The following is a 72,089-nucleotide window of genomic DNA, read 5'->3' as shown; positions in this document are numbered from 1 at the left end:
TAATTTTTGTTTGCGAACAAGTTTAGAATTAACTAAACTATGTTCTAGTGATTACAAGTTTAAACCTTCGAATAATATAGCTTTATATGTATGAATCGAATGATGTTATGAACATCATTACTACCTTAAGTTCCTTGGATAAACCTACTGGAAAAGATAAAAATGGATCTAGCTTCAATGGATCCTTGGATGGTCGAAGTTCTTGAAGCAGAATCATGACACGAAAACAAGTTCAAGTAAGATCATCACTTGAAATAAGATTGTTATAGTTATAGAAATTGAACCAAAGTTTGAATATGATTATTACCTTATATTAGAATGATAACCTACTGTAAGAAACAAAGATTTCTTGAGGTTGGATGATCACCTTACAAGATTGGAAGTGAGCTAGCAAACTTGAAAGTATTCTTGATTTTATGTAACTAGAACTTGTAGAATATATGAAGAACACTTAGAACTTGAAGATAGAACTTGAGAGAGATCAATTTGATAAAGAAAATTGAAGAATGAAAGTGTTTGTAGGTGTTTTTGGTCGTTGGTGTATGGATTAGATATAAAGGATATGTAATTTTGTTTTCATGTAAATAAGTCATGAATGATTACTCATATTTTTGTAATTTTATGAGATATTTCATGCTAGTTGCCAAATGATGGTTCCCACATGTGTTAGGTGACTCACATGGGCTGCTAAGAGCTGATCATTGGAGTGTATATACCAATAGTACATACATCTAAAAGCTGTGTATTGTACGAGTACGAATACGGGTGCATACGAGTAGAATTGTTGATGAAACTGAACGAGGATGTAATTGTAAGCATTTTTGTTAAGTAGAAGTATTTTGATAAGTGTATTGAAGTCTTTCAAAAGTGTATAAATACATATTAAAACACTACATGTATATACATTTTAACTGAGTCGTTAAGTCATCGTTAGTCGTTACATGTAAGTGTTGTTTTGAAACCTTTAGGTTAACGATCTTGTTAAATGTTGTTAACCCAATGTTTATAATATCAAATGAGATTTTAAATTATTATATTATCATGGTATTATCATGTATGAATATCTCTTAATATGATATATATACATTAAATGTCTTTACAACGATAATCGTTACATATATGTCTCGTTTAAAAATAATTAAGTTAGTAGTCTTGTTTTTACATATGTAGTTCATTGTTAATATACTTAATGATATGTTTACTTATCATAGTATCATGTTAACTATATATATATATCCATATATATGTCATCATATAGTTTTTACAAGTTTTAACGTTCGTGAATCACCGGTCAACTTGGGTGGTCAATTGTCTATATGAAACATATTTCAATTAATTAAGTCTTAACAAGTTTGATTGCTTAACATGTTGGAAACATTTAATCATGTAAATATCAATCTCAATTAATATATATAAACATGGAAAAGTTCGGGTCACTACACCAACTGCCTACGGCAGTTTACCAAAGGATAGATCCTGAAAAAATACACGATATGAAAAAAACGGTGACTAAATCGGAGCTACGAGTCAAAAGATACGATAGATCGAATATTTTAGCCAAAGACACAAAACACCAAGCATCACAAACACCATCGGTGGTGTTTGGTGAGTGGTGCAATTTTGCGAGGAAAGATGTCTTTTTCGGAATCTAGACGACTTCGAATGGCAAGCACGTTCAGAGAGTCTTGCTCATTCGGCCGTTTTAGGGTGATCTTCTGAATTTCATCACAATCTGAAACAGAAGGTTATGCGCCGCCATATGAAACTCCATCTGGCGGCGCATTCTAATGATTTAAAAAAAACGTGTTTAATAAAGTGATATTAAATTAAAATTTATACCGGTTATACATAATTACATAGCGAGTGAAATAACAGGCCTTAAAATGATATATACCATGCTAAGTCATGCATACATAAAACTTATAAAAAGATATAAATTGAAAAAATCCAAAGAGAACACTAAAAATGAGTAAAATATCTTTTTTCGGCATCCTGACGACCTCGAATGTCAAGACACTATCCAGGAGTCTTGATGTTAGGGTCGTTTTAGGGTGATCTCGAGAATTTCAGCACAATCTGGAACCGAAGGTTAGGCGTCGAAAAATGGTACTCCATTTGGCGGCGCATATTAATAATTTAAAAAAACGTGTTTAATGAAGTGACATTAGATTCAAATTTATATGCGTTATACATAATTACATTGCGAGTGAAATAATAGGCCTTAAAACAATATGTACCATGCTAAGTCATGCATACATAAAAGGAATAATATGAATGAAATTCAAAACGGTCAAAATCGAAAAAAGGCAAAATTGAAGGCTTTCGAGGACTCGTTTCGAAAAATATTTAGGCCAAACCGCCTACGGCTATTGTGATTAAATCGGAGCTACGAGTCAAAAGATATGATAGATCGAACATTTTGGCCAAAGACACAAAACACCAAGCACCACGAACCGTCGGTGGTGCGTGCTGCAATTTTGCGAGGAAAGATGTCTTTTTCGGAATCTAGAAGACCTCGAATGGCAAGCACGTTAAGAGAGTCTTGTTCGTTCAGCCGTTTTATGGTGATCTTGAGAATTTCAGCACAATCTGAAACCGAAGGTTAAGTGTCGCCAAATGGTACTCCATCTGGCGGCGCATACTAGTGATTTAAAAAAATGTTTTTAGTGAAGTGACATTAGATTCAAATTTATACCGGTTATATATAATTACATTGCGAGTGAAATAATAGGTCTTAAAACAATATATACCATGCTAAGTCATGCATACACAAAACTAATAATAAGATATAAATTGAAAACGTTCAAAAAGAACATTTAAAATGAGTAAAATGTCCTTTTTCAGCATCCTGACGACCTCGAATGTCAATACACTATCCAGGAGTCTTGATGCTAGGGCCATTTAAGGGTGATCTCGAGAATTTCAGCAAAATTTGAAACCGAAGGTTATGCGCTGCCAAATGGTATTCCATCTGGCAGCGTATATTAATGATTTAAAAAGCGTTATATGCGTTATACATATTTACATTGCGAGTGAAATAATAGGCCTTAAAACAATATGTACCATGCTAAGTCATGCATACACAAAAGGAATAATATGAATGAAATTCAAAACGGTCAAAATAAAAAAATGCAAAAATGAAGGCTTTCGAGGTCTCGTTTCGAAAAATATTTGGGACAAACCCCCTATGGCAGTTTTCCAACAGATAGATCCCGAAAAATATTTGGGACAAAATCCCAAAAAAATACATGATTTGAAAAAAGGTGACTAAATCGGAGCTACGAGTCAAAAGATACGATAGATCGAACATTTTGGCCAAAGACACGAATCACCAAGCACCACGAACAGTCGGTGGTGTTTGGTGCGTGGTGCGATTTTGCGAGAAAAGATGTCTTTTTCGGAATCTAGAAGACCTCAAATGGTAAGCACGTTCAGAGAGTCTTATTCGTTCGGCCGTTTTAGGGTGATCTTGGGAATTTCAGCACAATCTGAAACCGAAGGTGAATCGCCGCCAAATGGTACTCCATCTGGCGGCGCATATTAGTGATTTATAAAAATGTGTTTAATGAAGTGACATTAAATTAAAATTTATACCGGTTATACATAATTACATAGCGAGTGAAATAACAGACCTTAAAATGATATATACCATGCTAAGTCAAACATACACAAAACTAATAATAAGATATAAATTGAAAATGTTCAAAGAGAACATTAAAAATGAGTAAAATGTCTTTTTTGGGCATCCTGACGACCTCGAATGTCAAGACACTATCTAGGAGACTTGATGCTAGGCTCATTTTAGGGTGATCTTGAGAATTTCAGCACAATCTGAAATCGAAGGTTATGCGCCGCCAAATGGTACTCCATCTTGCGGCGCATATTAATGATTTAAAAAGCGTGTTTAATGAAGTTACATTAGATTCAAATTTATATGCGTTATACATAATTACATTGTGAGTGAAATAATAGGCCTTAAAACAATATGTACCATGCTAAGTCATGCATACAAAAAAGGAATAATATGAATGAAATTCAAAACGGTTAAAATCGAAAAAAGGCATAATTGAATGCTTTCAAGGACTCGTTTTGAATAATATTTGGGACAAACAGCCTACGGCTGTTTGCCAACGGATAGATCCAGAAAAAATACATGATTTAAAAAAACGGTAACTAAATCGGAGATACGAGTCAAAAGATACGATAGATCGAACATTTTAGCCAAAAACACAAAACACCAAGCACCACGAACCGTCGGTGGTGTTTGGTGCGTGGTGCTATTTTGCCAGGAAAAATTTCTTTTTCGGAATCTAGACGACCTCGAATAACAAGCTCGTTTAGAGAGTCTTGCTCGTTTGGCCGTTTTAGGGTGATCTTGAGAATTTCAGCACAATCTGAAACCGAATGTTATGCGCCACCTAATGGTACTCCATCTGGCGCCGTATAATAATGATTTAGAAAAACCTGTTTAATGAAGTGACATTAAATTCAAATTTATACCCGTTATACATAATTACATTGTGAGTGAAATAATAGGCATTAAAACGATATATACCATGTTAAGTCATGCATACACAAACCTAATAATACGATATAAATTGAAAACGTTCAAAGAGAACATTAAAAATGAGTAAAATGTCTTTTTTCGGCATCCTGACGACCTCGAATGTTAAGACACTATCCAGGAGTCTTGATGTTAGGATTGTCTTAGGGTGATCTCGAGAATTTCAGTACAATCAAAAACCGATGGTTATGCGCCGCCAAATGGTACTCCATCTGGCGGCGCATATTAATGATTTAAAAAAGCGTGTTTAATGAAGTGACATTAGATTCAAATTTATATGCGTTATACATAATTACATTGCGAGTGAAATAATAGGCCTTAAATAATACGTACCATGCTAAGTCATGCATACACAAAGGAATTATATGAATGAAATTCAAAACGGTCAAAATCGAAAAAAGGAAAAATTGAAGGCTTTCGAGGTCTCGTTTCGAAAAATATTTGGGACAAACCGCTTATGGCAGTTTTCCAACGAATATATCTAGGAAAAATACACGATTTGAAGAAAAAACGGTGACTAGATCGTAGCTACGAGTCAAAAGATATGATAGATGAAACATTTTGGCCAAAGAAACAAAACACCAAGCCCCACGAACCGTTGATGGTGTTTGGTACGTGGTGCGATTTTGCAACGAAAGATGTCTTTTTTAAAATGTAGATGACCTCGAATGGAAAGCTCATTCAGAGAGTCTTGCTCGTTCGGCCGTTTTAGGGTGATCTTGAGAAATTCAGCACAATCTGAAACCGAATGTTATGCGCCGCCATGGTACTCCATCTGGCGGCGCATACTAATGATTATAAAAAACGTGTTTAATTAAGTGACATTGGAATCAAATGTATACCCGTTATACATAATTACATTGCGAGTGAAATAATAGGCATTAAAATGATATATACCATGCTAAGTCATACATACACAAAACTAATAATATGATATAAATTGAAAACATTCAAAGAGAACATTAAAAATGTGTAAAATGTCTTTTTCGGCATCCTGATGACCTCGAACGTCAAGACATTATCCAGGAGTCTTGATGTTAGGGTCGTTTTAGGGTGATCTCGAGAATTTCAGCACAAACTGAAACTGAAGGTTATGCGCCGCCATATGGTACTCCATCTGGCGGCACATATTAATGATTTAAAAGAGCGTGTTTAATGAAGTGACATTAGATTCAAATTTATATGCGTTATACATAATTACATTTCGAGTGAAATAATAGTCCTTAAAACAATATGTACCATGCTAAGTCGTGCATACACAAAGGAATAGTATGAATGAAATTCGAAACGGTCATAATCGAAAAAAGGCAAAATTGAAGGCTTTCGAGGTCTCGTTTTGAAACATATTTGGGACATACCGCCTACGGCAGTTTTTCAACGGATAGATCCTGAAAAAATACACGATTTGAAAAAAACGGTGACTAAATCGGAGCTACGAGTCAAAAGATACGATAGATCGAACATTTTGGCCAAAGACACAAAACACCAAGTGCCACGAACCGTCATTGGTGTTTGGTGCATGGTGCGATTTTGCGAGGAAAAATGTCTTTTTCGGAATCTAGACGACCTCGAATGGAAAGCTCGTTCAGAGAGTCTTGCTTGTTTGGCCGTTTTAGGGTGATCTTGCGAATTTCAGCATAATCTGAAACTGAAGGTTATGCGCCACCAAACGGTACTCCATCCGGCACCGCATACTAATGATTTAGAAAAACATGTTTAATGAAGTGACATTAAATTCAAATTTATACCTGTTATATGTAATTACATTGCGAGTGAAATAATAGGCATTAAAACTATATATACCATGTTAAGTCATGCATTGACAAAACTAATAATACGATATAAATTGTAAAACGTTTAAAGAGAACATTAAAAATGTGTAAAATGTCTTTTTTCGGCATCCTGGTGACCTCGAATATCAAGACACTATCCAGGAGTCTTGATGTTAGGGTCGTCTTAGGGTGATCTCAAGAATTTCATCACAATCTGAAACCTATGGTTATGCGCCGCCAAATGGTACTCCATCTGGCGGCGCATATTAATAATTTAAAAAAGCGTGTTTAATGAAGTGACATTAGTGTGACAACCCAGAAATTTCCGACCAAATTTAAACTTGATCTTTATATGTTTCTGACACAATAAGCAAGGTCTGTAATGTTGAAATCTCAAAAACTTTGAACTGTGTTCATGTAATCAATTACCCTTTGACTGTGCTCGACAATTCACGAACATTTATGTGTATATAGATATATATAACATAGTTATATTAATTGAAAATGTTAACAAAGTATTAGATGTATAATACTTTACATAAACGTATTTGTTTCAATATATGTTTAATATATTTATCGACCGAATTAAAAGATAATGTTAAATGATTGAATTATCAGATACATTGTGATATGATTATGAGTCTATGTTATGAGGTCCACTGTGATTTAAGAAATCTATTCTTTTTGACAACATTCGGAAAATGTTAATTGATTTATAAGTAAGAACAAATGTGTCAATTAACGAGAACTAGACAAGGGTTAGTGGAAATTCTTGATTAATTTCCAATTCATCTTTTATAATATTTTCCTCGTAACCTTGATAAGATAACTATGTTAACTTTCATTTTATTTAATGTGAAAGTAAGAACGTGGAGTGTAAATAACTTAGATGTTGGATATTGACAAGTTAAGTAACTCGACATTTTTGATTAAGATGATTTCATACGTTTATTTAACCTTTGGACTTTATCCCATACTTCACCAACAGACTTTAATTTAAAAACTTGAAACCTATTATGAATATATATAATTCTATTTTTCTAAAATGTTTTATGATATAACGATTTCCATCATTTTAACCTTTTAACAAAATAATTCTTAAATATATTTAGTTTTGGAAAACAAAATTATCATATTTATTTGATTTAGTTCCAAACGTACAAAAACGTTTTCAGTTTAAAAAGAACTTTATTATTAAAACGTATATAACTTTTATAAATATCTAGAACCACTTTTTACAACTCATTTCTTAACCAGTATGATAAAGATAACGATATATATATATATATATATTATTTTATTAAATATATATAACGATTTAAATTAATATTATATATATTTATACGCGTATTATACGTACATAGTTTTATACTTTTACTATACTTTAACTTTGCCTTTTACTTTACTTTTACTTTACTTTTACTTTAATAATTCACTTTAATAATTCATACTTTAATAATTCACTTTAATAATTCATACTTTAATAATTAATTTTAATAATTCAAAAATCTATTATAAATAGAATTCAACAGGTTTCATTATTTCATAGAAACTTAAAAATATATTTCTCTAAACTCTCTCAATCGATTTACATATATATATATATATATATTTACTCAGTATTATTTCAAGATATTATTAGTATACATAAAATACTATGACGGAGTTATGTTCAACCGATTTCAAAATAAGTTTTCAAATGGGATAGAGCTAAGGAAATTATGGGTTATAGCTATGGAGGTTATGGGTATTGTTCGAGGGTATTGCTCGTAAGGTCAACCTAAGGTTTATCATTTTCGTTGCGTTTACGTACTTTCCTGCAATATTGAATCACAATATTGATATGTGAGCATTTATATTTTAACTTTTATATATTATTAGTGTATCCCTGACTAGTGCTCGAGTAGATAGGATTATACATGCTTGTACGTTTATTATTATCGTTAGATAGGTTATATTGAATCCTGATTTAGATACATATGCTACTAAGATAAGGTATATGATATGCATGTCGTTGTAAAGCTGGTGAAAAATTAATAACTTTTCATTTAGAACTCGTGTGATTTCGATGAACGGATTAAAAGATATAGTCAACTGAATTATTATTACTTTTAGTATATTTATTGTTAAAATGATTATTATTACTATCGTCGTTATTATCATCATTATAATTACTATCTAATTATTATTATTATTATTATTATTATTATTATTATTATTATTATTATTATTATTATTATTATTATTATTATTATTATTATTATTATTATTATTATCATCATTATCGTTATTAATAAAATGTATTATCATTAAAAATTGTTATTTTATTATTATTACTATCGTTATTATCGTTAAAGTTATAATTAGTATTATTATCATTATTATTATTATCATTAAAATAGTTATTAGTATTATCATTATCATAATATTTATTATTATTAGTATTATTATTATTAAAACTAATATTAATAACATCTAATTATTATGATTACTATTATTATCATTATTATGAACGAGATATAAAAGACGACTAAAAGTTATTAACAAATTAATTAGGAAATAATGAGTATAAGTATAATGATGAAATTAAAATATTGAAAGACATTGATTTAGATAAAAATATCGTTTTCATTATTTTTACTATTAAAAGTATTATTAATATTAAAACTATGATCTTACTAAGATCATCATTTTTAATAGAAATATCATTGTTATTATAAGATATCATTATTTTTATCATTTAGTATTATTATTAATTATCATTTTGAATAGAATTATTATCTTTATAAAATATTATTATTATTACTGTTAATATTAAAAAGTATCGTTACTATTATCATGAATAGAATTATCATTTATCATACTTAATATCATTTTTAGTAAATATAAATATTGTTATTTTTATTAGTAGAATAATGATAATTATTATTATTATTATTACAAAATAATACAACTTTTACTCATTATTATTACTATCAATATTATTTTATCAAATAAATATATAATACAGAGACATTTTTACCACACGTAATATAATTACATTAATATTACATATCACTATATTTTTATGATATTAAGTGACCTTTATAAATTTTATTATTTAAGATATATAAAAGTATATTTTTATCATATATAAATTGTAATATAAATTTTTATTATTAATAAATGACTTATATTATTTTCTCTAATAAAATCTGATAAATATATTTAAATATATAAAATGATTATTTAAATTTCATATTGAACATGTATGGACCTTGTAAATCATTTTGGGTCAAATCGACTTTTGTTGACTTTTACATATCGATCTCGAGCATTAGGATTGTGATACACTACGACCTGACCTAAATTGTTAGACAGTTATTGACCAACATATATATATACATATATATATATATATATATACATATATATATATATATATATATATATATATACATATATATACATATACATATATATATATATATATATATATATATATATATACATATATATACATATATATATATATATATATATATATATATATATATATATATATATATATATATATATATATATATATATATATATATATATATATATATATATATATATATATATATATATATATATATATATATGTTCGTGAATCCAAGGCCAACCTTGCACTTGCTCAATGATGCCATATGTATTTTTACTATGAAATACAGTATTGTGAGTTTCATTTGCTCCCTTTTTAAATGCTTTTGCAATATATATTTTGGGACTGAGAATACATGCGCTGCTTTTATAAATGTTTTACGAAATAGACACAAGTAATCAAAACTACATTCTATGGTTGAATTGTTATACCGGATATCACCCTTGTTGAACTTGGTAGCCTAAGAATTGGTATTTATTATAATTGCCACCAATTGACGCGAATCCTAAAGATAGATCTATGGGCCTTGACAAGCCCCAGTCAGAGAATTTGAACTGCTTTAGTACTTCGATGTTTATATGTTTGGAGATATTCTACATGCATTTTATGAATGTCGGTTACCAGGTGTTCAATCCATATGAATGAATTTTAAAAACTTACGAGTGTAAGATTATTAATTAAATGAAATCTTGTGGTCTATTAAAATTATGGAAATGATTGATTACGATACACTAATGAACTCTCCAACCTTTTGGTTGACACTTGAAAGCATGTTTATTCTTAGGTTTGAAAGAAATCTTTCGCTGTGCATTTGCTCATTTTAGAGATATTACTTGGAGTCATTCATGACATATTTCAAAATACGTTGCATTCAAGTCATTGAGTTCAATAAAGATTATTACTAAAGTAAATGACAGATTAGGTCATTTATAGTTTGGATGTTATGGAATGGTATGCATGCCTGTCAACTTTCGATGAAATGAAAGACTGTCTTTTAAAAATTAATGCAATGTTTGTAAAATTTATCATATACAGGTCAAATACCTCGCGATGTAACCATATGTTATTGTATTCGTTCTTATGGATTTGGACGGGTCGTCTCAATTAGATTCAAATTTATATGCGTTATATATAATTACATTGCGAGTGAAATAATAGGCCTTAAATAATATGTACCATTCCATGCATATACAAAGTAATAATATGAATGAAATTCAAAACGGTCAAAATCGGAAAAAGGAAAAATTGAAGGCTTTCGAGATCTCGTTTCGAATAATATTTGGGACAAGCCGCTTATGGTAGTTTTCAAACAAATATATCAAGGAAAAATACACGATTTGAAAAACAAACGGTGACTAAATCGTAGCTACGAGTCAAAAGATATGATAGATCGAACATTTTGGCCAAAGACACAAAACACCAAGCACCACGAACCGTCGGTGGTGTTAGGTGTGTGGTGCAATTTTGCCAGGAAAGATGTCTTTTTCGGAATCCAGACGACCTCGAATGGCAAGCACGTTCAGAGAGTCTATTTTGTTCAGCCATTTTAGGGTGATCTTGAGAATTTCAGCACAATCTGAAACCTAAGGATATGCGCCGCCAAATGGTACTCCATCTGGCAGCGCATACTAATGATTTAAAAAAATGTTTTTAATTAAGTGACATTTGATTCAAATTTATACCCGTTATACATAATTACATTGCGAGTGAAATAATAGGCATTAAAATGATATATACCATGCTAAGTCATGCATACACAAAACTAATAATACGATATAAATTGAAAACTGTGACGACCCGAAAATTTCCGACCAAATTTAAACTTAATCTTTATATGTTTCCGACCCAATAAGCAAAGTCTGTAATATTGAAATCTCAAAAACTTTGAAGCTATGTTCATGTGTTCAATTAACCTTTGACCATTCTCGATGATTCACGAACAATTAATTGTAAATAGATGTGTGTATGTATATATAAATAATAATTCGAAATATAATTTGAAGTATTATATGTTGTTGTTATAAAAAAAATTTAAAATTAATAAAATAAAAATAGGATATTATAATAATTATTATTTAAACTATATCTCTATATATAAATAAATTATAATAAAAATAAATATTAAATGATTGTAATACTCGTTTAATGTTCCGATTGATATTAAGCAAGTTAAATTCAAACTTATGTAATTTTAAAATAAACAGTGATACGAAAATGTGTTCTATAAATTTTAGGCTTACTAAAAATGTATTTAGAATCTAGTTATTAAATTTTTACACTTTTTATATTTTACCCAGAATTGAGTGGGACAGTTGATGTAATATTTATTTAATGAATTAATGATAAAATTTTATACCATAATGACCAAAATAAATAAATATAGTTAATTTAAAAATATGAGATTTTTCTGAAGACTTTTATCCGCCACTGATTGTAAATAGTGAACCGATACACAGTCCGTGAAAACTGTCGGTAGAATAACTCAATTCATTTGATGGCTGGACTGTTTTCTTTTTGAATTCATATCACATGATTTACTGTACTAAATTTGGTGATTGAGATTTATTATTATATTCTGAATTGAATGATACATCCGTGATTATTGTATGATTGAAAGTGTCACTGTTTGCTTTTGCTATCTATCTAAATCAAATTTCTATATATATATATATATATATATATATATATATATATATTTATCACATGCATATCGATAATGATATTCATATATACTCAGACATGTTAGATAATAACCCCCTACACACCACTTCTATCAACCTTATCCCGCACTTCGAGAGACACCAACACAACATACAACCACACTCGTCCACTTTAAACTTCCACCATCTCAACCATCATGAACTATCAACTATCATTCGATCATCACCACCGGCCATTCTCTACAACCTTAAGCCATAACCTCCACTTATGGTTCAACTCCACCACCCTCACCCCATCAATCACCTACAGACCACACCATCAATAAACCACTTCCTACTCATCATCTCTATGTACAGCAGACTGAATACAATAGCATGAATCATGGAAACTTGATCACGGCTACCTATGTTCAGTTACATCATCACGATGATATTACAACATCAAATTGGCGCCTAGTCACTTCATCTTGGCATGAACTATGGTCACTTCATCATGATGATATTACGTAAGTTACCATGCTTACCAGGTGGGTATACTTAGTTCATTATTGTTCTCCTCTTGGAACTTCGAGGTCGTTGTATGTGTATTTCAAGAAGATGGCAAAGAAGATTAAAACTATTATTTCGGTTTGAGGTTTCGAATATCAACAACACGACACCACCCTACCTCAACCCACCAACGAAACCCATTTTCAAAACACCAAATCACATTTTTCTGCGTCCTTCTTCTATTTCTATATACCGAGAACAACCACTTTGTCCGTGATACCCACAACCACCACCGTGACCATTATGAACCATCTTCCACCTCTATCTCACTATAACCATCACAACCTTTTAACCGTTGTATTCTTTTGTCGTGGTCAACCATAACTGCCATCACACCTTGAGGCCTCATCACAACCACCGTATACAACCACCACCTCCATGAAATTATTTATTAATTTTTTTTTCTTCTCTGCCATTTTGTTTCCTGTCATCGAACAATAGCTTAAAGCTACTATTGTAAAGCTGCTACTGCAGTAATATATACCTATTTTGTTTCTAAACATAACAACAACAACAAAACAGTGGACGTAATAATGAGGAAGTAAAGGTTAATGATGAAAGGTATATTTTACTCAAGTGGTGGGTCGATGACTTTGTCAATTGGGAGGTAACATTAACACATATACAATTATACAATGACTTTAATAATAAAAAGCTAATCATTCAAGTTAAAGGGACGTGAGTCAGGAGGATGGAGACATTTTTGGATCCTAAATCACACGTACCAAATTTAATTAGCTTAAATCAATGTATAGAAGAAAATCTGGGTTTAGGATTGCTAATGGGCTGCATAATCGATTATTAACAGGATGTGTAGTTTTGGGCCGTGTTATGGACTAAATCTTAAAGTAATGAATATCTCAGTTGGTCCATATCCATTTCTTAGTTTTCTATTAAACTAAAATGTGACAAAAGAATGATACGTAGTATATAAACTTATAATGGTGATGATGTATCATGCTATGATATAGAAGATGATGATTATGATCATGTTGATGGTGATTATAAAGATGATGATGAGGTTGATATAATTCTAGGATGAAACCATGATTTTATGATATGGATGGTGTGATGACCCGGGAATTTCTGACTAAATTTAAACTTAATCTTTTTATGATTTCAATACGATAAGCAAAGTCTGTAATGTTGGGTCTAAAAAAAAATAATTTGGAACGACGTTCATATGTTCAATTACCCTTTGACCGTGCTCGACGATTCACGAACTATTATTTGTAAATTAATATGTAAATATATTTATTAATAAAATGTTATCATATAATACAATATTTCATAATTAATAAACTGTAATATTAATATATTAAATGTAACTACAAGTTTAATTAAAATTGTTATATTAATTAGTATTACTAGTATAAGTATCATTAAAAATTATCTGTTACATGTAATTGTTATATTATTATTACTCTTAATAGTAATATTAATATTAATATCTGTATATTGTTATTTTAATATAATATATAGATATAAAATTGATACATATTTAATTTGTTACATCATTATTATTAAAATTATTAGAACTATTTTTTTTTGTTAGTATTAATATTATCTTATTATAATCTATCATCTATTACTACTAGCCTTTTTATCAATAATATTATTATTATTAGTAACGCTATTATCAGTGTTATTAATAGTATTAGTATATATTCATATTTATTAATTATAAAAATGGACGAATTATATATATATATATATATATATATATATATATATATATTTAAACAGATATATAACAATATATATAAATAAATACATATACATAAACAAATCTCAGTATTATTTATATATATAAATACATATGCAGATACATAATTATATAATTTCAGATATATACATATATAATTACAGAAGTTTATACGCCTAATTACCTATCACTATCTGATTCAACTTTTGTTCTTTTCTTATCTATATTCTGTTATACCCGTGAGAGCTGTCAACCCTACCATAAGATTTTGATAGAGTATTATTGTGGAATCAATTGTTCGAACAGCATTGATATTAACCATTTTTTTTTTTTTGCGAATTGCTCAAAGAAACAGACAATATATTTTTTTTCCTCTCTTTCTTCTTCAGCGACATTTCTCTGTATATTTTTTTTACCAAATCATGAAATTAAAATAATTGTTAAAATCTAAAATTACAGAGTTATTAGGAATCATATATTGAAACTCTCTGTAAATTTTCAAGTCCCAAATCATCATATTGATTGTTAATTTACGAGTCAAAGCTTTCAAATAAAAAGTCAACAATTTGTGTTCATCGGGTAATTCGAATACAATTGGATGTTTCTGTATCAATTGAGAGTTTAGAAAGTTTTTAAGAAGGATTTGCAACTATTTTCATTCAGTAATTTTGGTCTAAAACTTCCTAAATCTTTGAAAGTGATTTTGAGTTCTTCAATTTTTTGTTTTTGTTTTCGAAGACAGACTTGCTGTTTGATCATTTTATTTTCGTTTGTTTTGAGTCTGATAAGTTACAATCGATTTTACTTCACTTGTGTATAAACCTCACATCCTAAATTCGACTTTGGTTGGATTAGTGGGCATTGACCGAAGATAATGGGTGTTGAAGAAGATGAGCAAATAATAATGCGGGTTATATTATTTAGTTATGGTGTTAAATTAGAAAAAGCAGACGCAGAGAAACGGTTTAGGGTGTTAGCGGGGGAGTGAGGGGTCTCGGGTTCGAGACTAGGCAGCGGCATTTTATTTTTTTGAAACATGCTACTCCAAGGTAGTTTTATCATTATTATTATTATGTTAACTATTATTATTTTTATCATAATTAATTTTATGTTTTTCTTAAATCTGAAAATTAGTAATATGCCATGATCTAGTACTGTACATTTTATAAAGTGGGTGTCTGACTTTTAAAATATAAATCGCATGGTGGGTACATTTCAATATTTAATTACGGAATATTATATTAGGTGAATGAAACTTTATAACATCTTTAATAATAGAGTTGCCTAGATGCTTTTACTTGGCATTTAAACAACGTACAAATAATTACATCCCATATTAGATTACATAAATATTAAACAAAATGCGTTATAGTATGTCCCTTGGTTCTTTTATATCAAGTATTTACAAAATAATAAAATTTATTGTAATGATAAAATGTACATGATTTTGACCACTAGTAGTAGTTAATTTAGAGGTCACCCGGTTCAACTTGCAATATAAGATGACAATTTTTTTTCTGGTGTCAAATATATAGCACCTAATAAAGTAAGTGGAGTAGTTGGACATATTTTATTGACCGGCAAAAGTCTTGTTATTATAACTAAAATTTTTAAAATAAAAGAATACATCATAAATTAGTTTGAACGTTTTTTTAACGGGTTCCATGGGATTTAATTATATTTCATCTTGACATGTAGATTGTGATTCAATATTTCAAATTTTAGATTAGTAAAATGTAGATATATTAATAAAGAAGAGGATGATGGTGATGATAAAGATTGATGATTAAATGATTTATTATTATTATTATTATTATTATTATTATTATTATTATTATTATTATTATTATTATTATTATTATTATTATTATTATTATTATTATTATTATTATTAATATGATTATTATTTTTATAACAAAATAATACAACACTTTATTCATTATCATTACTAATATTATTTTATCAGATAAACACTTTTATAAAACATATATAAATATATATACATATATATATATATATATATATATATATATATATATATATATATATATATATATATATATATATATATATATATATATATATATATATATATATATATATATATATATATAACAATTGAAATAATATATATTATTAAGATCAATATATAACTTGTTCAATTATGATTATACGTGTTAATATATATACTTGTTATAGGTTCGTGAATCCGAGGCCAACTCTGCATTGTTCAATTGTTCAATATCGTCATATGTATTTTTACTACAAAATACAGTATTGTGAGTTTCATTTGCCCTTTTACTCTTTACATTTTGGGGCTGAGAATACATGCAAATGTTTTATTAACTGTTTTACAATATTTATATGCGTGAGTTTCATTTGCTCCCTTTTTAAATGCTTTTGCAATATATATTTTTGGGACTGAGAATACATGCGCTGCTTTTATAACTGTTTTACGGAATAGACACAAGTACTTAAAATTACATTCTATGGTTGAATTATCGAAATCGAATATGCCCCTTTTATTAAGTCTGGTAATCTAAGAATTAGGGAACAGACACCCTAATTGACGCGAACTCTAAAGATAGATCTATCGGGCCTAACAAACCCCATCCAAAGTACCGGATGCTTTAGTACTTCGAAATTTATATCATGTCCAAAGGAGGATCCCGGAATGATGGGGATATTCTTATATGCATGTTGTTAATGTCGGTTACCAGGTGTTCAATCCATATGAATGATACTTTTGTCTCTATGCATGGGACGTATGTTTATGAGAAATGGAAATATGAAATCTTGTGGTCTATTAAAATTATGAAAAGATTATTTATGCTAAACTAATGAACTCACCAACTTTTTGGTTGACACTTTAAAGCATGTTTATTCTCAGGTATGAAAGAAATCTTCCGCTGTGCATTTGCTCATTTTAGAAAAATTACTTGGAGTCGTTCATGGCATATTTCAAAAGACGTTGCATTCGAGTCGTCGAGTTCATCAAGATTATTATTAAGTCAATTATAGTTGGATATATTCTGAAATGGTATGTATGCTGTCAATTTTCGTTGTAAAGAAAGATTGTCTTTTAAAATAGAATGCAATGTTTGTAAAATGTATCATATAGAGGTCAAATACCTCGCGATGTAATCAACTATTGTGAATCTTTTATAATTGATATGGACTTCGTCCGGATGGATTAGGACGGGTCTTTACAGTTGGTATCAGAGCGGTGGTCTTAGCGAACCAGGTCTGCATTAGTGTGTATAACTGATAAGTCGTTAGGATGCATTAGTGAGTCTGGACTTCGACCGTGTTTGCATGTCAAAAGTTTTGCTTATCATTAGTGTCAAAAATTATTTACTTATCATCCTTAAAGTCTAGACACGTCTTACTGCCTCTATTGCATAGACAGTGTATAGATAAATTCATATCTTAGCGTATCTGTTATTGTTACCTTTGCCTGACAGCTTTCGTAGATTCCTCCGTAACTTATGGGATTTTAGTATTATATATGCATATGTAAACTATGTATTGCAGGGTACTAATCTACATCCTATAATCTATTCCTTATCGAAAATCCTTTACTCTATCTTACGAAATGGAACTCGCCACTAGTTCAAGTCCCTCGGATTCCGATATGGAGTTTCACCTAAACTCCGAAAGCAGTGTCACCAGAGTGAATCAACCAATCAGCCATCCCTAAATCATTCGATGGGTTCGTAGTCGACTTAATCATTGGAGACGCGAAGAAGGCGATCCCTTCCACCAACCGAATTCACCTCTTGACAATGAACCTGAAACGTTTACCGGCGAACCTGTTCGAGACACCATTTTCTCTCTCTCATTTCTAGAGTACCTCATCATGATTATATACTATCTCGAATTCTAGATCTTATTCATCCGCTCGTTCCGACCGATAATCATTCCGGAATAATAGAAGAAGTCAACGAACTTTGTACTCGAGTAATAGCCTTGGAAAATATGGTGCAAAATGTACCAGCTTCAGCAACATCACCGGCACCAGTAGTACCATCAATAACAGCATCAAGTACCATCAACAATCCATGCCTCAATATCACCATCTGTACTTCGAGTATGATCTTCGTTCTACGTATCGTTCTACCTCATTTATTTTCGTTCGACATGGCGAATATGTAATCTCTAAAGTTTTAGAGATTATTTATTCTAGTTCCAACCGAAAACTAAATGAGTTTAATATTATGTTAACTCATTAAATCCATGATTACATCTGAAGAAAATATATATGTATATATGTTTTCATAAAGATTGTAACTAAAAATTCTTTTGTACAAACTGTTAATGTTGAAAATATTTTAACGGGTAGGTAATACCCGAGGAATATTTAAATTTACATTAATAAGGTACATTGTATGTTCTTCAAAGCTGATTCAACAGTCATTTACTATCCTATTTACGATCACCGATATATGTATCCGTTCACCGCAGAATAACCATTTTCATTCAATTTCATATTTGGATTTTGACCTATCAGAATCCAACAAGTGGCATAATGAAGAAAACATTGGACAGAATAAAATTTATTAGAAACAAACAATTTAAGTATGAGAAATTTTGTTAAGAATCCACGCTAACGTAATTCTAGCTAACTGTTCCTAGCTAACTGTTAATTCCGTATTACCTTTTATTTATCGCAATTTATTTATCGCATTTTATTTATCGCAATTTTAATTCTCGCAATTTTATTTATCGTCATTTAATTTCTGTTATTTATTTTACGAACTTTACATATCGGGACACATATACAAGGTTTTGACATATCATATCGACACATCTATATATATTATTTGGAATCACCATAGACACTCTATATGCAGTAATGATCGAGTTCTCTATACAGGGTTGAGGTTGATTCTCAAATAATATATATACTTTGAGTTGTGATCGAGTCTGAGACATGTACACGGGTCACGATATGTATTAATTAATTCGAATATTATATATTAAATTATATATGAATTATTGAATTGCTAACTGTGGACTATCAGCTGAGGACTATCAACATTGGACAATTAAAATGAATTAAAATATTGATTATAACATATGAAACTAAACAATTCTTCAAGTTTTCCACTTGATTTCATCCTAAACCTCATTTGTATATTGACAATTACAATCTGCGTTCAAACCTTTCATAATTCTTGAAAACACCTCAGGCGAGAGGATGAATCAACCGCATTTAATCTACGAAAGAAAAGATTGATGCATATAGTTATGCACCTGAGAAACTCTTGGCAACTGAGTAAATGTTTAACGTGTAGCTGTGCTAATTTCTTAGTGTTAATATATTACCCAAAATAACTTGGTAATCCCTTTCAAAGTAGCAAATTTTGTCACAGCTTCAGCAAGTCAACTTCGAATTTTCGTTCGAAACAACCTTATTATAACCTTGATATATATGCGTGCTCTTTTATTGTTACCGGGGAACCTTTTATATTCCACCATATTACCAGCAGATGTACCGGCAACCTCGTCGCTCCTTGGCTTAAATCTCTTTGACAAATCACTATATTTATCTATTGAAGTCCTATCATGAACTCATCGGCATCTTGTAACAAGAATTGCCATACCAATTACCGAGAATCAGCAATCAGTATTTTGAATCCCGCAACATTTCTACATCAACAGTTATATGTATGACGTTTATCTCTTAGAATTATGATCTCTCATTCTGAAATTCTGAAAAGCACTCAGTCGCAAATCAATACTCTGAATGTTGAAAAAGCTGAATGAAGCAGCATAAACCATAGACAACCGTAAACGACCTTAATCATCGAAAGTTGGATGATAAAGAATAGTATGTTGGAAAAGCTCAGAAAAGTTGGAACTGGAAAACGGATTGAGCTAACCACAAAGAAGACCAAGGACAAATCACAAGGACTAAACTTGTACATTAAGAATCCTGATGATTCTATTTCTGATAAAATCTTTAGCGAATACCTTGCTTCTGACTCCAAACTCTTGCGGACAAATTTTCTTCATCATCCTTCGATATTAGAAATTCCAAGATATCATTGTATCTTTCATTATAAATATCCTCTATATTTCTGAAGATATTTTCATAACTATTCTTATCTGAAATCATTAATTTCATCGTGCTATCAGCGTTACATCATATAGAAACTGTTAGTTTCTATATTCTGTAAACTTTCGAGCTTAAAATATGAATGTTATTGAAGTAATGTTGGGAACTGATGCATGAGTTAGTATAATATAATGACACTTGATCAACGTGATTATATTGAAAGGACCCGTTCATATATATTATAAACGATTCACAATAGTTGATTGCATTGCGAGGTATTTGACCTCTATATGATACATTTTACAAACATTGCATTCGTTTTTAAAAGACAATCTTTCTTTACATCAAAAATTGACAGACATGCATACCATTTCATAATATCCATTATCCAACTATAAATTGATTTAATAATAATCTTTGATGAACTCAATGACTCGAATGCAACGTTCTTCGAAATATGCTATGAAAGACTCCACGTAATATCTTTAAAATGAGCAAATACACAGCGGAAGATTTCTTTAACACCTGAGAATAAACATGCTTTAAAGTGTCAACCAAAAGGTTGGTGAGTTCATTAGTTTATCATAATCATTTATTTCCATCATTTTAATAGACCACAAGAATTTCATTTCCAGTTCTCATAAATATACGTCCCATGCATAGAGACAAAAAATAATCATTCATATGGTGAACACCTGGTAACCGACATTAACTAGATACATATAAGAATATCCCCTATCATTCCGGGATCCTCCTTCGGACATGATATAATTTCGAAGTACTAAAGCATCTGGTACCTTGGATGGGGTTTGTTAGGCCCAATAGATCTATCTTTAGGATTCGCGTCAATTAGGGTGTTTGTTCCCTAATTCTTAGATTACCAGACTTTAATAAAAAGGGGCATATTCGATTTCGATAATTCAACCATAGAATGTAGTTTCAATTACTTGTGTCTATTTCGTCAAACATTTATAAAAGCGCATGTATTCTCAGTCCCAAAAATATAAAGGGTAAAAAGGCAAATGAAACTCACGCATATAAATATTGTAAAACAGTTAATAAAGCATTTGCATGTATTCTCAGCCCAAAAATGTACATAAAAAGGGAATAATGAAACTCACCATACTGTATTTCGTAGTAAAATACATATAACGTCATTGAACAAGTGCAAGGTTGGCCTCGGATTCACAAACCTAAATTAATTATATATATTTATGTGTTGGTCAATATTTGTCTAACAAATTAGGTCAAGTCATAGTGTACCACAATCCTAATGCTCGAGACTAATATGCAAAAGTCAACAAAAGTAAATTTGACTCAAAATAATTTCCAAAAATCTATACATGATTAATATATAGTTTAAATATCGTCGTTTTATATTTTTAAATATTTTTAAAAGATTTATTAGAGTAAATAATATAATTTATTTATTAATAAATAAAATTTTATATTATATTTATATAATAAAATATACTTTTATATATATTAAGTAATAAAATTTATAGGGTTCATTTAATATTATAAAGATAATATGATAGGTATTATTAAAGTAAGTTATTACACGTAGTAAAATATGTTTGTATCAAATATTTATTTAATAAAATAATATCTATAATGATAGTAAGTAAAAGTTGTATTATTTTGTAATAATAATTATTATTAAAAAAATATCAATATTTATAATTACTAAGATGACATTATGATAAAACGATAATTCTAATTATGATAACTTTAATATTTACGATAATTTTTAATATTATCTTTAAAATAATAATTCTATTTAAAATAATAATAATAATGATATTTTATAGTAAACAATGACATTTCTATTAAAATGATAATTTTTGTTAAAATGATAGTTTTAATACTAACGATAATTTTAATAATAATAGTAATGATAAAAATAATAAGAACGATAATTTTATCTAAATCAATATCTTATAATATTTTAATTTCATCATGATACTCTTACCCATTATTTCCTAATCGTTTCGTTTAATATCTTTTAATCGTCTTTTATATCGTGTTCATAATAATGATAATAATAGTAATCAAAATAATTAGGTGTTACAAATATTTGTTTTAATTACACTAATATTAATAATAATAGTTACTATAACATTATTAACGATAATACTAATAATTATCTTAATGATCATATAGTAATAATAATAATAATAACAATAACAATAACCATTTTTAAATAATGATATATATATTAATAATGATAATAATAATAATAATAATAATACCAATAATAATAATAATTGGATAATAATAATAATACTAATTATAACTTTAACGATAATAACGATAGTAATAATAATAAAAAATAACAATTTTTAATGATTAATCCTTTTATTGATAAAGATAATAATAATAATAATAATAATAATAATAATAATAATAATAATAATAATAATAATAATAATAATAATAATAATAATAATAATAAGATAAAACTAGAACGACGATAATAACGACGATAATAATAATCATTTTTAATAATAATACAAAAATTCGATGGACTATAACTTCAAATCCGTTCATCGAAATCATTCGATATCTAAATGAAAAGTTCTTAATTTTTCGCTAGTTTTCCAACGACATGCATATCTTATACCTTATCTCAGTCGCATATATAACTAATTCAGGATTCAACATAACCTAACTAAAGGCAATATCAAAAGTACAAACATGCATAATCCTATGTACTCGAGCACTAGTCAGGGATACGCTATTAGTATGTAAAAGTTAAATTATGAGTACTCACGTATCAATATTGAGATTCAATATTGCAGGAAAGGTACGTAGACGCAACGGAGATGATAAACACTATATTGACCTCACGAGCATACCCATGAACCATACCCAATCACCTCCATAGCTATAACCCATAATTTCCTTAATCCAATCCCACTCGAAAAACAATTTTGAAATCACTCGGACAGTACTCTGACATAATATTTTATGTATACTAATAATATCTTGAAATAATACGGAGTAAATATATATATATGTAAATCGATTGAGAGAGTTTAGAGAAAAATATTTTCAAGTTTCTATAAAATAATGAAACCTATTGAATTCTATTTATAATAGATTTTTGAATTATTAAAGTGAATTATTAAAGTATGAATTATTAAAGTGAATTATTAAAGTATGAATTATTAAAGTGAATTATTAAAGTATGAATTATTAAAGTGAATTATTAAAGTATAAATTATTAAAGTGAATTATTAAAGTATGAATTATTAAAGTGAATTATTAAAGTTAAAGTAAAGTAAAAATAAAGTAAAGGTAAAGTTTAAGTATAGTAAAAGTATAAAATTATGTATGTATAATACGCGTATAAATATATATAATATTAATTTAAATCATTATATATATTTAATAAAATAAAATATAAATATCGTTATCTTTATCATACTGGTTAAGTAATGAGTTGTCAAAAGTGGTTCTAGATATTTATAAAAGTTATATACGTTTTAATAATAAAGTTCTTTTTAAAACTGAAAACATTTTTGTACGTTTGAAACTAAATCAAATAAATATAATAATTTTGTTTTCCAAAACCAAATATATTTTTAAGAATCATTTTGTTTAAAGGTTAAAATAATGGAAATCGTTATATCATAAAATGTTTTAGAAAAGTAGAATCATATATATTCATAATAGGTTTCAAGTTTTTAAATTACAGTTTGTTGGTGAAGCATGGGATAAAGTTCAAAGGTTAAATAAACGTATGAAATCATCTTAATGAAAAATGTCGAGTTACTTAACTTGTCGATATCCAACATCTAAGTTATTTACACTTCACGTTCTTACTTATAAATCACTTTACCATTTTCCGAATGTTGTCAAAAAGAATAAATTTCTTAAATCACAGTGGACCTCATAACATAGACCCGTAATCATATCATAATGTATCTGATAAATCAATCATTTGATATTATCTTCTAATTCCATCGATAAACATATTGAAACAAATACGTTCATGTAAAGTATTATACGTTTAATACTTTATTAATATTTTCAAGTTATAATATATATATATATACATATATATATATATATATATATATATATATATATATATATATATATATATATATATATATATATATATATATATATATATATATATTTATTTATATATAACGGTTCGTGAATCGTCGGAATTTGGTTGAGGTTATAATGAATGTATGAACACAATTTAAAATTCTTGAGATTTGACTTAACAAACTTTGCTTATCATGTCGGAATAATATAAAGATAAAGTTTAAATTTGGTTGGAAATTTACGGGTTGTCACATATATTACAGTAAGTCATGCTGAGTTTCTAAATGGGACATGATGATTCACAGATTATAACGTCATCATGTGCCATGTTACACGACTCTTATATTTTATCTGATATATAAACATATCAAGAACATATCTTCTTGATAGTTCTATCTTTCCTGGATATTCTGGTAATTTGACGAATCAAGATCGTGCTATTACCATTTCTTTCTTAGAAGATTAACTATGTTCATTTCGAAATTCATATCTATGAATTTTGGACCGTTGCTAGTTTTACTAGGAATCGAGAGGAGAATAAAAAAGCAAAGAGCTCCAAAATATAAGAGAAAATATAAAGCCCAATAACAACACGGAGGTTACAAATCGTGAATATTAATACGAATAACAATATAAAGACACGGTATAATACGAATAGTATCATTCCAAAGTAATAGTAGAAGTAAACAGATTTTTCTGGTGGGAGATTGAAAAGAAGGATGACATAAATAATAATTAGGAAAATATCAAGGATTAGAACGGGATTTAGCATTTTCACAATCTTTTGAATGTATGAACTAAGAAAGAAAATATAGGGATGGTGAGAATAATGGAACGGAAGAGTTTAATTTATAATGGAAATATCAGACAGAGTAATCGAAGCAGATCACCGTATTTAATTATAGAGATTTTAATCTCCTTATTCGCCGATGAATCAAATCTCTCAGATTTCGAAGATTTTCTTTAAATCCCTTGAATTCCGGAATTCAATCGTGGCTACGTCAAAAGTTATGGAAAATCTCCATTTCTTCATCTGATCTTTTGTGATAGCTTCATTCATACGCTTTGATTAATCGAATCATTTTATCCATATTACTCAATGATGATAAAACTCCATTTATCAACTCATATTCGTCATGAAGACATTTTTATTGTTAACCATGACCACCTCACTCAAATTTCGGGACGAAATTTCTTTAACGGGTAGGTACTGTGATGACCCGGGAATTTCCGACTAAATTTAAACTTAATCTTTATATGATTTCAATACGATAAGCAAAGTCTGTAATGTTGGGTCTCAAAAAAAAAAATTTGGAACGACGTTCATATGTTCAATTACCCTTTGACCGTGCTCGACGATTCACGAACTATTATTTGTAAATTAATATGTAAATATATTTATATAAAAAAATAATAATAATAATAATAATATGAGAGTATCTATATTATTTTGCATAAATAAAATATACTTTAATTAATTAGAATTAAAATAAGAAACAGAATAATCAAGTACAATAAAAATGAGTATATGCAAATATATATAGGATATTATTGTGAATCTATATATAGGATTTCTATTAATAATTATTAATATATTGTAATATATATATAAAATATATAATTATTAATAAAATGTTATCATATAATACAATATTTCATAATTAATAAACTGTAATATTAATATATTAAATGTAACTACAAGTTTAATTAAAATTGTTATATTAATTAGTATTACTAGTATAAGTATCATTAAAAATTATCTGTTACATGTAATTGTTATATTATTATTACTCTTAATAGTAATATTAATATTAATATTGGTATATTATTATTTTAATATAATATATAGATATAAAATTGATACATATTTAATTTGTTACATCATTATTATTAAAATTATTAGAACTATTTTTTTTGTTAGTATTAAAATTATCTTATTATAATCTATCATCTATTACTACTAGCCTTTTTATCAATAATATTATTATTATTAGTAACGCTATTATCAGTATTATTAATAGTATTAGTATATATTCATATTTATTAATTATTAAAATGGACGAATTTTATATATATATATATATATATATATATATATATATATATATATATATATATATATATTTAAACAAATATATAACAATATATATAAAAAAATACATATACATAAACAAATCTCAGTATTATTTATATATATAAATACATATGCAGATACATAATTATATAATTTCAGATATATACATATATAATTACAGAAGTTTATACGCCTAATTACCTATCACTATCTGATTCAACTTTTGTTCTTTTCTTATCTATACTCTGTTATACCCGTGAGAGCTGTCAACCCTACCATAAGATTTTGATAGAGTATTATTGTGGAATCAATTGTTCGAACATCATTGATATTAACCATTTTTTTTTGCGAATTGCTCAAAGAAACAGACAATATATTTTTGTTTCCTCTCTTTCTTCTTCAGCGACATTTCTCTGTATATTTTTTTTTACCAAATCACGAAATTAAAATAATTGTTAAAATCTAAAATTACAGAGTTATTAGGAATCATATATTGAAACTCTCTGTAAATTTTCAAGTCCCAAATCATCATATTGATTGTTAATTTACGAGTCAAAGCTTTCAAATAAAAAGTCAACAATTTGTGTTCATCGGGTAATTCGAATACAATTGGATGTTTCTGTATCAATTGAGAGTTTAGAAAGTTTTTAAGAAGGATTTGCAACTATTTTCATTCAGTAATTTTGGTCTAAAACTTCCTAAATCTTTGAAAGTGATTTTGAGTTCTTCAATTTTTTTTTTGTTTTCGAAGACAGACTTGCTATTTGATCATTTTATTTTTGTTTGTTTTGAGTCTGATAAGTTACAATCGATTTTACTTCACTTATGTATAAACCTCACATCCTAAATTCGACTTTTGGTGGATTAGTGGGCATTGGCCGAAGATAATGGGTGTTGAAGAAGATGAGCAAATAACCATACGGGTTATATTATTTAGTTATGGTGTTAAATTAGAAAAAGCAGAGGCAGAGAAACGGTTTAGGGTGTTAGCAGGGGAGTGAGGGGTCTCGGGTTCGAGACTAGGCAGCGGCATTTTATTTTTTTGAAACATGCTACTCCAAGGTAGTTTTATCATTATTATTATTATGTTAACTATTATTATTATTATTATCATAATTAATTTTATGTTTTTCTTAAATCTGGAAATTAGTAATATGCCATGATCTAGTACTGTACATTTTATAAAGTGGGTGTCTGACTTTTAAAATATAAATCGCATGGTGGGTACATTTCAATATTTAATTACGGAATATTATATTAGGTGAATGAAACTTTATAACATCTTTAATAATAGAGTTGCCTAGATGCTTTTACTTGGCATTTAAACAACGTACAAATAATTACATCCCATATTAGATTACATAAATATTAAACAAAATCGTTATAGTATGTCCCTTGGTTCTTTTATATCAAGTATTTACAAAATAATAAAATTTATTGTAATGATAAAATGTACATGATTTTGACCACTAGTAGTAGTTAATTTAGAGGTTACCCAGTTCAACTTGCAATATAAGATGACAATTTTTTTTTCTGGTGTCAAATATATAGCATCTAATAAAGTAAGTGGAGTAGTTGGACATATTTTATTGACCGGCAAAAGTCTTGTTATTATAACTAAAATTTTTAAAATAAAAGAATACATCATAAATTAGTTTGAACATTTTTTAACGGGTTCCATGGGATTTAATTATATTTCATCTTGACATGTAGATTGTGATTCAATATTTCAAATTTTAGATTAGTAAAATGTAGATATATTAATAAAGAAGAGGATGATGGTGATGATAAAGATTGATGATTAAATGATTTATTATTATTATTATTATTATTATTATTATTATTATTATTATTATTATTATTATTATTATTATTATTATTATTATTAATATGATTATTATTATTATAACAAAATAACACAACACTTTATTCATTATCATTACTAATATTATTTTATCAGATAAACACTTTTATAAAACATATATAAATATATATATACATATATATATATATATAGATATATAACAATTGAAATAATATATATTATTAAGATCAATATATAACTTGTTCAATTATGATTATACGTGTTAATATATATACTTGTTATAGGTTCGTGAATCCGAGGCCAACTCTGCATTGTTCAATTGTTCAATATCGTCATATGTATTTTTACTACAAAATACAGTATTGTGAGTTTTATTTGAACTTTTACTCTTTACATTTTGGGGCTGAGAATACATGCAAATGCTTTATTAATTGTTTTACAATATTTATATGCGTGAGTTTCATTTGCTCCCTTTTTAAATGCTTTTGCAATATATATTTTTGGGACTGAGAATACATGCGCTGCTTTTATAACTGTTTTACGGAATAGACACAAGTACTTAAAATTACATTCTATGGTTGAATTATCGAAATCGAATATTCCCCTTTTATTAAGTCTGGTAATCTAAGAATTAGGGAACAGACACCCTAATTGACGCGAACTCTAAATATAGATCTATCGGGCCCAACAAGCCCCATCCAAAGTACCGGATGCTTTAGTACTTCGAAATTTATATCATGTCCGAAGGAGGATCCCGGAATGATGGGGATATTCTTATATGCATGTTGTTAATGTCGGTTACCAGGTGTTCAATCCATATGAATGATACTTTTGTCTCTATGCATGGGACGTATGTTTATGAGAAATGGAAATATGAAATCTTGTGGTCTATTAAAATTATGAAATGATTATTTATGCTAAACTAATGAACTCACCAACTTTTTAGTTGACACTTTAAAGCATGTTTATTCTCAGGTATGAAAGAAATCTTCCGCTGTGCATTTGCTCATTTTAGAAACATTACTTGGAGTCCTTCATGGCATATTTCAAAAGACGTTGCATTCGAGTCGTCGAGTTCATCAAGATTATTATTAAGTCAATTATAGTTGGATATATTCTGAAATGGTATGCATGCTGTCAATTTTCGTTGTAAAGAAAGATTGTCTTTTAAAATTGAATGCAATGTTTGTAAAATGTATCATATAGAGGTCAAATACCTCGCGATGTAATCAACTGTTGTGAATCGTTTATAATTGATATGGACTTCATCCGGATGGATTAGGACGGGTCTCTACAGATGGCGATTATGATAATGAGTTGATCGATATAAGATTATGATCATGAGTTGATGATGATGTTAAAACGAATGGTGATGATACGGGTTAATGATTTAGATGATGGTTGTGATGATAATTAGGATAATAGAGATGATGATAAAATGGGTTTTAAGGAGAAAACAAAAAGAACGAATCAAAAGAAATTAGGTACCATATCAATCAGAAAGAAACAAATAGATCGATGGTTCGTAGCATGTTAAGGGAACGAGAGGTCGCGGGTTCGAACCCGGGCGATGGCGTTTCCTTTTTAGTAGCTTGTTTTAAGGTAGAATTCTATTATTATTATTATTATTATTATTATTATTATTATTATTATTATTATTATTATTATTATTATTATTATTATTATTATTATTATTATTATTATTATTATTATTATTATTAAAATTAGTATTATTATTAAAATTATTATTTTTATTAAGTTTATCATTTTTATTAGAATTATTATTTTTTATCATTTTTTTTATTATTATTATCATTGTTTTAGTAATATTATAATAAACAAATGATATTTATATAATAATATATTTTTTACATATATCCTAACTATATTAATATTACATATGGATTTAAATAAAATGTTATTATTATAAAATATTCATTAAGTTATATATAATAGATAAATACCTTTTAATATATATATATATATATATATATATATATATATATATATATATATATATATATATATATATATATATATATATATATATATAGTGGACCAATCCATGGATAAGCACTAAATGGGGTACAAACTGGATAAGTAAAATTTTAAATTTTTTTTTTAAAAAAAACGATCCTTTAATATGCAAATAGAAGAAAACGAAAAAATTTTAAAAAGTTTTTTAACAAAATCGTTCGAAAATCGATGAAGAATGGTAAACATCGATGATGAATGGTAAAAATTGATGATGAATGGTAAAATTAACCATTCATCTGATTAATTTATCATTCGTTTTGTTCGCGATGAATGATAAAATTAATCAATGCTAAAAAAAAGCATATGAATGGTTAATTTAACCATTCATCTGTTTATGATGAATGATAAAAAAACAGATGAATGGTTAATTTAACCATTCATCTGGTTTTTTTAGCATTATTAATTTTATCATTCATCGTAAACAAGATGAATGATAAATTAACCCGATGAATGGTTAATTTTACCATTCATCATCGATTTTTGAAATATTTTGAACTTTTTTTTATGAAAAAAATTGATTAGAGGTGCATTTTAATGCAGATTTATGAATGTAAAAAAAAATTCAAAAAAAAAAATTTTTATTTTGCTTATCCCGTTTGTACTCCTTTTAAGCTTATCCATGGATCGTGCCCCTATATATATATATATATATATATATATATATATATATATATATATATATATATATATATATATATATATATATATATATATATATATATATATATATATATATATATATATATATAATAGGTATAATTAAACTATTTATTAATATAACATACAAATTATAAGGTATATTAATATTAATATATAAAACTTGTTTAATTGTTATTACATGTGTTAATATACATAATTGAATATAGGTTCGTGAATCCGAGGCCAACCCTGCATTGTTCAGTATCGTCGTATACATATTTTTACTACAAAATATCGTATGGTGTGTTTCATTTGCTCCCTTTTTAAATGCTTTTGCAATATATATTTTTGAGACTGAGAATACATGCGTTGCTTTTATAAATGTTTTACGAAATAGACACAAGTACTTAAAATTACATTCTGTGGTTGGATTATTAACCGAATATCGCCCTTCAAGTCTGGTAACCTAAGAATTTAGGGAAATGGCCCCTGATTGACGCGAATCCTGAAGATAGATCTATGGACCTTGACAAGTCCCATTCGGGGTAAGAATGCTTTAGTACTTCGAGATTATTATACAGACGAGAGGTTCTGTTTTGGGAATATTCTATGCATTAAGTTAATGTCGGTTACCAAGTGTTCAATCCATATGAATGATATTTTTGTCTCTATGCATGGGACGTTTATTTATGAGAAATGGAAATGAAATTCTTGTGGTCTATTAAAATGATGGAAATGAATGTTTATATTAAACTAATGAACTCACCAACCTTTTGGTTGACACTTTAAAGCATTTTTATTCTCAGGTACGAAAGAAATCTTCCGCTGTGCATTTTCTCATTTTAGAGATATTACTTGGAGTCATTCATGACATATTTCAAAAGACGTTGCATTCGAGTCATTGAGTTCATCAAGATTATTATTAAGTCAATTATAGTTGGATATATTATGAAATGGTATGCATGTCTGTCAACTTTCGATGAAATGAAAGTTTTTATTTTAAAAAGAATGCAATGTTTGTAAAATGTATCATATAGAGGTCAAGTACCTCGCGATGTAATCATATGTTATTGTATTCGTTCTTATGGATTAGGACGGGTCTTTACAAAAATGTTCAAAGAGAACATTAAAAATGAGTAAAATGTCTTTTTTCGGCATCCTGACGACCTCGAATGTCAAGACACTATCCAGGAGTCTTGATGTTAGGGTCGTTTTTGGGTGATCTCGAGAATTTCGGCACAATCTGAAACCGAAGGTTATTCGCCGCCAAATGGTACTCCATCTGGCGGCGCATATTAATGATTTAAAAAAGCGTGTTTAATGAAGTGACATTAGATTCAAATTTATATGTGTTATACATAATTACATTGCGAGTGAAATAATAGGCCTTAAAACAATATGTACCATGCTAAGTCGGACATACACAAAGGAATAATATGAACGAAATTCAAAACGGTCAAAATCAAAAAAATGCAAAATTGAAGGCTTTCGAGGTCACGTTTCGAAAAATATTTGGGACATAACGCTGACGGTAGTTTTCCAAAGAATAGATCCAGAAAAAATACACGATTTGAAAAAAAACGGTGACTAAATCGTAGCTACGAGTCAAAAGATACGATAGATCGAACATTTTGGCCAAAGACACAAAACACCAAGCACCACGAACCGTCGGTGGTGTTTGGTGCATGGTACGATTTTACGAGGAAAGATGTCTTTTTCGGAATCTAGACGATCTCGAATGGCAAGCACGTTCAGAGAGTCTTTCTCATTCGGCAGTTTTAGGAAGATCTTGAGAATTTTAGCACAATTTGAAACCGAATGTTATGCGCCGCCAAAAGGTACTCCATCTGGCGGCGCATACTAATGATTTAAAAAACACGTTTAATGAAGTGACATTATATTCAAAGTTATACCCGTTATACATAATAGCATTGCGAGTGAAATAACAGGCCTTAAAACGATATATATCATGCTAAGTCATGCATACACAAAACTAATAATACGATATAAATTGAAAACGTTTAAAGAGAATATTAAAAATGAGTAAAATGTCGTTTTTCGGCATCCTGACGACCTCGGATGTCAAGACACTATCCAGGAGTCTTGATGTTAGGGTCGTTTTAGGATAATCTCGATAATTTGAGCACAATCTGAAACCGAAGGTTATGCGCCGCGAAATAATACTCCATCTGGCGGCGCATATTAATGATTTAAAAAAGCGTGTTTAATGAAGTGACATTAGATTCAAATTTATATGCGTTACACATATTTACATTGCGAGTGAAATAATAGGTCTTGAAACAATATGTACCATGCTAAGTCATGCATACACAAAGGAATAATATGAATGAAATTCAAAACGGTCAAAATCGAAAAAAGGCGAAATTGAAGGCTTTCGAGGTCTCTTTCGAAAAATATTTGGGACATACCGCCAACGGCAGTTTTCCAATGGATAGATAGCGAAAAAAATACACGATTTAAAAAAAAAAGGTGACTAAATCGGAGCTACGAGTAAAAAGATACGAGAGATCGAACATTTTGGCTAAAGACATAAAACACCAAGCACCACAAACCGTCGGTGGTGAAAGGACCTGTTCATATGCATTATAAATGATTCATAATAGTTGATTACATCGCGAGGTATTTGACCTCTATATGATACATTTTACAAACATTGCATTCGTTTTTAAAAGACAAACTTTCTTTACATCGAAATTTGACAGGCATGCATACCATTTCATAATATCCACTATCCAACTATAAGTTGACTTAATAATAATCTTTGATGAACTCAATGACTCGAATGCAACGTTCTTTGAAATATGCCATGAAAGACTCCAAGTAATATCTTTAAAATGAGCAAACGCACAGCGGAAGATTTCTTTAATACCTGAGAATAAACATGCTTTAAAGTGTCAACTAAAAGGTTGGTGAGTTCATTAGTGTATCATAATCATTCATTTTCATCATTTTAATAGACCACAAGAATTTCATTTCAGTTCTCATAAATATACGTCCCATGCAGAGAGACAAAAATCATTCATATGGTGAACACCTGATAACCGACATTAACAAGATGCATATAAGAATATCCCCTATCTTTCCGGAAAATCCTTCGGACATGATAAAACAACATCGAATTACTAAAGCATCCGCTACAACGGATGGGGTTTGTTAGGCCCAATAGATCTATCTTTAGGATTCGCGTCAATTAGTAGATCGGTTTACTAATTCTTAGGCTACCAAGTAAAAGGAGCATATTCGGCTTCGATCATTCACCTATATAATTGTAACGACCCAACTTTGTTTTACTAAAAACACGTCTTAAAAAAAAAATTTGAACCTGTACATCTGGACGGCGTCCAGATTCTTGGACGACGTCCAGTACTGAAGCCTTGGATGGCGTCCAACACTTTAGGACGGCGTCCAAATGAACTAACGGGGACTGATCAGTTTTTAAATTTCACGCGAGCGGAAAACCCGCTTCCCGACACTTTTTAACGAAACGACTTTCACAACACATCATATTAAGTAACATTAAGAGATTTCCAAAATAAAAATAAGTTTTACAACACCGGGCCCGCAATGACATGTTTTACAATTAATGTAGCGATTTCGACCCATTTATAACTTTAGACGGATTAGGACTCTACAACCCAACCCGATACCCAGATCATAAGCCCGGGGACTACCGATCCCCAAACCGCTATCAATATCCAAAAGCTACCCCATCGAGCCCAAGCGCTCCTATGCATCTAGCTTAACAAACTAGCTAGCTTCAAACCACAATACCTGTAAAAAAGTAAACAACGAGAGGGGTAAGCCTAGGCTTAGTGAATGCAATAATTATACATATACATATATAATATACCTACTTGCAAACACTTACACAAATACCTCATACACGCTAGGAATTTATATAGCATACCATCGCAAAGTATAACGCTACAATCTTCAAGACCACAAGCTAGCACAACAATAGCATATATAACTTGAATAATATATTATGCTACACTACAACACGTAACCATGGTCAAACAATAACACGAGGGAATGGTACTTCGAATTTCCCACCGGTGTTCATAACAACCGTTAGTGTACAACGAAATATATCACTAACCCCTAGGCTATTTGGACAACGAAATATCCGCTCGAAGCAATCATTAGTGTACAACGAAATATATCACTAACTCTTGGTCGGTTTGGATAACGAAATGTCCATCGTTAGTGTACAACGAAATATATCACTAACTCTCGAGCAAATTGGACAGCGAAATATCCATCGTTAGTGTACAACGAAATATATCACTAACTCTTGGTGGTATAGACAACGCATACCCGACCCCTCTCCCGCCCTACAAATAGATACATTATATACACACATATATAATCATTCCACTCACCTCGAGATGCCCGCACAAATCATATATGTAAACCGTCTCCAAACACAAGATATACACACAATCAACATACATTCTCTACACGAGAATTCGACTCCAACACCCTTAACCGAGGGTTTATACCTACCTCCACAATCCGCCCATTTAGACACCTAAAGTGGACTTCACCAATTACCACTACAGGTGGTAATTCCGACCCATTTAAAAACGTCATTTAACACTTAACAAAAACGTTTAACATCCATTTAATCCAAACTAGTGTCATCATCAATTTTGACCCAATTCAAAGTCAACCCGTTTTGACATAAGTCCAAAAATGCCCAAACTAACCAATAATCACTAACACAAGTGAAAATGGCTCTAATACACCAATTAAATCAATTCACAAGTGTTAAACACTTATCTTACCCAATTTGACACATAAACCCTAATTTTAACCCAATTCAAAACTAGTCTTCCAAACATACCCAAATGGGTTCCAATACTTCCATAATCACTAAACTAAGTGATTACACACTATTTACGAGCTCTAAGCAAGGCTAAGTCGTTCACCAACCCAAAACCCGCAATCATCAACAATAAACCCGATTACTAGTTCAAATCTTCCATTAATGACTAAACGGGTTATCCCAAGAACATACAAGTTGAAACCCCAAATTGATTATCAAATCAAACAATAAAAACTCGGAGTTAGAACTTACCAACACTACCACAACGTAGCCGTGAATGAGGAGAACAACTTTAACTCTCGCGACCCGACCCGAATCACACTCCTTCTCCAAATCCCTAACTCTCTCTCTAGAACCTCCTTTCTCGCACTCTAGGGTTTGGTTGGGAGTGTTTGTGGGTGAAAATGGGGATAAGAGTGAGTTTAGATAAGTTTTGATGGCCCAAACGACCCCCAAGTGAAAAGACCCAAATACCCTCTTTTAAAAGCTTCAAAAAGTCACAGCTGGCCCGTCAGGCCTTTTGGACATCCGATTGCCCACTTAGGAAAAATACGGAAAACACCATCATCCCTTCAAGTTCTCTCGGCTAAAACTCGCAACAAGCTACATCCATAACTATATCACCTAACACGATCTACTAGGTCCACTACGCCGCGAACCAAGTCTTGCATTAATCCAAATCGAGAAGGATTCATGCCGCGTCGAAACTCAGTACTTTCAACGGTCCATAACCGTATCACTCAATGATCGTACATCCGCTTATGTGCAAACATTTGCTTTCCACCCCACAAACCCATGATTCTCAATTTTACAAGTCGATGCCAACGGGGCAATCGACACGCTCGTCCGACTAGTACTTCTTACAGTCACCACAACCGGGTTATTCCTTCAATGAAGAAATTTCGGTACTGCCAAATAATTACACTGGGAACACAAACTTTCCCACCAATCGATCCACACACGACCACCAGTCTCTGAATTAATCCAGGACGACATTAATACACTACGAACTAGGAAAAACATCAACTCTCGACACAAGGTTTCTCCTCTAAACCATATAACATGTCTTCCTAGTTCTAGCATAGAAGCTATTCGCATGCTAGAATCCTGTCAACGGCGAACTATCATCACAAAATTTCCGAAATTCGCCACACGACTCACAAAATAGTCTCCAAATCCGGGTGAACCTTCCTACCTAGACCGTCCGTTAAGGATGGCCTCGACATTTCAATGCGACCTACGGGTCACATCACTATGGTACACACTCTCGCAAACAAACAACATCCGCGTGTCTCGATGTGAGACAATCAGAATCGATAATTTCCTCTTCACAATCATCCGTAAAGTGGAATAATCCACTGACAATCTCCACGATTGCGTTTCCCGACAGGGAAAATACGATATTTGCCACAATATCGAACTCGTTCTCATTCAATTATACTGTCCGGGTTTCACGACAACCCAGATTATTCAATACAAGAGCACCCGCAACGACAACTTCATTCTCTCACTCCGGGATCTCAAACTTCACATATGGTCTCATACCGCACATTGGTACTACACGACCACCTTACATAGGAAGCCTTACACTTCCTTCGATCCCATCTTCACAATCTTCACTCATAACATTCCAGAGTTGTAACTCACAATCGTAAAGCACGATCTCGAGTCGACATTAGCAACCCATCACTCTTCCTTGTTAGGGACTCCGAATACCTATTGAGGCTTAGCACGGTACACTCCGACACTTTGCTATATATAACACCACTGGAGCTTCCTCGGGCGGCAGTAAAAACTCCCCCACTTAGAATTTGGCTCCACATTCTCACCGCCAAGATGATAACATCCCGAGGAATTAGCATTCCACGAAACACATGACCATTCTCGTCACTGGTCATACACTCCAAATCACCACGAATTCAATTCGGGCTCTCAGAGCCGACATACATATTCGCTTGAAGTGACGTACACGCGATAACATCGCATCCTCATACCATAAATACAATTAATAGTCGCCTCTACGACTAGGCATATGCCACTCCACTTAACCAGTCGTGCATCTCAGTCGAGATTACCCGCCCTTCCATGCAACGAACCTTTATCGACAATTGCTCACTCTCCTGGAGAAGAGTGACCAATTCCGACACCCTAATTGTGTCCACCACAATATCAACACTTCATCATACCCTTCGGACTAACCGACCATTAAGTCCGTCACCGGCTCACCGGTCATCTTTACCCGTCTATCACTTAAGAGCAACAAGATTCGCTCAACCGTCAATTCATAAGAAGTATTCATCACAATGCTCTCAAAATTCGACTTTCGCAACCATCGGATTACTATCACCCTTCGATCACTATTATAAACTCCGCTGCTTCCAAGGGTATCTAAAGGACACCCTAAGCACAAAGTGATCACACCATCACCGGAGTTGAACATTACACTAGCAGGTATAAAAAGGTACCTGACGCAGTGTCATGCAGACTCCCACCACAATCAACCGAATTTTAGAATCTCAATCTTTATTCCGTACACTCGATGTCACCCATCTCTTCACAATAATGACCCGAAGTCATACCCACCCGACAAACCTTACGGTTTATTGTCTTATGAAATTTACTTGCGATCACACACTGCCCGCAACTCCACAAGGCCAAACGATATAGCCTAATGAAGCCATTTATCTAACACTAAGGAGATGCTTGTAAACACCAAGTCTTACACCCTTCCGCACATCGACACATCCACCGCTACAAGGGATATTCCGTTAGGAATGTTACCCTATAACCCACAACACACTAACACAATCATCATTATACGGGTCCTACTCCCATGAGTTTAACGACCCGAAGATTCCGCGATTCGCCAATTCCAAGGCGACTCATAACTAGAATCCTAACACGATTCTCTAACCACACACTCTACCGAGTGTAACTCAATTCTACAATCATTAAACTTGCTACGTCCCATTACGGAATTCAGATCCTCGTCGCACACACACATACACACTAATCGGTTATTCTAGTTACGATGGGTAACTTTAACCAAATGACAATCTCAATAGTGCACCCACTACCTAGGGTGACTAAGTACGCGCTAAACTCGTGAGTTTGCTCGCTCACTTAACTAACCGAATCTACCGTAACACTTCTCGACTCGCAACGAACCCGATGTGACTACAAGCACATCACCCGAGACAACTATCACCTAGGAACCAATAAAGATTCCTTATTCATCTCGAATCTACCCCAACCATGCCACGTTTCCTCTGTTCGGTACTCGTCATGTCATGCTTGATGTCAAGATACACCTTCGTAATAATGGTGATCGGTCACTATTACAAATGCGTACCTTACCATTTTCACATGGTCACACAAAGTACTTTACCCGGACTGACGCAACATTCACACAAAATAAAACGCGATATTTCCTAGTACCCGAGTGACCAAAGTCCTTACCGCGAACTTGATCACTCAAACCGCCAAATATTCGAATCTCTCCAATAGATTCGTCCCTAGGACACCGCAAAAAAGACACCTGTATATATACACCTATCTACCACATAATAATAAATGTACACAAGTACACCACAACCACAAATTAACCTACAACCTAGGTGACTATCACTAAAGCAACGTCCAAGTTCGCCTACTTACATTAGGCACTAGCTATCTAAGGCACTAATTCACACGCGAAGTAAGGCCCCACATAATCGTACTTTGTACAAACACAAGTCCTAGTTAGTCACCTACTCTAAGGCACTAACAAATCTCAATCCGACCCGTATTCCTACAAGTCCCACAAATAACGCACAACCGCCAATAAGTCTAAGACTAGGCACCTACTCCAAGGTCACCTAATTCCCTTAGACTATGCTCTGATACCACTTGTAACGACCCAACTTCGTTTTACCAAAAACACGCCTTAAAAAAAATTTGAACCTGTACATCTGGACGGCATCCAGTACTGAAGCCTTGGACGGCGTCCAACACTTTAGGATGGCGTCCAAATGAACTAACGGGGACTGATCAGTTTTTAAATTTCACGCGAGCGAAAAACTCGCTTCCCGACGCTTTTTAACGAAACGACTTTCACAACACATCATATTAAGTAACATTAAGAGATTTCCAAAATAAAAATTAGTTTTACAACATCGGGCCCGCAATGACCCATTTTACAATTAATGTAGCGATTTCGACCCATTTATAACTTTAGACGGATTAGGACTCTACAACCCAACCCGATACCCAGAGCATAATCCCGGGGACTACCGATCCCCAAACAGCTATCTGAAATGTCCCGTTCATATTGATTATAAACGTTCCATATTAATTGATTTCGTCGCGAGGTTTTGACCTCTATATGAGACGTTTTTCAAAGACTGCATTCATTTTTAAAACAACCATAACCTTTATTTTATCGATAAAGGTTTAAAAAGCATTACGTAGATTATCAAATAATGATAATTTAAAATATACCGTTTACACACGACCATTACATAATGGTTTACAATAAGAATATATTACATCAAAAATAAGTTTCTTGAATGCAGTTTTTACATAATATCATACAAGCATGGTCTCCAAATCTTGTCCTTATTTTAGTATGCAACAGCGAAAGCTCTTAATAATCACCTGAGAATAAACATGCTTAAAACGTCAACAAAAATGTTGGTGAGTTATAGGTTTAACCTATATATTATCAAATCATAATAATAGACCACAAGATTTCATATTTCAATATACATCCCATACATAGAGATAAAATTCATTCATATGGTGAACACCTGGTAACCGACATTAACAAGATGCATATAAGAATATCCCCTATCATTCTGGGAAATCCTTCGGACATGATAAAAACGAATTCGAAGTACTAAAGCATCCGGTACTTTGGATGGGGTTCATTAGGCCCAATAGATCTATCTTTAGGATTCGCTTCAATTAGTAGATCGGTTTACTAATTCTTAGGATACCAAGCAAAAGGGGCATATTCGGCTTCGATCATTCACCCATATAATGTAGTTTCAATTACTTGTGTATATTTCGTAAAACATTTATAAAACTGCATGTATTCTCATCCCAAAATATTAGATTTTAAAAGTGGGACTATAACTCACTTTCACAGATTTTTACTTCGTCGGGAAGTAAGACTTGGCCACTGGTCGATTCACGAACCTATAACAAATATGTACATATATATCAAAGTATGTTCAAAATATATTTACAACACTTTTAATACATTTTGATGTTTTAAGTTTATTAAGTCATCTGTCCTCGTTAGTAACCTACAACTAGTTGTCCACAGATAGATGTACAGAAATAAATCGATATATATTATCTTGAATCAATCCACGACCCAGTGTATACACGTATCAGGCTAGATGTAACGACCCAGATTTTTCCGATCGTTTTATACTTATGAGATTAATATTTACATAAATTAAACCTTACCAACATGATAAGCAATCTAAATTGTTGAGACTTATGTTTTTGAAAAGAGTTTTACACAACGTTTGACCGTCCAAATTGACCGATGATATCACGAACTATATAACATACGATAATTATACGTTTGTGTATATATATGTATTTATATATATTTAACATGATCTAAGGATGTTTTAACATCTCATTGTGTACTAATAACAATGAGTTATAAGTATATTTTGAAACTACTAACTTAAGTTTTCAAAACGATAACTATACGTAACGTTCTTCGACATAAATACTTAAAACTTATAATGCTTATACATGTATCGTATAGATATGTATTTAATCACTTTTAAAGGGCTTACATACATAAAACAATATAAGTATATTTACAAAAGATAGCTATTTTTGAATCCTCGTTCCGTTTTCTCAAGATTTCTATACGTACATCTAGGGTATATGTACCCGTATCATACCCAGCTTCTATACGTATTTACTATTGGTATATACACATCAAATCAACATTCTAATCAACACCTAATCAGCCCTTGTTCATGCCCTCAAGGAGAGGTAATTAGAATTGGAAGCTAGCATAGATTTTTATACAAAATAACAAAATTAGGAATCTTTTCTTTCTTTATAAACTAAAAATGTTTTTATGAATGAACACCATTTCTTCACCCCATTTTCTCATACTTACACTCCCATTTCTCTCTCAAAATACTCTTAACTTCATACTTGATCATCTCCAAGCATTTTCCCCATCATTTAGCTTCAAAAACAACCCTTAATCATCATAAGAAAAACCATACAAGAACACTTCAATAATCCTTCCAAAAATACAAGTTTACTTCTAACCTTTCAATCCCACTCCACCACTCTTTTGATTCCAAGATTTTTCTCATCTTTTCCAGTAGCTTTGTCCAAGTAACTTGAGGTAGTAACCTTATTCATAACCTTATTTGATTCATATTTATATAGCTATCTTATTTTGTGTTGTAAAATTTTAACAACAAGAACATAGTTTGAATGATTTCAAACTTGTTTGCAAACTAAATAGATCCTTCTAACTTAACTTTTAAAACACTTCAAGACCTGTAAATATATCATATGGATATGCTAACTTAACAAGATACAACTTGATTTTACAAAGAACATCTTAAAACTGAATCTACATCGTTGGAGTGCAACCATCTTAAACTTTGAATTGGAAGTTTATGTTCTGGAAAAATAATATTTTTTATTAATATGTTAACACATAAAAATTTCATGGTTTAACTCAAAGTGTAAGTTTTTTTTAGAAAAATGATCATTAAATGTTGTTTTTATGATGGATAATGATCACTTTCATAAGTTTCACCAAAGTTTGACCTATAACCTGTGATTTCGAATACAAACTAAGGTATTTTCACTACATATTCTTAAAATTTGACTCGATCCAAGGAAGTGGCAAGTTGAACCAACAAAAACGGAGTTGTAATGAAGAAACTACGACTAAAACAAGATTGGGTATCCGAAGCTAGTTTAGCTACGAAAATATTTGGAGAAAAAGTAAATTAATCATATCTTTTCTAATTAATATGATATTTTATATATAATTACTTATGATTTGATTTTATATATTTCAGGACCACCCGTAAACAATACGAGAAGATTAATCATAAGACCTCATGATTGTACGCAACACGTCATTTTGCAACACGGTACTTTATGTACGCAACACGTCATTTGACAACATGGTACCATGGGTCGAGATTAATTCTGATCAATACGAATACGATGGGGTCTTTATTTATTTTATTTAAGCAACTAATTGTGGACCACTAACATCGGACTGCTAACTACGGACTAAGAAAATATTAAAAGTATTAAAAGTATATATATATGTAACGATTACTTAAAAAGAAAATATGTTGATATATTATATATATGGTTAGGTTCGTGATATCTATCGGAGACCAAGTCGAGTTAAATACCTTCAAGGAAAAGGTGAGTATATAGTCCCACTTTTAAACTCTAAATATTTCGGGATGAGAATACATGCATTTTATGATTTACGTTATGGACACAAGTGATTAAAATTATATATTCTACGTTGAGTTGTACCACTGGCATATCTCCCTGTAACTTGGTAACTACTATTTACATGCGGTATTGTAAACGCGAATCCTGTTGATAGATCTATCGGGCCTGACAACCCCAACCGGACTGGACGACCAGTATTCAACGGTTGCACAGTACTTCGTTTCGGTAACTACACTTGGTACGGTGTAGTAAGATTTCATAATAAAGGGAATATGCGACGTTGATTAAATGTTAAGTATGGTTATCAAGTGCTCAACAACTTAGAATATTTTTTTATTAAAACGTTTATATATGAAATCTTGTGGTCTATATTTATAACGCTGCCGGCATTAAACCTATATCTCACTAACTTTATGTTGTCGTTTTAAGCATGTTTATTCTCAGGTGATAACTAAAAGCTTCCGCTGCAACATGTTGAATTTAAGCAAGATCTTGAGTATGCATATTTTTGTCAAAAATAAAACTGCATATCGGAGGATTTGTAATGTAAAATATGTTGGAGGTCGTATTGTTATTATCACATGTAAAGTTTGTAAGTCTAAGATTATCGCTAAACGATAATCATTATTAAGTTGTTTAAACCTTGTATTTGTAATAAAAGCTATGGTTTGTATTGTAAAAATGAATGCAGTTTTTGAAAAATGTCGCATATAGAGGTCAATACCTCGAGATGAAATCATATGTTATTGTATTCGTCCTTATGGTTAAGGTCGGGTTATGACATGTGGTATCAGAGCGTTGGTCTTAGAGAACCAGAGAATTTGCATTAGTGTGTCTTATCGAGTTTGTTAGGATGCATTAGTGAGTCTGGACTTTGACCGTGTTTGATTTCGAAAACTATTGCTTATCCTTGTTGGTTAAAAATTAATATGTAAATATTATGTAGTATTAATGTGCTAGTTGTTATGTGATAGATGTCTGGCTTAGAACTTATTATCACATTCAGCGACTCCGAACCAGACTCTTCAGATGGTGTTCCAGTCATTAATCTATTCGATGATGAAAACGACACCTTTGGGGAAGACTCACAAGTTCCGGATGAATCAATTGAAGAGGAACCAGAAAGTGATCCTGAGGAGGAAGAAATACAGGAAATTACGAAAGACAAGTTCGAACGAGGAAAGAAACGAAAGGCTACTGAAATGGAAAATCTAAATCCCGAGTCTAGAGAGGATGTTGTGGCACCAACTCCACCAGATACATCCACACCTATTCCCGCTATTCCTATTAGTTCTACCCCGACATCCAGTTCTTCGGTTCCTCAGCCAAAACGCAGGGAGACAACCAGGATAACCTTTAAGCAATTTCTTTGAACACAAACGCTTTGGGGTTAAATGATGCGCTGTTGTTTTAAACCATGGGATTATATAATGTTTTGTATAATATTACTAGTGTGGTTTGCTTAATGTTTGATGTAAGATAAGCATATGTAAAATAGTGAAGTGTGAAATGCAATAATTTTCCATGGTTAAGTATTATTTGGGTGGTAGTAATTGATTTTCGTACTATTCTATTAAGTATGAACTTTAACGGGTAGGTACTACCCTAGATATAATTATAAAACGCTAATAAGAAGAAAAGGCTTTTAAAATAATAACTGGTTCATATTATTAATAAGCTACGATGTACTGTAAATACATACTACATCTATAATATTCCATGTGAATAATTATTTTTTCATTCTTATTGAAGATTATGGCGCGATTGAACCGAATGACGGAACAAGAAATCCAGGAACTCATCAATCAGCGAGTGAACGATAGAATGTTATGGGTCGAGGCTGCAAGAGGTGCTGCAGTTAACCCAAATCCTCGTGTGGGGTGCACTTACAAAACTTTTCAAGGTTGCAAGCCCTCATCATTCAGTGGAACAGAAGGACCGGTCGGTTTAACCCGGTGGATCGAAAAGATTGAGTCTGTGTTTAAAATCAGTGGTTGTATTGAGAAGAACATGACCAAGTATGCATCGTGCACCCTACAAGATAGTGCACTCACGTGGTGGAAAAACTATGTGAAGGCCGTAGGAGGAGATGTAGCTTATGATACTCCTTGGGAAGAATTCAAAACAATGCTAATCAACGAATATTGTCCAAGGAACGAGGTTAGGAAGTTGGAAGCTGAATTACGAAGCCTGAAAGCTGTTGGTACTGAACTCACCAACTACAATCAGCGATTCATGGAATTAGCTTTGCTATGTCCCGAATTGGTACCAACCGAAGAACGGAATATTGAACTGTACAAAGACGGTTTGCCTAAAAAGGTCAAGGCAAATGTTACAGCATCCAAACCCAAGACTATTCATGAAGCTATCACCATGGCGAATGAATTGATGGACCAGATTATTCTGGATAAGAACACCGATGTCAAGACATCGGGAAACAAAAGAAATTGGGAAGGTAATCATCAACAATCCAACAAGAAACAAGAAACCACGCAAGGTGCGGGTAGCGGTTCAAACTCAGGTTACAAAGGACAAAATCCTTTATGTAACAGATGCCACAAACATCACTCTAGTTATTGTAATGTGGTGTGCAACAATTGTAATCGAAAAGGTCATCTTGCTGAAGATTGTAGGGTTCCTGCTACAAATACAAACGGTACCAAGACTCCTGCCACCAATGCAAATAGAACTGCCTTGGACACTGTTACTTGTTATGGGTGTGGGAAACAGGGTCATTATAAGAGCCAGTGTCCGAATCCAGAGAAGAATAATGGATCTGCACGTGGAAGAGCATTTGTTATTAATGCTAGAGAGGCGTGTGAAGACCCGGAGCTTGTTACGGGTACGTTTACCATTAATAACTTATCCGCATCTATTATATTTGACACTGGTGCCGATAGAAGTTACGTGTGTAGAGACTTTTACGCTAAATTGAATTGTTCATCATTACCTCTAGATGCTAAGTACATGATTGAGTTAGCTAATGGTAAACAAATTAAAGCCGATAAAATTTGTCGTGATTGTAAAATAAATTTAGCCGGAGAAACATTTAAGATTGATTTGATACCCGTAGAATTAGGAAGTTTTTATGTAATAGTCGGCATGGACTGGATGTCCAAAATAGGAGCTGAAGTTGTGTGTGCCAATAAGGCAATTCGTATTCCTCGTAAGGATAAAACTCCAGTAATGATTTATGGAGAGAAGGGTAACTCAAAGCTAAAACTCATTAGTTGTTTGAAAGCTCAAAAGTGCTTGAAGAAAGGGTGCTATGCTATCTTAGCACATGTTAATAAAGTTGAAACGAAGGAGAAAGTGAAGAGCATCAATGATGTGCCTGTGGCAAGAGATTTTCCTGAAGTCTTTCCGGAAGAGTTGCCGGGATTACCTCCATTTAGATCTGTAGAATTTCAAATAGATCTAGTACCAGGAGCTGCACCAGTGGCTCGTGCTCCATATAGACTTGCACCATCTGAGATGAAAGAGTTACAAAGCCAGTTACAAGAATTACTGGACCGTGGTTTCATTCGACCGAGCACTTCACCGTGGGGAGCTCCGATTTTATTCGTCAAGAAGAAAGATGGATCTTTTCGAATGTGTATAGATTATCGTGAATTAAATAAGTTAACTATCAAGAATCGGTATCCACTACCGAGAATTGATGATTTATTTGATCAATTGCAAGGATCATGTGTTTACTCGAAAATCGACCTAAGGTCGGGCTATCATCAACTACGCGTCAAAGAAGAAGATATTCCGAAAACTGCTTTTCGGACACGCTACGGTCATTATGAATTTTTGGTCATGCCGTTTGGATTAACGAATGCGCCAGCTGTATTCATGGACCTCATGAATCGAGTTTGTAGTCCGTATTTAGATAAGTTTGTTATCGTTTTCATGGACGATATTCTTATCTATTCCAAGAGTGAGCAAGAGCATGAACAACATTTAAGATTGGTATTAGAATTGTTAAGAAAAGAACAATTATACGCCAAATTTTCTAAGTATGCGTTTTGGTTAAAAGAAGTGCAATTTCTTGGTCATGTTGTTAGTAGCAAAGGAATTCAGGTTGACCCAGCTAAAATTGAGGCCATTGAAAAATGGGAGACTCCTAAGACACCAACGCAGATACGCCAATTTTTAGGTTTAGCCGGTTATTATAGAAGGTTTATTCAAGATTTTTCCCGAATAGCTAAACCATTGACATCGTTAACACAAAAAGGGAAGAAGTACGAATGGACCTTTGAGCAGGAGAGTGCATTTCAATTACTCAAGAAGAAGTTGACCACGACACCTATTTTATCGTTACCTGAAGGGAACGATGATTTTGAGATATATTGTGACGCTTCGCGACAATGTTTTGGTTGCGTCCTTATGCAACGAAAGAAAGTTATTGCATACGCATCCCGACAATTGAAGATTCACGAGCGGAATTATACGACGCATGATCTAGAATTGGGGGCAGTAGTGTTTGCATTGAAGATATGGAGACACTATTTATATGGGGTTAAATGCACTGTGTTTACCGATCATAAAAGCCTTCAACATATCTTCGATCAGAAACAGCTGAACATGAGGCAACGTAGGTGGGTCGAGCTGATAAACGACTATGATTGTGAGATTCGCTATCATCCTGGGAAAGCGAATGTAGTGGCCGACGCTCTAAGCAGAAAGGAACGGGAACCAATTCGAGTACGAGCAATAAACATAAAAATTCGCATGAATCTCAACTCACAAATCAAAGAGGCTCAACGAGAAGCTCTTACTAAAGAAAACATAGGAAATGAAATAATGAAGAAGTATGGGAAACAACTCGTTATACGGGAAGATGGAATTCGATATTTTGCAAACCGTATTTGGGTACCAAAGTTGGGTGGATTAAGGAAGTTGATATTGAATGAGGCACATAAGACAAGATACTCGATACATCCTGGAGTTGGAAAGATGTATCAAGATCTTAAGACGCATTATTGGTGGCCTAATTTGAAGACAGACGTTGCAACATATGTTGGGGAATGTTTAACTTGTTCCAAAGTCAAAGCAGAACACCAGAAGCCGTCAGGATTACTTCAACAACCAGAAATCCCAGAATGGAAATGGAACGGTATTACTATGGATTTCATCACAAAATTACCTAAGACTGCCTGGGGTTATGACACCATTTGGGTAATAGTTGATCGTCTCACCAAATCTGCACATTTCTTGCCTATAAAGGAAACGGATAGAATGGAGAAACTATTACGATTATACATAAAGGAAATTATTTCAAGGCATGGAATACCTATTTCCATTATATCCGATCGTGATAGTAGATTTACATCAAAGTTTTGGCAATCACTACAGGAGGCCCTGGGAACTCGTTTGGATATGAGCAACGCATATCATCCACAAACTGACGGGCAGAGTGAAAGAACAATTCAGACTCTTGAAGACATGCTCAGGGCATGTGTGATCGATTTTGGAAACGGATGGGATAAATATCTACCATTAGCAGAATTCTCGTATAATAACAGTTATCATGCGAGCATTAAAGCTGCACCATTTGAAGCACTGTATGGAAGGAAGTGTAGATCCCCTATCTGTTGGAATGAAGTAGGAGATCGACAATTAACTGTGAAAGGACCCGTTCATATACATTATAAACGATTCACAATAGTTGATTACATTGCGAGGTATTTGACCACTATATGATACATTTTACAAATATTGCATTTGTTTTTAAAAGACAATCTTTCTTTACATCGAAAATTGACAGGCATGCATACCATTTCATAATATCCACTATCCAACTATAAATTGATTTAATAATAATCTTTGATGAACTCAATGACTCGAATGCAACGTTCTTCGAAATATGCTATGAAAGACTCCAAGTAATATCTTTAAAATGAGCAAATGCACAGCGGAAGATTTCTTTAACACCTGAGAATAAACATGCTTTAAAGTGTCAACCAAAAGGTTGGTGAGTTCATTAGTTTATCATAATCATTTATTTCCATCATTTTAATAGACCACAAGAATTTCATTTCCAGTTCTCATAAATATACGTCCCATGCATAGAGACAAAAATAATCATTCATATGGTGAACACCTGGTAACCGACATTAACAATATGCATATAAGAATATCCCCTATCATTCCGGGATCCTCCTTCGGACATGATATAAATTTCGAAGTACTAAAGCATCCGGTACTTTGGATGGGGCTTGTTAGGCCCGATAGATCTATCTTTAGGATTCGCGTCAATTAGGGTGTCTGTTCCCTAATTCTTAGATTACCAGACTTAATAAAAAGGGGCATATTCGATTTCGATAATTCAACCATATAATGTAGTTTCAATTACTTGTGTCTATTTCGTCAAACATTTATAAAAGCGCATGTATTCTCAGTCCCAAAAATATATATTGCAAAAGCATTTAAAAAGGGAATAATGAAACTCACCATACTGTATTTTGTAGTAAAAATACATATAACATCATTGAACAAGTGTAGGGTTGGCCTCGGATTCACGAACCTATAGTAATTATATATATTTATGTATTTGTCAATATTTGTCTAATAAATTAGGCCAAGTCATAGTGTACCACAATCTAATGCTCGAGACTAATGTGCAAAAGTCAAAGGTTAAAGTAAAAACGAGGTCGCATGCAAAAATACAATAACTTATACAAAAATGATTTTTCGGTCAAACATGACTAAACGGCCACTTCAGCGATTTTTAGAAAAATTATCGGAACTCCGATTGATAAACGGCCAAAGATAAAAGTTACACATTACCAAAAAGATTAAGCATTAATTTTTACAGAAGTAAACTAAACCTAGACAACTCGTAGTTGCCAACGCGGTTTCGGCGTTTCAAAGTTAATTTTTCAGCTTTAATAAATTTACAAAAGTGACCGAGTAGCCTACTTTGGAGATTTTTAGAAAATTCCTCGAAACTCGGATTGACAAACGGTCAAAGCCTTCAAATTCTCGTTACCACAAAGATATAACATGATTTTTGGCAAAAGTAAACACACATCAGGTCGACCATGACAACTGATACAAAACTGACATTTTTAACAAAAAAATTTCAGCTCTTTTTAGAATTTTAAAATGTGACCCAACAGTCAACTTTGACGATTTTTAGAAAAATCGTCGAGACTCGAATTGACAATTGGCTAGAGTGGTTTGTTAGACCTTACAGCAAAGAATTCAGTGGTATTTTTGTTTTAATCTGAAACAACGTAGATAAGCGAGAATTTCAGTTTCCGTATCGACGTTTCATCAAAATTTACAAAACTTCTTTTATCCATAACTTGACAACCGTTCAACGAAACGAGACGTGCTTTATATGAAAATTCATCTACTCGACGAGTAGAATCCAAATAACCACTTTTTATTACCCAGAAAATTAGTTCACTAATTATTATCAGCAATTTTAATTACGAAATTAATTGTTTAATTCATAACTTTCTAACCGTTCATCGAATCCATTCGATATCTAAATGAAAAGTTCTTAATTTTTCGCTAGCTTTCCAATGACATGCATATCTTATACCTTATTTCATCCCTAGTATAACAACCTTTAAGATTCAACATAACCTATCTAAGGGCAATATCAAATGTACAAATAAGCATAATCCTATTTTCTCGAGCACTAGTTAGGGATACACTATTAGTATGTAAAAATTAAATTAGGAGTACTCACGTATCAATATTGAGGTTCAATATTGTAGGAAAGGTTCGTAGACGCAACGGAGATGACAAACACTAAATTGACCTCACGGGCATACCCACGAACATTACTCATAACCTCCATAGCCATAACCCATAATTTTCTTAGCCCTATCCTACTCATAAAACTTCTCTTGAAATGACCCGCTCATGACCTCGTCGTAATATTTTATGTATATTTAATACTAATAGTAACACTAATACTCTTACTATAATTAATAATAATAATATAGGTTGGAGAGATTGATCGAATTATGAATTATGAATTGAATTCAGAACGCGTTGGAGCTTTATAGTTAAACTTTGGGACCCATTACCTCCACAATTTCAAAGTGATGAAATAATAGATCCGCAAATTGCGGCATAAATTCTTGAACGTGAACTAACATTACATATATATAGATTTATAATATATTTAATTTATAATATATTTAATCTTTAGAATTAATTAAATATTATATTATATTTACGTTTGTGGTAAAAATATAATTTTTACAAAAATGACACGGACGTGGTCTCACGACTCATGTACCACTTTCAGTTTTTCATGCGCACTTTCGTACGTTTAGAAAACTAGCCTTTTATGTTACGTGACGTGTACCTTTTACAAAAATTTGACTTACATAACAATAATTTACCTTTATAAAAATATAACTTGTAAAGTTGAGTATTGTGGTCATTTCCTTATATAAATTAAAGTCTCTTTGTTTGTCAAAATATTTTATTTTAAATTAAACATTTTGTGACACGTACCTTTATTAATAACTAGACTTAAATTAATTAAAAACTAACCCACTCAAAGTGTAACTTAATCTTTTGAGTGTTTTGGTCATTTACTTTTATAATTCATAATCTTGTTATTTATCAAAGCATATTTATTAATATTAGTTTAATATCAAAACGTTTTATGACTAATTTAAATTAAAAGTTATAATCTTATACATATTTTTGAAATATTTATCTAATAAAATACTAGTTATCCTTTCAAAACTAATTATATAATTTAAGATCCTTTACAAAATCGAAAAATCCTATAATGTTTATGCTTTAAAACTTATTTTGATTTCATTCTTTTATGCGTAAATGTTTAGTTTAATTTCTTTAACTTTCTAAATAATATATCTTAATATAACATATCAAATGGGTTTATCTAGTCAACGAATCTTATCCCAATTATTCCTTCTATATGATAAATCGAGTATTATGAAATTCGATTCTCCACTAACTTTTGTCTAACTCCCAATAAGTGATACCTTGTTCTTACTTGTAAATCACTTTACCATTATTTCCGAATACCGTTAAAAAGTAAGGGTTTCCTAATTCAAAGTGGACCTCATAACAGAGACTCATAATCATAGTTCAATGTATCCAATAATTCAATCATTTGATATTATCTTTTAATCTCGTCGATAAACTTACACCGAACAAATATGTTTATGTAACATATTATTTATTCAATACTTTGATAGCATTTCCAAGTTCAAAAAATAGATCTCATAGCTTATATTCATATTAACTAATCCGTTCAATGTTTTATTAATATATCTCAATTTAATAAGCACACATGTATATGCATATATATTTATTTACACATAATTGTTCGTGAATCATTTGGCATGGTCAAAGGATATTTGATTACAGAAATATAGTTTCAAAACTTTCGAGACTCAACATTACATATTTTTGCTCATCGTGTCAGGAACATATAAAGATTAAAGTTTAAATTTGATCGGAAATTTCCGGGTCATCACAGTACCTACCCGTTAAAAGAAATTTCGTCCCGAAATTTGATAGAGGTCGTCATGGCTAACAGTAAGAATGTTATTATGACGAATGTAAACTGATACATAGAGTTTTATCATCATTGAGTAATATAGATAACCCAATTTGATTATGCGAAGAGTATAAATGAAGCTATCGCAAAAGAGTGAAAAATGAATAAATGTAGGTTTGACTTAACAGATGGCGTAGTCAAGATTGATTTCCGAAATTTAAGGAATTTAGAAGAAGATCTCCATAATAAGATTTGATTCGTCGGTAATTAAGGAGATTATGATCCTCTTTGGTTATACGCGATAATCTGCTTTGATTGCTCTGTCTATAAATCCACCCCCTTCGTTTCCTTACAACTCACACCTTCTATTCTTTCTTCCTCAATTCATACTTTAAAGTATTCATTAATATGCTCCATCCCATCCTGATCCTTGATATCCTCTTAACTTTTATATCTGTCATTCTTCTTTTTAATCTGCCACCGGAAGAATCTATTTACTTCTACTATACTCTTGGGTTTATAGTGTTTCTAGTTCTCCCGTGTCTTTATATTGCTATATGCATCGATATATACGGTTTATAATTTACGGGTGATTTGTTGGGTTTTACATCTTCCCTTATACTTCGATGTCCCTGTTTCTATCTTCTATAATCATTGTCATCCACAGTTAATGTTCTCTTCTATTTGCTGCGGTTTATACCCCAATTTCTGTTTCGGAGCTTTGTCCTTTCGTTTCTTCTTCTTGCGATTAAGTAGCTCTTGTAATGGTCCGGAATTCGTATGTATGGATTTCAGAAGGAATATAGTAATTGTTCTAAGAAGGAAAGGGTAATGGTAAATCCTGATTTGTTAAATTACCAGAATACCCTGGAAAGGACCGAATCATCAAGAAATATTTTCTTGATATGTTTAGAGATTAGATAGAATGTAAGAGTCATGTAAATGGTACATGATGACGGTATATTCTGTGAATCATCACGTCCATTAGAAACTCAGCATGAATTACTTTAATATAATGACGTTGATCAAGTGTCATTATATTATACTAACTCATGCATCAGTTCCCAACACTACTTCAAAACATTCATATTTGAATTTTTCAGAATTTAGAAACTAACACAGTTTCTTTTATGTTGCAGATATTACCGAGAGATAAATGATCTCAGATAAGGATAGTGGTGAAGATATCTCCAGAAATATGAAGAATATGTATAATGGGAGATACGAAGATATCTTATAATATTTAAGATATGATGATGATGAAGAATATCTGTCCGTGAAGGTTTAGAATAAGAAGTAAGGTGTTTGCTAACGAGTTCATTAGGCACTGAATCATTTGGATCCTTTGAAGGCAGAATCAGTCTCTGTGATTTGTCCACGGCTTCCTTCATACTTTGCTCAATTCGTTTTTCAGTACCAAATCCTTTCTTTTTCTGAGCTTTACCAACTCACTATCTTTTATCATCAAACTTTTGACCATTTAAACCATCTACCATTTTTATGTTTCCTCTGCATTTAATGCTATAATATCTGAATCTCTGGTTATCAATCCGAGGTGGGTTCAGAAGAATCGTGTTTTAGATGATTAAACGCTGGTGGTAATATGGTGGAATATGAAAGGTTCCCCAGTAATAATGACGAAAGGGCAACGTATCTATCGGGGTTATAATAAGACTGGTCCGACTGAAAAATCGAAGTTGACTTGCTGGAGCTGTGACAAAATTGGCTACTTTGAAAAGAAATCGACATGTTGTTTTTGCTAATAAATAAAAAAAATTGGATGCGGGTACATGTAAAACTACGACCTTGATTTCGAGAGCTTTTCAGGTACAAGGCTTCGGGTAATGTGTGATTGGATCATCATCTCGATTGTTCAATGTTTGAAGTGTCTTCCGGAATTTCGAAGGGTTTTAATTGCAGATTGTCATAGCCAATATCCAAATGATGGAATTGTCCTGACTCCCGAATGATTTTCATATTCATCTGAGTGTTACGATTAAAAGTGACGTTCTATCACAGTTTTGAAGTCAAAGTATAGTTTTGAAAAATATAAGGATCTAAGAGCGATGATTTCGGTTGTATCTCGAGTTGAATTCTGAAATTTCCAAAATCAGAATATGTAATTAGATTCGAATGAGTATGGTTGTTTTGATTTCTATAGAGGAATGCATATTGGTATAGTTGATGATTGTTGAATCAGAATTGAAGAACGTAACATATTAATCGTGATTTTATATATCTCTCGGGTATTACCTACCCGTTAAAAAAATTTCACAAATAATATTTTGAACCAGAGTGTTCATTACAATCTTTATAAAAATATATGTGGGTATATTTTCTTCAGATGTAATACAGATTCAATGAGTTGATATCATACTAAGCTCATCTGATTTTCGGCTTGAATTAGAAATGAAAAATCTCTAAAACATTAGAGATTACATAATTCTTGCGGAGTATTTCACTAATGTAATCAATACTTCAATATTTATAAGTATTTCCTTAGTGAATCATGCTGATGTTTATAGAACTTTTGTTAACTTCGCAAGATACGAATGTTGTTTTCCAGTAATTTTCGAGTACATCGAAGATGAAAGTGTAAAATCAAACATGTTATTGAATGATACACTTGATTTATTATGAAACCGAATTCATTTAATTGAAATAGAGGTTGTAGTTAACGATGGTTACGTAGCTAATGAAGGATGTACATCATAGCATATTAGTAATATGAATTAACCAGATAGTTAAGTTTCATACATAATAGCTTAGTACAGAAGGATTTATTATGGTTTAAAATTTATATATATATATATATATAGGATATACATATAAATTCTTTGGAGGAACTGAGTTAATACTTCATAACTCATTGATACAATATACTCGTTATTAATTCGTAATGGTTTCCACAGTGATTTTTTTTTTTTTTTTTTTTTTTTTTTTTTTTTTTTTTTTTTGAACTGGCAGAGCTTGTGAGGTTAGAGGTGCTGACGATTCTAACGATGTTGACAACACAGACTGTGTTGACGAGGCTATGGGTACCGCTGATGTTGTTTGGTAAAACAAGTCTAGCTTGTAAACGGCGCATCATTCTTGTCAGGGTTTCGATTCTTTTTTTTTTTTTTCTATCATCTCTGTCCACTCATCTGGTTTATGGTTAAAGCTGAGATAGATAATCTCTAAAACTTTAGAGATTACATAATCACCACAGAATGTTTCTCCGATGAAATTATGAATCAATACTTCATCGTTTGTTGTTGTTGGTACTCCTTAGTATCTTTGGTGCGTGTGACGTTGATATCCGATATACAAATTGGGATATTGAGGTGTGTGGTGCGGATGTGATTGTTGGTGGTGGTAATGATCCTGTTGATATTAATAATGGTGGTTGCTGTTGATGCCGGTGATGCTGCTGGTGCTTATGATATTGAGGCTTGCGATGTTGATGTTACTGGCGGTACTTGTTATGCTGCTGGTGCTGCTGATGGTGTTTGTAACCTTCGTACCGTATTCTCCAAAGCCACTACCCGAGCGCGAAGCTCGTTGACTTCTTCTATCACACCGGGGTGATTATCGGTTCGGACGAGCGGATAAATATAATCTAGAATTTGGTGTAGTATATAGTCGTGACGAGATGCTCTGGAGATGAGAGAGAAAATGGTTTCTCGAACAGGTTCGCCGGTAAGTGCTTCAGGTTCATCGCCAAGAGGGCAATTTGGTGGATGGAAGGGATCACCTTCTTCTTGTCTCCAATGATTGAGGAGGCTACGAACCCATCCCCATTTCATCCAGAATAGATGATGGCTGATTGGTTGATCCATTCCGGTCACACTGTTTTCAGAGCTCGAATGAAACTCCATATCGGAAAAGCTATCATACTCTGAGGAATTCGAACCGGTTGAGGGATCCATCTCGTATGATCAAGGGAATGAAATTTTTGATATGAAATAGATTATAGGAATTAGATTTAGTATTCTTCAATACATAATTTACATATGTATATATATTACCAAAATCCCATAAATTACGGAGGAATCTTTGAAAAATGTCAGTCAAAGTTCACAGTAACAGATATGCCAGGATAAGATTTCGTCTATACACTATTATGCAATAAATGCAAGAAAACGCGTCTAGACTTAAGAATGATAAGCAGGTAATTTTTCTACAGATGATAAGTAGATGATTTTCGACACGAAATGATAAGCAAAAACTTTTGATATGCAGACACGGTCGAAGTCCAGACTCACTAATGTATCCTAACGACTTATCAGTTAGACACACTAATGCAGACCTGGTTCGCTAAGACCACCGCTCTGATACCAACTGAAAGGACCCGTTCATATACATTATAAACGATTCACAATAGTTGATTACATTGCGAGGTATTTGACCACTATATGATACATTTTACAAATATTGCATTTGTTTTTAAAAGACAATCTTTCTTTACATCGAAAATTGACAGGCATGCATACCATTTCATAATATCCACTATCCAACTATAAATTGATTTAATAATAATCTTTGATGAACTCAATGACTCGAATGCAACGTTCTTCGAAATATGCTATGAAAGACTCCAAGTAATATCTTTAAAATGAGCAAATGCACAGCGGAAGATTTCTTTAACACCTGAGAATAAACATGCTTTAAAGTGTCAACCAAAAGGTTGGTGAGTTCATTAGTTTATCATAATCATTTATTTCCATCATTTTAATAGACCACAAGAATTTCATTTCCAGTTCTCATAAATATACGTCCCATGCATAGAGACAAAAATAATCATTCATATGGTGAACACCTGGTAACCGACATTAACAATATGCATATAAGAATATCCCCTATCATTCCGGGATCCTCCTTCGGACATGATATAAATTTCGAAGTACTAAAGCATCCGGTACTTTGGATGGGGCTTGTTAGGCCCGATAGATCTATCTTTAGGATTCGCGTCAATTAGGGTGTCTGTTCCCTAATTCTTAGATTACCAGACTTAATAAAAAGGGGCATATTCGATTTCGATAATTCAACCATATAATGTAGTTTCAATTACTTGTGTCTATTTCGTCAAACATTTATAAAAGCGCATGTATTCTCAGTCCCAAAAATATATATTGCAAAAGCATTTAAAAAGGGAATAATGAAACTCACCATACTGTATTTTGTAGTAAAAATACATATAACATCATTGAACAAGTGTAGGGTTGGCCTCGGATTCACGAACCTATAGTAATTATATATATTTATGTATTTGTCAATATTTGTCTAATAAATTAGGCCAAGTCATAGTGTACCACAATCTAATGCTCGAGACTAATGTGCAAAAGTCAAAGGTTAAAGTAAAAACGAGGTCGCATGCAAAAATACAATAACTTATACAAAAATGATTTTTCGGTCAAACATGACTAAACGGCCACTTCAGCGATTTTTAGAAAAATTATCGGAACTCCGATTGATAAACGGCCAAAGATAAAAGTTACACATTACCAAAAAGATTAAGCATTAATTTTTACAGAAGTAAACTAAACCTAGACAACTCGTAGTTGCCAACGCGGTTTCGGCGTTTCAAAGTTAATTTTTCAGCTTTAATAAATTTACAAAAGTGACCGAGTAGCCTACTTTGGAGATTTTTAGAAAATTCCTCGAAACTCGGATTGACAAACGGTCAAAGCCTTCAAATTCTCGTTACCACAAAGATATAACATGATTTTTGGCAAAAGTAAACACACATCAGGTCGACCATGACAACTGATACAAAACTGACATTTTTAACAAAAAAATTTCAGCTCTTTTTAGAATTTTAAAATGTGACCCAACAGTCAACTTTGACGATTTTTAGAAAAATCGTCGAGACTCGAATTGACAATTGGCTAGAGTGGTTTGTTAGACCTTACAGCAAAGAATTCAGTGGTATTTTTGTTTTAATCTGAAACAACGTAGATAAGCGAGAATTTCAGTTTCCGTATCGACGTTTCATCAAAATTTACAAAACTTCTTTTATCCATAACTTGACAACCGTTCAACGAAACGAGACGTGCTTTATATGAAAATTCATCTACTCGACGAGTAGAATCCAAATAACCACTTTTTATTACCCAGAAAATTAGTTCACTAATTATTATCAGCAATTTTAATTACGAAATTAATTGTTTAATTCATAACTTTCTAACCGTTCATCGAATCCATTCGATATCTAAATGAAAAGTTCTTAATTTTTCGCTAGCTTTCCAATGACATGCATATCTTATACCTTATTTCATCCCTAGTATAACAACCTTTAAGATTCAACATAACCTATCTAAGGGCAATATCAAATGTACAAATAAGCATAATCCTATTTTCTCGAGCACTAGTTAGGGATACACTATTAGTATGTAAAAATTAAATTAGGAGTACTCACGTATCAATATTGAGGTTCAATATTGTAGGAAAGGTTCGTAGACGCAACGGAGATGACAAACACTAAATTGACCTCACGGGCATACCCACGAACATTACTCATAACCTCCATAGCCATAACCCATAATTTTCTTAGCCCTATCCTACTCATAAAACTTCTCTTGAAATGACCCGCTCATGACCTCGTCGTAATATTTTATGTATATTTAATACTAATAGTAACACTAATACTCTTACTATAATTAATAATAATAATATAGGTTGGAGAGATTGATCGAATTATGAATTATGAATTGAATTCAGAACGCGTTGGAGCTTTATAATTAAACTTTGGGACCCATTACCTCCACAATTTCAAAGTGATGAAATAATAGATCCGCAAATTGCGGCATAAATTCTTGAACGTGAACTAACATTACATATATATAGATTTATAATATATTTAATTTATAATATATTTAATCTTTAGAATTAATTAAATATTATATTATATTTACGTTTGTGGTAAAAATATAATTTTTACAAAAATGACACGGACGTGGTCTCACGACTCATGTACCACTTTCAGTTTTTCATGCGCACTTTCGTACGTTTAGAAAACTAGCCTTTTATGTTACGTGACGTGTACCTTTTACAAAAATTTGACTTACATAACAATAATTTACCTTTATAAAAATATAACTTGTAAAGTTGAGTATTGTGGTCATTTCCTTATATAAATTAAAGTCTCTTTGTTTGTCAAAATATTTTATTTTAAATTAAACATTTTGTGACACGTACCTTTATTAATAACTAGACTTAAATTAATTAAAAACTAACCCACTCAAAGTGTAACTTAATCTTTTGAGTGTTTTGGTCATTTACTTTTATAATTCATAATCTTGTTATTTATCAAAGCATATTTATTAATATTAGTTTAATATCAAAACGTTTTATGACTAATTTAAATTAAAAGTTATAATCTTATACATATTTTTGAAATATTTATCTAATAAAATACTAGTTATCCTTTCAAAACTAATTATATAATTTAAGATCCTTTACAAAATCGAAAAATCCTATAATGTTTATGCTTTAAAACTTATTTTGATTTCATTCTTTTATGCGTAAATGTTTAGTTTAATTTCTTTAACTTTCTAAATAATATATCTTAATATAACATATCAAATGGGTTTATCTAGTCAACGAATCTTATCCCAATTATTCCTTCTATATGATAAATCGAGTATTATGAAATTCGATTCTCCACTAACTTTTGTCTAACTCCCAATAAGTGATACCTTGTTCTTACTTGTAAATCACTTTACCATTATTTCCGAATACCGTTAAAAAGTAAGGGTTTCCTAATTCAAAGTGGACCTCATAACAGAGACTCATAATCATAGTTCAATGTATCCAATAATTCAATCATTTGATATTATCTTTTAATCTCGTCGATAAACTTACACCGAACAAATATGTTTATGTAACATATTATTTATTCAATACTTTGATAGCATTTCCAAGTTCAAAAAATAGATCTCATAGCTTATATTCATATTAACTAATCCGTTCAATGTTTTATTAATATATCTCAATTTAATAAGCACACATGTATATGCATATATATTTATTTACACATAATTGTTCGTGAATCATTTGGCATGGTCAAAGGATATTTGATTACAGAAATATAGTTTCAAAACTTTCGAGACTCAACATTACATATTTTTGCTCATCGTGTCAGGAACATATAAAGATTAAAGTTTAAATTTGATCGGAAATTTCCGGGTCATCACAAACTGGTCCCGAGATCATACACGAAACGACTGAGAAGATAGTACAAATCAAGGAGAGATTGAAAACAGCCCGTAGTCGCCAAAAGAGCTACGCCGATGTCCGAAGGAAACCATTAGAGTTTCAGATTGGTGACATGGTTATGTTAAAGGTGTCACCTTGGAAAGGTGTAATACGTTTTGGAAAAAGAGGTAAACTGAACCCAAGGTATGTAGGCCCGTTCAAGATCATCGAACGCATTGGACCGGTAGCTTATCGACTCGAATTACCACAACAACTCGCCGGAGTACATAATACATTTCACGTCTCTAATTTAAGAAGTGTCTTGCAAAGGAAGACCTCACCATTCCTCTTGAAGAAATCCAAGTAGACGAGAAACTACAATTCATAGAAGAACCAGTCGAAATCATGGACCGTAAAGTTAAACAACTCAAACAGAGCAACATACCAATCGTTAAGGTTCGTTGGAATGCTCGAAGGGGTCCCGAGTTTACTTGGGAACGAGAGGATCAGATGAAACAAAAGTACCCACATTTGTTTCCCGAGAACGCAAAATAGGTACAATTTTAAAATTTCGGGACGAAATTTATTTAACGGGTAGGTACTGTAACGACCCAGATTTTTCCGATCGTTTTATACTTATGAGATTAATATTTACATAAATTAAACCTTACCAACATGATAAGCAATCTAAATTGTTGAGACTTATGTTTTTGAAAAGAGTTTTATACAACGTTTGACCGTCCAAATTGACCGATGATATCACGAACTATATAACATACGATAATTATACGTTTGTATATATATATGTATTTATATATATTTAACATGATCTAAGGATGTTTTAACATCTCATTGTGTACTAATAACAATGAGTTACAAGTATATTTTGAAACTACTAACTTAAGTTTTCAAAACGATAACTATACGTAACGTTCTTCGACATAAATACTTAAAACTTATAATGCTTATACATGTATCGTATAGATATGTATTTAATCACTTTTAAAGGGCTTACATACATAAAACAATATAAGTATATTTACAAAAGATAGCTATTTTTGAATCCTCGTTCCGTTTTCTCAAGATTTCTATACGTACATCTAGGGTATATATACCCGTATCATACCCAGCTTCTATACGTATTTACTATTGGTATATACACATCAAATCAATATTCTAATCAACACCTAATCAGCCCTTGTTCATGCCCTCAAGGAGAGGTAATTAGAATTGGAAGCTAGCATAGATTTTTATACAAAATAACAAAATTAGGAATCTTTTCTTTCTTTATAAACTAAAAACGTTTTTATGAATGAACACCATTTCTTCACCCCATTTTCTCATACTTACACTCCCATTTCTCTCTCAAAATACTCTTAACTTCATACTTGATCATCTCCAAGCATTTTCCCCATCATTTAGCTTCAAAAACAACCCTTAATCATCATAAGAAAAACCATACAAGAACACTTCAATAATCCTTCCAAAAATACAAGTTTACTTCTAACCTTTCAATCCCACTCCACCACTCTTTTGATTCCAAGATTTTTCTCATCTTTTCCAGTAGCTTTGTCCAAGTAACTTGAGGTAGTAACCTTATTCATAACCTTATTTGATTCATATTTATATAGCTATCTTATTTTGTGTTGTAAAATTTTAACAACAAGAACATAGTTTGAATGATTTCAAACTTGTTTGCAAACTAAATAGATCATTCTAACTTAACTTTTAAAACACTTCAAGACCTGTAATATATCATATGGATATGCTAACTTAACAAGATACAACTTGATTTTACAAAGAACACCTTAAAACTGAATCTACATAGTTGGAGTGCAACCGGGACTGTTTTGGGTTGGATAATTAAAAACCATCTTAAACTTTGAATTGGAAGTTTATGTTCTGGAAAAATAATATTTTTTATTAATATGTTAACACATAAAAATTTCATGGTTTAACTCAAAGTGTAAGTTTTTTTTAGAAAAATGATCATTAAATGTTGTTTTTATGATGGATAATGATCACTTTCATAAGTTTCACCAAAGTTTGACCTATAACCTGTGATTTCGAATACAAACTAAGGTATTTTCAGTTCATATTCTTAAAATTTGACTCGATCCAAGGAAGTGGCAAGTTGAACCAACAAAAACGGAGTTGTAATGAAGAAACCACGACTAAAACAAGATTGGGTATCCGAAGCTAGTTTAGCTACGAAAATATTTGGAGAAAAAGTAAATTAATCATATCTTTTCTAATTAATATGATATTTTATATATAATTACTTATGATTTGATTTTATATATTTCAGGACCACCCGTAAACAACACGAGAAGATTAATCATAAGACCTCATGATTGTACGCAACACGTCATTTGGCAACACGGTACTTTATGTACGCAACACGTCATTTGACAACATGGTACCATGGGTCGAGATTAATTCTGATCAATACGAATATGATGGGGTCTTTATTTATTTTATTTAAGCAACTAATTGTGGACCACTAACATCGGACTGCTAACTACGGACTAAGAAAATATTAAAAGTATTAAAAGTATATATATATGTAACGATTACTTAAAAAGAAAATATGTTGATATATTATATATATGGTTAGGTTCGTGATATCTATCGGAGACCAAGTCGAGTTAAATATCTTCAAGGAAAAGGTGAGTATATAGTCCCACTTTTAAACTCTAAATATTTCGGGATGAGAATACATGCATTTTATGATTTACGTTATGGACACAAGTGATTAAAATTATATATTCTACGTTGAGTTGTACCACTGGCATATCTCCCTGTAACTTGGTAACTACTATTTACATGCGGTATTGTAAACGCGAATCCTGTTGATAGATCTATCGGGCCTGATAACCCCAACCGGACTGGACGACCAGTATTCAACGGTTGCACAGTACTTCGTTTCGGTAACTACACTTGGTACGGTGTAGTAAGATTTCATAATAAAGGGAATATGCGACGTTGATTAAATGTTAAGTATGGTTATCAAGTGCTCAACAACTTAGAATATTTTTTTATTAAAACGTTTATATATGAAATCTTGTGGTCTATATTTATAACGCTGCCGGCATTAAACCTATATCTCACCAACTTTATGTTGACGTTTTAAGCATGTTTATTCTCAGGTGATAACTAAAAGCTTCCGCTGTAACATGTTGAATTTAAGCAAGATCTTGAGTATGCATATTTGTGTCAAAAATAAAACTGCATATCGGAGGATTTGTAATGTAAAATATGTTGGAGGTCGTATTGTTATTATCACATGTAAAGTTTGTAAGTCTAAGATTATCGCTAAACGATAATCATTATTAAGTTGTTTAAACCTTGTATTTGTAATAAAAGCTATGGTTTGTATTGTAAAAATGAATGCAGTTTTTGAAAAATGTCGCATATAGAGGTCAATACCTCGCGATGAAATCATATGTTATTGTATTCGTCCTTATGGTTAAGGTCGGGTTATGACACTAGATCACAACTCAAAGTATATATATTTTTGGAATCAACCTCAACCCTTTATAGCTAACTCCAACATTACTGCATATAGAGTGTCTATGGTTGTTCCAAATAATATATATACATGGGTCGATATGATATGTCAAAACATTTGCATACGTGTCTATGGTATCCCAAGATTACATAATATATTAGAATACATGTATAATACAATATAAGTTAGCTAGGATATTATTTGTATAGAATTGTTAATATTTCCCGTAGCTACAAAAATCAAAAAATATCCAATCTTGTTTTACCCATAACTTCTTCATTTTAAATCCGTTTTGTGTGAATCAAATTGCTATGGTTTCATATTGAACTCTATTTTATGAATCTAAATAGAAAAAGTATAGGTTTATAGTCGGAAATATAAGTTACAAGTCGTTTTTCTAAGAGGTAGTCATTTTAGTCAAAAGAACGACGTCTTGATGACCATTTTAAAAAACATACTTCCACTTTGAGTTTAACCATGATTTTTGGATATAGTTTCATGTTCATAAGAAAAAGAATTTTCCCAGAAGAACAACTTCTAAATCAAAGTTTATCATAGTTTTTAATTATCAAACCCAAAACAGCCCGCGGTGTTACTACGACGGCGTATGTCCAGTTTTACGGTGTTTTTCGTGTTTCTGGGTTTTAAATCATTAAGTTAGCATATCATATAGATATAGAATATGTGTTTAGTTGATTTTAAAAGTCAAGTTAGAAGGATTAACTTTTGTTTGAGAACAAGTTTAGAATTAACTAAACTATGTTATAGTGATTTCAAGTTTAAACCTTCGAATAAGATAGCTTTATATGTATGAATTGAATAATGTTAAGAACATCATTACTACCTCAATTTTTGTGGATAAACCTACTGAAAAAGAGATAAATGGATCTAGCTTCAAAGGATCTTGGATGGCTTGAAAGTTCTTGAAGTAGAATCATGACACAAAAACAAGTTCAAGTAAGATTTCCACTCGAACTAAGATTGTTATAGTTATAGAAATTGAATCAAAGTTTGAATATGAGTATTACCTTATATTAGAAAGATATCTTACTGTAAATAAGAAATATTTCTTGAGGTTGGATGATCACTCTACAAGATTGGAAGTAAGCTAGCAAACTTGGAAGTATTCTTGATTTTATGAAACTAGAACTTGTAGAATTTATGAAGAACACTTAGAACTTGAAGATAGAACTTGTGAGAGATCAATTAGATGAAGAAAATTGAAGAATGAAAGTGTTTGTAGGTGTTTTTTGTCATTGGTGTATGGATTAGATATAAAGGATATGTAATTTTATTTTCATGTAAATAAGTCATGAATGATTACTCATATTTTTGTAATTTTATAAGATATTTCATGCTAGTTTCCAAATGATGGTTCCCACATGTGTTAGATGACTCACATGGGCTGGTAAGAGCTAATCATTGGAGTGTATATACCAATAGTACATACATCTAAAATCTATGTATTGTACGAGTACGAATACGGGTGCATACGAGTAGAATTGTTGATGAAACTGAACGAGGATGTAATTGTAAGCATTTTTGTTAAGTAGAAATATTTTTATAAGTGTCTTGAAGTCTTTCAAAAGTGTATGAATACATATTAAAACACTACATGTATATACATTTTAACTGAGTCGTTAAGTCATCGTTAGTAGTTACATGTAAGTGTTGTTTTGAAACCTTTAGGTTAACGATCTTGTTAAATGTTGTTAACCCAATGTTTATAATATCAAATGAGATTTTAAATTATTATATTATCATGATATTATGATGTATGAATATCTCTTAATATGATATATATACATTAAATGTCGTTACAACGATAATCGTTACATATATGTCTCGTTTCAAAATCATTAAGTTAGTAGTCTTGTTTTTACATATGTATTTCATTGTTAATATACTTAATGATATGTTTACTTATAATAATATTATGTTAACTATATATATATATATATATATATATATATATATATATATATATATATATATATATATATATATATATATATATATATATATATATATATATATATATATATATCAATATATATGTCATCATATAGTTTTTACAAGTTTTAACGTTCGTGAATCACCGGTCAACTTGGGTGGTCAATTGTCTATATGAAACCTATTTCAATTAATCAAGTCTTAACAAGTTTGATTACTTAACATGTTGGAAACACTTAATCATGTAAATAACAATTTCATTTAATATATATATAAACATGGAAAAGTTCGGGTCACTACAGTACCTACCCGTTAAATAAAATTCGTCCCGAAATTTTAAGTAGTTGGAGGTGTTGACGTATCTTCTGGAAATAAATGCGGGTATTTCTTCTTCATCTGATCTTCTCGTTCCCAGGTGAACTCGGGTCCTCTACGAGCATTCCATCGAACCTTAGCAATTGGTATCTTGTTTTGCTTAAGTCTGTTAACCTCACGATCCATTATTTCGACGGGTTCTTCGATGAATTGAAGTTTTTCATTGATTTGGATTTCATCTAACGGAATAGTGAGATCTTCTTTAGCAAAACATTTCTTCAAATTCGAGACATAGAAAGTGTTATGTACAGCCGCGAGTTGTTGAGGTAACTCAAGTCGGTAAGCTACTGGTCCGACACGATCAATAATCTTGAATGGTCCAATATACCTTGGATTTAATTTCCCTCATTTACCAAATCGAACAACGCCTTTCCAAGGTGCAACTTTAAGCATGACCATCTCTCCAATTTCAAATTCTATATCTTTTCTTTTAATGTCAGCGTAGCTCTTTTTCGACTTTGGGCGGTTTTCAACCGTTGTTGAATTTGGATGATCTTCTTGGTAGTTTCTTGTATTATCTCCGGACCTGTAATCTGTCTATCCTCCACTTCACTCCAACAAATCGGAGACCTGCACTTTCTACCATAAAGTGCTTCAAACGGCGCAATCTCAATGCTTGAATGGTAGCTGTTGTTGTAGGAAAATTCTGCTAAAGGTAGATGTCGATCCCAACTGTTTCCGAAATCAATAACACATGCTCGTAGCATGTCTTCAAGCATTTGTATCGTCCTTTCGCTCTGCCCATCAGTTTGTGGATGATAGGCAGTACTCATGTCTAGACGAGTTCCTAATGCTTGCTGTCATGTCTGCCAAAATCTTGAAATAAATCTGCCATCCCTATCAGAGTTAATAGAGATTGGTATTCCATGTCTGGAGACGACTTACTTCAAATATAGTCGTGCTAACTTCTCCATCTTGTTATCTTCTCTTATTGGCAGGAAGTGTGCTGATTTGGTGAGACGATCAACTATTACCCAAATAGTATCAAAACCACTTGCAGTCCTTGCCAATTTAGTGATGAAATCCATGGTAATGTTTTCCCATTTCCATTCCGGGATTTTAGGTTGTTGAAGTAGACCTGATTGTTTCTGATGCTCAGCTTTGACCTTAGAACACGTCAAACATTCTCCTACGTATTTAGCAACATCGGCTTTCATACCCGGCCACCAAAAATGTTTCTTGAGATCCTTGTACATCTTCCCCGTTCCAGGATGTATTGAGTATCTGGTTTTATGAGCTTCTCTAAGTACCATTTCTCTCATATCTCCAAATTTTGGTACCCAAATCCTTTCAGCCCTATACCGGGTTCCGTCTTCCCGAATATTAAGATGCTTCTCCGATCCTTTGGGTATTTCATCCTTTAAATTTCCCTCTTTTAAAACTCCTTGTTGCACCTCCTTTATTTGAGTAGTAAGGTTATTATGAATCATTATATTCATAGATTTTACTCGAATGGGTTCTCTGTCCTTCCTGCTCAAGGCATCGGCTACCACATTTGCCTTCCCCGGGTGGTAACGAATCTCAAAGTCGTAATCATTCAACAATTCAATCCACCTACGCTGCCTCATATTCAGTTGTTTCTGATTAAATATGTGTTGAAGACTTTTGTGGTCGGTATATATAATACTTTTGACCCCATATAAGTAGTGCCTCCAAGTCTTTAATGCAAAAATAACCGCGCCTAATTCCAAATCATGCGTCGTTTAATTTTTTTTCGTGAATCTTCAATTGTCTAGACGCATAGGCAATTACTTTCATTCGTTGCATTAATACACAACCGAGACCTTGCTTTGAGGCGTCACAATATATCACAAAATCATCATTCCCTTCAGGTAATGACAATATAGGTGCCGTAGTTAACTTTTTCTTCAATAACTGAAACGCTTTCTCTTGTTCATCCTTCCATTCAAATTTCTTCCCTTTATGCGTTAATGCAGTCAAGGGTTTTGCTATTCTGGAAAAGTCTTGGATGAACCTTCTATAGTAACCATATAGTCCTAAAAACTGGCGTATGTGTTTCGGAGTTTTCGGGGTTTCTCACTTTTCAACGGTTTCAATCTTTGCTGGATCCACCTGAATACCTTCTTTGTTCACTATGTGACCGAGGAATTGAACTTTTTCCAACCAAAATGCACACTTTGAAATCTTAGCGTATAGTTTTTCTTTCCTTAACAACTCTAGCACTTTTCTCAAGTGTTCTTCATGCTCTTGATCATTCTTCGAGTAAATAAGTGTGTCATCGATGAAAACAATGACAAACTTGTCAAGATATGGCCCACACACTCGGTTCATAAGGTCCATGAACACAGCTGGGGCGTTAGTCAATCCAAATGGCATAACCATAAACTCGTAATGACCGTAACGCGTCCTAAAATCAGTCTTTGGAATATCATCCTCCTTCACCCGCATTTGATGATATCCAGAACGTAAATCGATCTTCGAATAAACATACGAGCCTTCTAGTTGATCAAATAAGTCGTTGATTCTCAGTAGTGGGTAGCGGTTCTTGATGGTAAGTTTGTTCAACTCTCGGTAGTCGATACACAACCTGAATGTACCATCTTTCTTCTTGACAAACAAAACAGGAGCTCCCCACGGTGATGTGCTTGGTCGAATGAAACCACGCTCTAAAAGTTCTTGTAATTGGCTCTGAAGTTCCTTCATTTCGCTAGGTGCGAGTCTGTATGGAGCACGAGCTATTGGTTCAGCTCCCGGTACAAGGTCTATTTGAAATTCAACGGATCGGTGTGGAGGTAGTCCCGGTAATTCTTTCGAAAATACATCGAGAAATTCTTTTGCGATGGGAATATCATTGATGTTCTTTTCTTCGGAATTGACTTTCTCGACGTGTGCTAGCACAGCATAGCAACCTTTTCTTATTAGTTTTTGTGCCTTCAGGTTACTAATAAGATTTAACTTTGAGTTGCTCTTTTCTCCGTACACCATTAAGGGTTTTCCTTTTTCTCGTATTATCTGCTGAAATTAATTTACCATTTGCTAATTCGAGTAAAAATTTACTATCCAAAGGCATCAATGGGCAACTTAATTTAGCACAAAATTCTCTACTCATATAGCTTCTATCCGTACCCTAATCAAATAAAACATAAGCATATTTATCGTCAATAAGAAACGTACCCGTAACAAGCTCCGGGTCTTCCTGTGCTTCTGCCGCATTAATATCGAAAACTCTTCCACGGTCTGCCCATTAGTATTCCCCTGATTCGGGAAATTTCTAATAATGTGGCCCGGTTTTCCATATTTATAACAAACAGCGTTGGTATTACTTGCTACGACACTATTCGTTTCGGCATTACTTGTTCCGGCATTATTTGCTCCCTTAGTTCTATTAAACTTTGGTCTGTAGACCTCACACTTTGTCGCGCTATGACCATTTCTTTTACACCTGTTGCAAAATGTCGTGCAAAACCCCTGGTGATTTTCTTCACACCTATGACATGGTTGTTTTTGGTTTTTGTTGCCGTTGTTGTTATTGAGGTTGTTATTGGGATTGTTATTGTTGTTGAAACGGTTGTTGTAGTTGTTGTTGTTGTTGGGATGTTTGTTGTAGTTATTGTTAGGATTGATGTTATTGTTGCGATTGTTGTTGTGGTTGTTGGGATAGTTGTTGCGATTGTGGTTGTAATTGTTATTGTTGTTGTACTGGTGACTCTTGTCACCGTTTTCCTCCCACTTCCTCTTGAGTTGTTTCGTGTTGGCTTCTTCGGCCGCCTGCTCTTTAATTCTTCCCTCAATCTGATTTATGAGTTTATGAGCCATTCGACTTGCCTTCTGTATAGAAGCGGGCTCGTGTGAACTTACATCTTCTTGAATCCTTACTGGTAACCCCTTTACAAACGCGTCGATCTTCTCTTCTTAATCTTCGAATGCTCCCGGGCACAATAGGCACAACTCTGTGAATCGTCGTTCATATGTGGTAACGTCGAACCCTTGTGTTCGTAACTCTCTAAGTTCTGCCTTGAGTTTATTGACTTCGTTTCTAGGACGGTACTACTCGTTCATCAATTGCTTGAATGCCGACCACGGTAGTGCGTAAGCAGCATTTTGTCTTACCTGTTCAAGATAGGTGTTCCACCACGTTAACGCAGTACCTGTGAAGGTATGCGTAGCGTACTTAACTTTGTCCTCTTCAGTACACTTACTTATGGCAAACACCGATTCGACTTTCTCGGTCTACCATTTCAATCCAATTGGTCCTTCGGTTCCATCAAATTCCAAAGGTTTGCAGGCAGTGAATTCTTTGTAGGTGCATCCTACACGATTTCTTGCGCCGTTAGCTGTATTGCTAGATTCAGCGTTATTGTTGGTATGTAGCGCATCCTGTACTGCGGCTATGTTTGCAGCAAGAAAGGTACGAAATTCCTCTTCGTTCATATTCATGGTGTGTCGAGTAGTCGGTGCCATTTCCTTCAAAATAGACAACTGAATCGAGTTAATCATACAGAATATTAAGGGTAGTCAATAGTATTTCGTAGCATAATATGAACTCGTTTATAAAAGCTTTTTCTTCATATTAGCATTTTATAAGTTTAAATTCGGGTACTACCTACCCGTTAAGTTCATAGTTATTAGCTAATATATAATTCAACTACTATAATTCCATATGAGAAACTGATTATAATAATATATCACATACAAATATTCTTCAAACTTACAACTTCGCTATGTTACATATAACATGAAATATAGTGCACTATGATACATGACAGTTTTGAGGATAAATCTAGTTAATACGCAAGTTGTTCAGCAAAGGAAATAAAGACACGTAATTCATAAGTCCAGAAACAAGTCATGCATTCTGGTTTTACTAAGACGACTTTCCATCCTTGGTCTTGTGGAAAATAACCGTTATGACCATTGGCTAGGCAGCATGTTGTAACGTCGTCAAAAGGACGAGGGTTTCGTA

Source organism: Rutidosis leptorrhynchoides, chromosome 7 (assembly GCF_046630445.1).
Source record: "Rutidosis leptorrhynchoides isolate AG116_Rl617_1_P2 chromosome 7, CSIRO_AGI_Rlap_v1, whole genome shotgun sequence".
NCBI classification, from domain to species: domain Eukaryota; kingdom Viridiplantae; phylum Streptophyta; class Magnoliopsida; order Asterales; family Asteraceae; genus Rutidosis; species Rutidosis leptorrhynchoides.
Note: the sequence above shows the minus strand (reverse complement) of the source record.